A 64,963-nucleotide genomic window follows, 5' to 3' on the forward strand; every position below is an offset into this window, starting at 1 on the left:
GGACAGGCTCCGGACGCGCAGGCTCAGCGGCCATGGCTCACGGGCCCAGCCGCTCCGCGGCATGTGGGATCCTCCCAGACCGGGGCGCGAACCCGGTTCCCCTGCATGGGCAGGCGGACGCGCAACCGCTGTGCCACCAGGGAAGCCCTAGAAAATTTAAGACCGAAGCTAGAGATGTCTTTAAGAGCACAGCCTCTCTAGGATTTTTCAGAATAAATAATTTTAAAGTAATTAACTGATATATGAGTTACACTTTCAAATATTGAAGAGTGATAACATTGTTGTATTAGCAATATTAATCTATATGCCAGGCACAAAAGTAATAACTTTACATAGATTACCTTATTTGACTTTCACAAAAACCATGAAGTGAGTAATAATTCTGGTTTGGTTTAACCCCATCTTGATGGTTTAACACCATCAAGAAATTAAGGCAGAGACGGGAGTGGCAAGATAGGGGTATGGGATTAAGAGACAGAAATTACTGTGTATAAAATAGGTAAGCAACAAGATACATTGTACAACACATGGAATTAAGCCATTTTTTGTAATAACTTTAAATAGAGTATAATCTATAAAAATGCTGAATCACTATGCTATACACCTGAAACTAATATACTATTGTAGATCAAATACACTTCAATTTTCAAAATGGGAAGGAAATTAAGGCAGTGTATGTTAAGGCTATAGATCATTTAGTAAAATAATAGAAAAAGAAATATATATACACATACCATGTAAAGGCTAGTAAAAATAATCTGGATCATTTATATTAATATTAATTAAAGTAGACTTCAGAACAAGAAATATCAGGAATGAGGAAAGACATTATATAATGATAAAGCAGTCAATTCTCAAGAATGATGTAATAATTCTAAAGATCTATTACCTAAAAACAGGGCCTCAAAATATAGGAAGTAAAAATTAATAGAAGTAAAAAGATAAATAAGCAAATCCACATAAAATTGGAGTCTTCCACACTATTGTCTCAATTATTTATAAAACAAGTAGACAGAAAATCAGTAAGCAAATAGATGATCTGAACAACACTCTCAACCTAATTGACATCATAGAACCTGCAGTCAAGAAAAAAAAAAAAAGTATTTTCTAAAAGTGAACAAGATACAGTCACCAAGTTATATAACATTCTGAGCCATTAAGCAAATTTAAATTTAACAAATTTAAAAGAATTCACACAAAACATGTTCTTGAGTGATGTCTAGAATTAAAACCAGATATAAATATCAGAAAGGTAACTTGAAAGTCTCAAATATTTTTAAAGTAAAATACATAATCTCAATAACTCAGGAAGTCATATGGAAAATTATTTGAAATGTAAGAAAACAAAAATATATCAAAATATGAAAGATATAAGTAAAACAATGCTTAAACAGAAATTTATAGCAGGAAAGAAATTTTTGTAAACAGAAAGGTCTCAAATCAGTATTCAAAGTTTCCATTTTAAAAACTAGAGAAATGAGAGAAAATGACTAAACTTAAAATAAGCAAGAGGAAAGAAATGATAAAGAGTAGAAATCAATACAACTGAAAAATAGGGTAAATTAACAAACCAAAAGCTGGTTTTTGTAAAAGATAAATAAAACTGATAAATCTCTAGACAGACTAATTAGTAGAAAGAGGAAAAGCACACATTACTTATATCATAATGAAAAACTGGACATCACTATAGATACCTTAAATATTAAATGGATAATAAGGGAATGATACAAGGGACTCTATTCTAACAGTTTTAAAAATTTAATAAAATGAAATATTTTCTTAAACTATCAGGACCAACACACACACACACACAAAATAATCTTACCAGTGCAAAATTTATTAAAGTAATATAATTCATAGGTTAAAAACATCCCACAAAAAAACTCCAGGTCCAGAAGGTTTCACTGGTGAATTCTTACAAATATTTAAGAAAGAAAAAAATACCAATTCTACACAATCTCTTCCTAAAAACTGTAAGTGGAGAGAATTCTTCCCAACTTATGGTGTGGGGCCAACATTAACTTAACACAAGAAAATACGAGAAAATAAAACTATAGACCAACAACCCTTAACACATAAGCAAACATTCTCAGTAAAGCTTTAGCAACTCAAATCCAGTACAGTATAAAGAGGGTAACACACCCCGACGAAGAGAAGTTCATTCCAAGAATGCACAGCTAGTTCAATATTCAAAAGTCAATCTGTGTAATTCACCATGTTAAGAAACTAAAGAAAAAATCCAAATAGTATCTCAACAGATGCAGAAAATCATTTAAAAAATTTTAACACAATTTATATAAACTCAAAATAATTGAAAAGGAAGAAATTAAACCTCTTATATTTGCAAGTGACATGATTGTATAGAAACTCTTAAGGAATGCACAAACAGTATTTTATAGTTAGTAATTTAGCAAGATCACATAATGTGTCAATATAAAAAATCAATTATATTTCTATATACCAGCAGTAAACAGTTGGAATCTGAAATTTTTTTTAAAAAAGCTATACCATATACAATAGCACCAAACATATGAAATATATAGATATAAATCTAAAATATAAATATAGGATCAATCTGTTGAAAAACTATAAAACATTGATGAAAGCAATCTACAAAAATCCTAATTTATAGGGAGATATATATATATAATATTGATAAATTGGAAAATTCAATCTTAAGATGCCAATTCTAAATTTGATTTTATGTTTATTAAAATCCCAGTGAAAGTTTTATAGTGTTTCCAATAAATATTTTTATCACTAAACATTTTTTTCAAAACTTTATACAGAAAGGCAGAAGAACTAGAATTGGCAAAGATTTTGGAATAACCAATTTTAGTACAGAAGATCAAAGTTAAAGAACTCACCATTTTCCAAATCAAGACTTACCATTAAAGTAATCAGGGCAGTGATATTGATGGAAGGATAAACATATACATCACTCTATTTATGGAGTCTTCCATAAATATAACTACAAGAATAGAGTCAACAGATTTACAAGAGAGTCAATAAAAAAAATCCAGTAGCAAAAAGATAGTCTTTCAATGAATAATACTGGAACAATTCAAAATTCACATGCAAAAATGTATATGCTTGACCTAGAGTTCACACTTAAAATTATTTCAAAATGAATCATAGCCCTGATTTAAAAACTTAAAATTATGGAAATAAACAACATAGAAAAATTTCACAAACTCAGGATAAATAATTTTTAGATACAGTATCAAAACCAGTATCCATAAAGGAAAAGAAAATTACACTTTAACAAAATTTAAAATTTTGCTATGAAAAACAACAAAAACACAGTTGAGAGAATGAATGTATTGGCTAGTCATATTCTTGGAAAAGTACTTGTATCCAGGATATATAAGGAACTCTCAAAATTCAACAATAAAAAAATATATAATGGAATAAATATATGGGCAAAAGATTTACATATAAACTTCACCAAAGAAGATATCTCGATGGCCAAAGAGCATATGGAAAGATATTCAACATCATTAATCTTTAGGGAAATGCAAATCAAAATCACAATGAAATACACTGAACACCTATTAAATTTAATTCCTCCCCCAACCCCTGCTCCCAAACCTGCAAAAAACACTGACAATTCGGAGTGCTGGAGAGGATACAGAGCAACACTCACACATTGCTATTGGGAATGCAAACTGGTGAAGCCATTTTGGAAAACAGTTTAACAATTTCTTTTTTCTTTTTTTTAACATCTTTATTGGAGTATAATTGCTTTACAACGGTGTGTTAGTTTCTGCTTTATAATAAAGTGAATCTGCTATACATATACATATATCACCATATCTCCTCCCTCTTGCGTCTCCCTCCCACCATCCGTATCCCACCACTCTAGGTGGTCATAAAGCACCCAACTGATCTCACTGTGCTATGCGGCTGCTTCCCACTAGCTATCTATTTTACATTTGGTAGCGTATATAGGTCCATACCACTCTCCGACTTCATTCCAGCTTACCATTCCCCCTCTGCGTGTCCTCAAGTCCATTCAAAGTCTACATCTTTATTCCTGTCTCGCCTTAAGAACCATTTTTATTTCTTAGATTACATATATATGTGTTGACATATGGTATTTGTTTTTCTCTTTCTGACTTCACTCTGCATGACAGACTCTAGGTCTATCCACCTCACTACAAAAAACTCAATTTCGTTTCTTTTTATGGCTGAGTAATATTCCATTGTGTATATGTGCCACATCTTCTTTATCCATTCATCTGTCAGTGGACACATAGGTTGCTTCCATGTCCTGGCTACTGTAAATACAGCTGAAATGAACATTGTGGTACATGACTTTTTTTGAATTATGGTTTTCTCAGGGTATATGCCCAGTAGTGGGATTGTTGGGTCATATGGTTCTCCATATTATTCTCCATAGTAGCTGTATCAATTTGCATTCCCACCAACAGTGCAAGAGGGTCCCCTTTTCCTCACACCCTCTCCAGCATTTATTGTTTGTAGATTTTTTATGATGGCCATTCTGACAGGTGTGAGTTATAGTTTTGATTTGCATTTCTCTAATGATTAGTGATGTTGATCATCCTTTCATGTGTTTGTTGGAAATCTGTATATCTTGCTTGGAGAAATATCTATTTAGGTCTTCTGCCCATTTTTGGATTGACTTGTTTTTTTGATATTGAGCTGAATGAGTTGATTGTAAATTTTGGAAAATAATCCTTTATCATTTGCTTCATTTGCAAATATTTTCTCTGAGGGCTGTCTTTTCATCTTGTTTACAGTTTCCTTTGTTGTGCAAAAGCTTTTAAGTTTCATTAAGTCCCATTTTTTTATTTTGATTTTTATTACCATTTCTCTAGGAGGTGGGCCAAAAAGGATCTTGCTGTGATTTATGTCATGGAGTTTTCTGTCTCTGTTTACCTCTAAGGGATTTATAGTGTCTGGCTTTACATTTAGGTCTTTAATCCATTTTCAGTTTATTTGTATGGTGTTAGGGAGTGTTTTATTTTCATTCTTTTATATGTAGCTGTCCAGTTTTCCCAGCACCACTTATTGAAGAGGCTGTCTCTTTTTCCATTGTATATTCTTCCCTCCTTTATCAAAAAGAAGTTGACCATAAGGTGTGTGGGTTTATTTCTGGGCTTTCTATCCTGTTCCATTGATCTATATTTCTCTTTTTGTGTCAGTACCATATTGTCTTGATTACTGTGACTTTGTAGTATAGTCTGAAGTCTGGAAGCCTGATTCCTCCAGCTCCTTTTTTCTTTCTCAAGATTGATTTGGCTATTCTGGGGCTTTTGTGTTTCCATACAAATTGTGAATTTTTTTGTTCGAGTTCTGTGAAAAATGCCAGTGGTAGTTTGATAGGGATTGCATTGAATCTGTAGATTGCTTTGGGTAGTAGAGTCATTTTCACAATGTTGATTCTTCCAATCCAAGAACATGGTATATCTCTCCATCGATGTGTATCATCTTTAATTTCTTTCATCAGTGTCTTACAATTTTCTGCATACAGGTCTTTTGTGCTCTAGTAGTTTTCTGGGAGCATCTTTAGGATTCTCTATGTATAGTATCATGTCATCTGCAAACAGTGACAGCTTTGTTTTTCTTTCCCGATTTGGATTCCTTTTAATTCTTTTTCTTCTCTGATTGCTGTGTCTAAAACGTCCAAAATTATGTTGAATAATAGTTGTGACAGTGGACAACCTTGTCTTTTTCCTGATCTTAGGGGAAATGGTTTAAGTTTTTCACCATTGAGAATGATGTTGACTGTGGGTTTGTCATATATGGCCTCTATTATGTTGAGGAAAGTTCCTTCTATGCCTACTTTCTGGAGGGTTTTTATCATAAATGGGTGTTGAATTTTGTCAAAAGCTTTTTTGACATCTATTGAGATGATCATATGTTTTTTCTCCTTCAATTTGTTAATATGGTGTATCACATTGATTAATTTACGTACATTGAAGAATCCTTTCATTCCTGGGATAAACCCCACTTGATCAAGGTGTATGATCCTTTTAATGTGCTGTTGGATTCTGTTTGCTAGTATTTTGTTGAGGATTTTTGCATCTATGTTCATCAGTGATATTGGCCTGTAGTTTTCTTTCTTTGTGACATCTTTGTCTGGTTTTGGTATCAAGGTGATGGCGGCCTCATCAAATGAGTTTGGGAGTGTTCCTCCCTCTGCTATATTTTTGAAGAGTTTGAAAAGGATAGGTGTTAGCTCTTCTCTAAATGTTTGATAGAATTCGCCTGTGAAGCCATCTACTCCTGAGCTTTTGTTTGTTGGAAGATTTTTAATCACAGTCTTAATTTCAGTGCTTGTGATTGGTCAGTTTATATTTTCTATTTCTTCCTGGTTCAGTTTCAGAAGCTTGTGCTTTTCTAAGAATTTGTCCATTTCTTCCAGGTTGTCCATTTTATTGGCATATAGTTGCTTAACAATTTCTTATAAATTAAACATGTACATGATAAAACTATCACATGCCTAGATATTTATCCCAAATAAATAAAAACTTACATTTACACAAAATCTATATGTTAATGTTCATGGCATATTTAATTATAATCAACCAGTACTGAAAACAGCCCAGGCATTGTTGAACAAATGAATGGATAAACAAACTCATAAACAAAACGGTATATACATGTTATGGAAGACTTGGAACACACAGGAACAAGCATTACACAAGAGCAATAAACAGGAACAAACTATTGATTCAAGAAAAAACATGCGGATCATGGACGCATTTTCCTAAGTGGAAGAAGACGGACTCAAAATATTTGATTCCATCTATATAGAATTAACATTGTTTGATTACATCTACATGACATCTTGGAAAGCAAACAATAAAATGGAAACAGGTTATCGGTTAGCAGGGACTAGAAGTAGGGACAAAGGTTGTCTACAAAGGGACAGAACAAGGGAATATTTGAGTTGATGAGACTGTTCTGTATCCAGGCAGTGGTGGTAGATATGTGACTCTATGTTTTTGCTGAAACCAACAGAGCTGTACATGCCAGAGTTTAAATTATACTTTATGTAAATAAAAAATAATTCATTGAGAATAATAGTGTTTTATATTAGTAAGGTCTTGTATAGTGGATGTGTGTTCACAAACAATTTAATTCTACTCTAGGAAAAGACACATATGTTAAAAGAACAAATTAATACTCTTTACATTTAGTTAATAATTATTAGAGTTGGCATTCAAATCCAGTTCCCTGATTCTGAATCCAGTGTTCTTTTTATTACACCAAGTTAAAATAGTTTATATCCTTAAAGATAATATATTGTATGGTATAATTCTTATTTTTAAATTCTCTTTTGTATTTTCCAATGACTTAAAAGCCATTTGTATTTGTTATATTGACAAATGTTTGATATTTTCCTACATATTTTTCAGAATAGAAGAAGCAGTTTGTGTACTATTGACTTGAAAAATGTCTTGAACTTTTAACATCTAATTTAGCATGCACAGCACATATTTTTAGGTATGTATCATTAAATTATTTATCAGGGTGTGGTGGTCAAATGGCTTTACCATATTACTAAAAGCAGACTTTTGACATGATGATGTTATATTAAATCATTTAGAAGGGTAAGCTAATGAAAGTAATTTTTCCTTCCATAAAAATTAATTATTTAATGCAATACTGCATTAAAAATAAATCATTTTTTCTCTCATTTTTACTTTGCAATCATTTTCATACATCCTAGCTACTTTGTTCCCTGCCTAGTTTTTATGTTATTGCCTATTCTATTATTTTATCTATTCGTTTTCATATATGTATTTACAGGTGCCACCACTTCACATATTTTTATGGTATCAGTAAGTTACAGTGATTTTTGGATAATTCAATTTAAAGAGCCCATTAGAGAAGAAAATGAGTATTTCTTTTAAATACATTCAGTCAAGATTCAGATACTTCACAATGCCTCTTTCTTAGGATCACTTTGACAGCTAATCTCAGAGTTCCTGAAAGTATCATTCCTTTTTTTCCATGACTACTCACCACAGGTGTGTGTATGCATGGGTGTGTGTATATGTATAAATATTTGGAGTTCAATACAATGGCTTACACTAATTTTATTTCACCAAACTCACATGCTTTTAGGTCCTTCCAGTTAACTCTGGGAAAAAATTCAATAATGAGTATAACAAATGAAATAACATTCTGAAATAATGTTAGCATACCCATGAGAAAAACCTATATTTTGGTATGAAAATAGAAAGACAAGTCTGAGGTGATTTTCTAGGTATTAAAGATAAGCAAATAATTGAGACAAAAGTCGATGTTTGTTGTTCAATAAGATTAACAGTTATTCTTCCATTTTTATAACTGAATGTGCAAATAAAAGGATAATGTGCATATTTTGACAGGAAATGGAAAGTACTATTCTGGAAACTGCCAAGCTTAGCATGATAAAATATTATGAAAATGATCCAAGTAAGCAAGAAAGATTTTTCACAACATAAAGAGTTTCTATTTTTTTCCTCCTTTAATGCAGACGTTACTGATAAAGTTTCATAACAGTGTTTCAAGACCTGGTGGTTGACATTTCTTGAAATTAACTTGGATAAATGAAGGACAAAATGTGCATTTTTCCTTTATTGGCAGGTATGGAGGATTTTGCTGTACAGCTCCTATGAATTTTAACAATGCCGATTACTGATCCAGTAGACGATGACAGCTCATTCTCATCAGTCACAGCCCATCACATAGAGTCATAGTTAGAGACTGTACCACTGCAAGTTATGGTGCTTGGGCACCCTTTAGCTTGCAGATCCTTGACTCAAAAGACAGTTACAGTGTATTTATGGCCTTTAAGGTCACTGATCATTGATATGATGGACCATTATGTCTCCGGAACATGTCGGCTGTCAGCACTATTGTTCTATTAACAGAATCTTGTGCACTAACACACATGCACTATGAGACCATCTGTCAAATATCCTTATAAAAGAATCACTAGAATCTGTTCTGCATACCCATGCTAAAGTAATTTCAATTGACACAATGACTCTTCTGTGTATCTATCATACTTACACCTGAAAGTCCTTGAGTCTGTTTGCCACCTTCCTTATTAATAATCTGCACTATTCTAGTTAATTATACTGCAACAGGTTTTCTATAGCAGCCAAAAAAAGTTTGCAAATCTCTTCATTTTAATTTATATTCCCCAAAGAATCAGTTTATTCCCTTTTACAAAGCTTTCATTTTTTGTTAGAAAACTTTGGATAAATAAAGGGCAGCTCTGAAGAATGTTTTGTAGTTGTTAAAGCTTTTGGGGAGTTATTTTCGCTTAGTTATTGCTGCATTTTAACTATTTCTTTTTAAGTTTGGGATAATTTTGAATTTATAGAGAAGGTGTAAAACAGTGCAGAGAGTTTATATAGGCTTGTCTCCTATCTTCTGCTTAGATTAACATCTTATATAACAATAAAACATTTATAAAATGTAAGAAATTACCATTGGCACAATGCTATTTACTAATACACAAACTTGATCAAACTTCAGTGATTTTTCTCATTAATTTTTTTTTTCCTGTTCTGTGATCCAACCCAGGGTTCCACATTGTTCTTAGTTGTCATGTGTCCCTAGACCCAACTAATCAGAAACACTTCTTTAGTCTTTAAAATTTTGAAGAGTACTGGTCAGTTATATTTTATAATTTTTCATAATTCTCTTCCATTTTGGTTAGCCTAATGTTTTTCTCAAAATTATATTGAGGTAATGCATTGTTGGAAAGGATGGTAAAGAGGTTATATACTCTTCTCAGAACATTGTATTTGGGAATGTATGACGTCTATTTGTGGTACTGATGATGCTAACCTTGATCATTTGGCTTTTAATGGTGGCTGTCAGAACTACCTATCTCAGTTAAGAATGATCTTACTATTCTTATCATTATAATTACTACATATTTTGAGAAAATTATTTGAAACTATGCAAATATTCTGTTTCAGTTTAGAATTTCACCTACTCATTTCAGCATCCATTGAAAGGTGTTGCCGGCAGCAATTTTGACTGTGGTAGAATGAGTTATTTTCTATTTCCCTCACTCCATTTATATTTATTAAGTGTAATTCTTCCATAAGGAAGACCTGTTACTTCTTATTTATTGATCAATTGATCGATTGATTGATTGATTTCAGTATAGGCTCACAATGTTTATTTTATTTGAAGGGTTAAAATCCAACATTATAGTTATTTTTTGCTCAAGTTATTCCAGTTTTGAACCTTGGTAACTCTGGGGTGCATATATTTTTTCATATGCCCACTTATCTTCTGGTACCACAAATTCCTCAAGTTCACTTTGTATTTTCCCTGTTCAGGATTAGAATTGATCAGTTCTCCAAGGAAACTTAGTTCTTTTTATTAGAGAATTGTATGTAGGAAATATATTATTGGTGGTAAGTGTGCTCATTGCTACTGTGGTATCACTGCTTCTGCTTAGAGAATACACACATGTACCTCATGCTTGCACACATATCTATACTTATTTATGATTCTAATTTTTTGTGTTTATATTTTAAAACCATGAGTGCATATTGATACCTCTTCCATTCCAGCACCACTGTCATTCTAAGTGACATTCTAGCCTATACACCTTCCTTATTCTCCTCCTCCTTATTCTTCTTCTTTCTCCAAAAATGTTTTTTGAATTTTTAATTCATACCTTTGTGAAAAACAAATTACCAACTAGAATAAAATATATGTCTACCATTATTTTTGTCTTTAGTCTTGAGTATTCAGTCAATTTCTGCATCATCTTGAATAAATCCTATCATAAAATTTAAGGGAGATAATCTGTGTTTTTGTTATTTATTGTCATGTAACAAATTATCTAGAACATAGTGGCTTAAAATAACATTTTGTTTTTAATCTCACAGATTCTGTGGATCAGTCATCTGGGCATATCTTAGCTGGGTGCCACTGACCAAGAGGCTCTCACAAGACTGCAACCAAGGCAGTATCTGAAGCTTCAGTTGTCTCAAGGTTCTATGGGGACCAATCTACTTACCAGCTCATGCATGGTTCTTGGAAGGCCTCAAAAATCCACTTCCAAGTTTCTTCACGTGGCTGTTGATAGACTTTAGGAGCTCACTTCCAAATTCATTCAGAGAGCTCCTGGAAGCCCTTCAGGTACTCACTGGACGTTCATCAGAGCTGCTCACAACATGGCATCTTGTTTCCACCATAGCAAGAGCTCTGAGATAGAGAGATAAGGAAATATCAAAATCACAGTTTTTTGTTAACTCATTCTCAGAAGACACATCTCATTTCATTTGCTATATTCTATTTAAAACATGTGATTCTCTAAGTCAAACCCTTAAAGGAGGAGGTGTTACATTAGGACATAAATATCAGAAGGTAGAAAAGTTTGGGAGCCCTTTTAGAGCCTGCTTATCATAAGTCACCTTCTGACAATCAATGATTTACTTTGATTCCAGATGTAAAATACCCTCACTTCCTCCACAGGTCCTTAAAGTCTCATTCAACTTCAGCATCAGCTCAAAGTCCAGAATCTTTTCATCTAAGTTAAGTCCTGGGGTATATGAACCTACATTATGAAAAATGTTAAATAAGTTTTTTAGGAAATTAGAAAATGTTACCAAAAAAACAAATGAACCTACAGAAAAGAATGATGAACAGTAGCAATGCTAAATTTGAGGGAAAATGTGAAATATGTATTTAATCTTTTGTAATCTCTGTAAAATGAAACTGAATGTTTAAAGTAGAAAAAATAATCAAGTATAATGTGTTTTCAACATTTTAAAAAGTGAAATATGTAACAACAATAACATGAAGGATGGAAGGGGAATAAAGGAAGGATATTCTTGCAAGTTTTTTAGTTGTAATTGAAATTGTACAATTTAAAAATAAATGATCAGTAAAAAAAAATATTTATATAGTAAATTTAATAATGGATTCTTGATAAAGACACCTAAAAAACAAAGTTCAGGGAGCTTTCAAGTTGGTGAGCATAGCCATATCTGGGGAGAGTGTAATACCGCAACTCCACAGAAACAGAGTTTGCTTTGCTGGGACCCTTCTGGACTTCATCTGGCTGTTCATTTCTGCCATAAGTGAACTGAGAGGCAGTGTAAAGGACACCTAGATTCTATGGTGACTCATACCTGGATTCTAATCCTCACTCTGCTGATCAGCTTGTGTCTTTGGGTACTTGGCTTGGTATTGTGCCTTCCCTGCCCCATTTCTGCATAAAATAGAGGGTAGATTAAATAATCCTCAGAATTTAACACTAGGAATCTGCATTTCTAACAAGCAGCCAGGTGATTCTTAGGCATTCTGAAGTTTGAGAACCAACTCTCATGGCCCCCAACCTGCTAGAAATTTTAAAACTCCCAGCTCATAAACAAACAAAACAAAAACACTAAAAATATAAAACAATGCAATCTAGCTAATAAGACAGGAGTAGAAATAAAAATAAACATTAAAGACAAAAAAAGGAGGAAGGATAAGAGAAAAAAAAAGTGCTGAGAACATATAGGACACAGAGAAAACAACTAGAAAATATGCAATGTTGAACTTACCCCATCGGGCTTCCCTGGTGGCGCAGTGGTTGGGGGTCCGCCTGCCGATGCAGGGGACGCGGGTTCGTGCCCCGGTCCGGGGGAATCCCTCATGCCATGGAGCGGCTGGGCCCGTGAGCCATGGCCACTGTGCCTGCACGTCCAGAGCCTGTGCTCCGTGGCGGGAGAGGCCACAGCAGTGAGAGGCCCGTGTACCACAAAAAAAACAAAAAAAACAAACAAAAAAAAACTTACCCCATTGGTAAATATAGTGCATAAATGTAAAAATTTCAAATCATTCAATTAAAAGACAGATGTCAGCTATGTGTTGTTTACAAGAAACTAATTTAAATATAAAGAAATTTGTGTGTTAAATGCAAAAGAATGGAAAAGACACACAATGCACACATTACACATACACAAATTGGAATGACAATATTAATATTAGGCAAATTAGATTTGAAAACAAGGAATATTTCAGGTATACAGCAGTAGTTTTCATAGTGATAAAGGGAGTCAATTTATATCTCTTTTTTTTTTGCAGTTTAAAATAACTAAGTTTATTCTTAGCAAAATATAGGTGCAGGTGGATTCAAACATTTAATGTTATTGGAACTAGTTCAGTTCCAATAAACAAACCTAAATTTGTATGTACCTAATAATAATAGAGCTTCATATAATCTAAAGAAAAAATGAGACTTAAAGGAGAAATAAACTTATCCCTATTATAATTGGAGATTTCAACACTTCTCTCTCAATAGATTAAAATTTCTCACTGAAAAATTCAGTCAGGATATACAATTAATGAAAAAAAACAAAAAAACAAAAAACTGTCAAGCAACCTGACCCAACTGATAATTATAGATAACTCCACCCTAAACCACTAAAATACACATTTATTTTTAAGTGTAGAAGGAATATTCTACAAGATAGAACATCTTCAGTACCTTAAAATGATTCTCAATAAATTCAAAATAATTGAAATCATGCAAAACACACTCTCAGACAAAATTAAATTAAATTTGGAATTAATAATATATAGATATTTGGCAAAATCCTCAAATATTGTACATTTTTAAAACAAATTTATATAATAGGTAAAAAAATCACAAAGGATATTAGAAAATATTTTCATTCAATGAAAATTTTTAAAAATAAAATATCAAATTTTTGAAATCTATGCTAGAGTGATAGTTATAGAACTAAACACTTTGCATTCTGCTGGATAGCTACATAACTCCCTTTAGCACATCTCTATGTGTAGCTTATGAAGCTCATCCAAAGAAACTAATGAAACTTTCTGCATACTGCTTGGAAATATCCTCAGTCAGATCCATCTGTTCATTAGGTACGTTTTCTATTTTTCATGTTACCAAAGGTGAAAATGTTAAATTTTCTTCCACTGTGTAACACTGTTTCGTTTCCTTCAGCTTCCAATTAATTGCTTTTTTTTTTTTTAACCTTCTGTTAAACTTTTACCAAAAGATACCTTGAGAACAATGAGACTTCTTCTAAAATTCTCCTGAAAGCCCTTCAATCTTCTGCTCACTGCTCAGGCCCGAAGCCAATGTCACATATTTTAAGTTTTTATTGTGCCATTCCCAGTAACAGGTTATGTTTCAGTGTATCTATTGCTGAATAATAAACTATTCCAAAACTCAATGGTTTAAAAAACAACCATTTAATTTTAACTCATGGATTCTGTTTGTCAGGAATATGGACAGAGCTCAGCTAGGTGCTTCTTTTTATCTTCATGGACTTGTCTGGTACTTAACTGACAGATGCACTGGTCAAATTCAACATCATCACTCACATGTTTAGTGTTTGGAAAGGAAGGCTGGAAGGCTGAGATCATCGGAGAATGTTAATTGAAGCTTTATTATGTGGACTTTACAACTTAATGGTTTTAGGGTAATCAAAGTTTTTACTAGAGGACTGGATTTCACCAGAGTGAGAATCTGAAGAGTACCAAATGAAAAGTTCCTGTATTTTTCTCATAGAACTTCAGTCACTCACTGTACTAATGCTGCATTCTATTAGTTGCGAGACAAACATACAACCCAGACTCACAAGTTGGGAATTAGATGTCATGTCTGGATGGCAGATTTATTAAAAATAAGCAAGCACTATTTTAAAAGCCACCACACACACAAAAATAAGTTTATTTTAAATTCCATTACCAGACAATGGGGAGGATATATGATCTTTAATCATTTATCCAAGGTCCATCTCTCTGCTTAGTTTTTCACTTAATCAACTATTTATATTTCATTAAATGTGTTTACTTCAGAGCTAACAATAGGTAAGTTATGATATCGTAAGTAAAGACATATTTTTTAAAAAGCTCTAATAATATGGCAGAAAAGATAGAATATCTCTCTCCCAGATGAGAAGCTACTATTTGTCCCATATCCCAGAAAATAAAAAAGCAGAAATAAGACAAATATTTTACTTAAAAATTTAGACAAAGAGAGGAGATTTTGATTAAATGACACAAAACCCAATAGACAATAAAAAAATAAGACCAGAAATCAAAGAAGTCTAAAGCAAGCAAACAAAAGATGGAGCAGGATTAAATAAAAGATGTTTTTTGAATGTTTTAGTAAGGATGTTTTATGACAAGACAGAAAAAAATTAAGAGGTTGTGGAAACAAACAAAATATAGAATGACAAAGGGAAAATAGCAAGGAAAATATGCATCTGAAGGATAATTATTTTATGTCACTCTACATTGATAAATTATAAAACCTGGTAAAATACACACATTTCTGGAAAAGATATTAACTGTCATAATAATATGACACAATTTTGATTAAAACAATAATAATTAGTGATATTTAAATACAAGTTAAACTTTCTTAAAAATCCCCACACTAGGCAGATTTAGGAATCACTTTGTTCAAAATTTCAAAACCCATAAAATCTCTATTTTATATACTTTATAATAAAAGTAGAAAAAAGGAAATTTTCCTATTTCATGTTTAGAATCTACTAAAATCTTGGTTTTGAAACCACACATTGAGAGTAGATGAAATAAGTTAAAGGCTCAATTTACACATTAAAATAAAACAAAGTATATGTACACTTAGCTAAAATATAAGTCAACAGTAACTAGCAATCCATTATATAATTATAAAATATTTATATAATTATACACTAGAGAAATTCAGGAAGACTTTATTAAAGAAATGTGAGGATAAATGTAGTATGGAAATTGTCAATAAATTTATATTAATGAATTAAAAACAAAAAAGTCATCTCAATAGAGTCAGAATAAACATTTGATAAATGTAATTCCTTTTATGACTAAAACAACACGTTGGATTATAATGGAATTATTTTTAATAAAGTCAAAAATGAAGAAAGAAAAGAAGAGAAAGGGAAAAATAAAAGAGGACCTACAGCTGACATTTATGGTTAATTTTAGATATAGTCTCCTAAACGTTGTATAAAAAAAAGGTCACCAATTATCAAAAGTACCAAAATTTGTAGCCAAAGTAAAGAAATAAAAGCAATCAAGACTGGAAGGTAAAATGTTGCAAAAAGTAGCTAACCAATGGAGTCAATAAACTCTCAGAATAAATAAGAGAACTGAGGCTGCCAAATATAAGGTCAACCAGTAAATATCAACACTTTTTCTACCTCAACAGCATACTACAAAACAGCATAGAAAATAATGTTTATATTTGCAACCAAAATTTTAAATTTTCTTAGATTTAACTGTCCAAGAACTTTATGAAAAAAAGAATGTTAATAGAAATGGGGTGAGTAAATGTAAAAAATAAATGCATTTAAGCAACATATATTTAGTGCCTACTACATGTCAAGCACTCTTTCACACGTGGGGCAAACACACTGAATAAAAAGGACATGATCAACTATGTTCATGAACATGATTATGTAACATTACCAATTAACTCATTCATGAAAATCAATCCAAATCAAAATGCCTCCTGGATTTTTAAAATAATATATAAAACCATATCCTAGGATTATATAAAATAATACATTTTAATTAATTGCTAAATCAGTTTTGAGGGAAAAGATCAAAGTTGGGAAATTTGTTATGTCAGGAACGATAACTTGTTACAAAAATTAAAGCAAAGCAAAAAGTGTGCTACTGTGGAGGAAAACACAGGTAGAATACAGTGATATAAAAGAGCTAAGATATGATTCATCTATATAGGAATATAAGATATGATATAGATGATGTCACAAATCAACAGGGAAATAAAGTATTTAATGGATGGTGTTACAAATAATGGCTTATTATATATTAAATAATAAAACTGTATCATAACTTCCTTTATAAACATTACATAGAAAAGTGAGTTATGTGTATTAGATTCCTATAGAAAAAAAGTGTAAAATGAAGTCAATTTAAAAATTTTAATAGAATAAAAATAATAGAAGAAAATATAGGAATATATCTTTGTGGTCTGGAAGTAGCAAAGGGTGTATTATAATACACAAACAAAACAAAGTATTAGTCAAAAATTTGATGATCTTGACTAAGTGAAAATTAAGATTCTTTTTTCAGGAAAGAGAGAAGGAGAATTTAAAGTTAGCACATAAAAAAAGAGTAGAAGTTTATAGTTTTAATGCCTAACAGGGACTGAACAAAATAACTACCATACACAAGAATTTTGTGCAAATCATGAAGAGAAAATGATACATAAATGTGCAAATGTTAGGATAGTTAATTTACAGAAGGGCAACTCAAAAGTACTAAAAAATGAAACAATGAAGGGTGTCCTGATCCCTCCAGACATTAGTGAAATACGAGCTTATATAACATTGAATGCATCTTGCAATCATCAAATTGGCAAAATTAGAAAGTTGGATCTCTAAGTGAGTAAAATAAAGAGCTCCCCTTTTTTTCTACCCAAAATTGAGGGGGAGGTGATAGGAATGGCAAATGCAAACCACTTTTATTTTTGAAAAAGTCAAAGTTCTAGGCAATTTAGTTTGAGAATTAAATGAGCTATCTCATACAAATTCCAGGATTAACCAGAGATATCTACCCAGCTGCACAGTTATAGAATGGGGTGAGCATTTCCCATATGGGGAGCTTGCCCAGGTAAAATTTATATCATGGAGAATCAGAGGGGAACCCCTGTTTGTCTGCTTTCTCAGAGGCAATGGGAGTAGCATAACAATGTAAAATAGGTAGTATCAGAACATAATTGAGTAGAGTGTTCATGCCATATAATACCAATGTAGAAAGGAACCATTAAGAATACTGAAGGAGAAATAAAGTCAGACCTGTCCCAGCTGCAAGAGTACTTGTTGTCCTTTCAGATGTAGAAGACAAACTTACGGTTACCAGGGAATAAGGGCAGGGGGAGGGATAAATTGGGAGACTGGGATTGACATATACACATTACAATATAGAAAATAAATAACTAATAAGAACCTGCTGTGTAGCACCGGGAACTCTACTCAATACTCTGTAATGGCCTATATGGGAAAAGAATCTAAAAAAAACACAACAAAAACTGTGGATATATGTATATGTATAACTGATTCATTTTGCTGCACAACTAAAACTAACACAACATCATAAATCAACTATACTCCAATAAAACTCAAGAAAAATATTGAAGGAAAAATAAATTGATTCCTTCTATTTCATTTAAAATACAATGTCATACAAATAGGTTAAGAAAATTGACCTTATGTGGTACAAATTCTAGCACACACAAAAAGCATAATTATGCAGGTGAAATAAATAGGTATTATGTGGGGACATAATTATAGTTAAACTTTATTCAGTGCTTTATATAGATTAACACTCTGAAATAGGTACAGTTGAATAAACTGAGCCACAATTATGCTAAGTAACTTGGTCACTTTTCATGCAACTTTACAATGTTAATTTCAGATGTCTCTGTCCCTGATTAAGAGTTTCATGTTTTGCATTCCCAGAAAATCTGATTCTTAGATATCAGTAAGTGTGGATTAGAAAACTAGTTTTCAAACACCTCTCACATTGGTATTATTATTATTATACACTACTGCCCTGTCCACTCCTTAAATATGCTGTCAGGATGAAGCTGAACAAATAGTGCCCCCAAAGCCCCATCTCTAAATATCACCACATTGGTGTTAAGGCTGTAACATATAAAATTGTGGGGTGACACAGTTAGTTTCCAACAAGGACCAAATTCATAGTTGGACACAGTAAGCCAGGCAGTCTCTCTATCCTCGTCATTCAAAGGAACTGATTTTCATTTTACTGATTTTCTCAGTGAGGGTTGAACATGGAAATGTCCTAGTTGAAGGAGTTACACTCTAATAATTCTATGATAAATAAAGAATGAGTCCTCCAAACTGAATTTCATATGGCACTATCAGTTGCTAAATAACACTTTGGTGTCCATGGTGTCCTCCTTGGACGTATGTAATCTCTGGTATTAAGAGTACATTATTAAGTTGTAAACATGAAAACATGCTAATAAAATAAAGGAGCTATAGAAGACTAGCTGGAAGGAGTTCTAAAAGGCCAATTAGTTCTGATTCACCCCCTCCATCATAGTCAAATTTGTTTTATTTCAGTTGTTCTAGAAAACCCACTGTAGCAACTCTTAGTTTCATTCCAGAAATGAAACAATTCTGTTAATTGCATTTATACCACATTGCCGAGATATCCAACCAAGTTGTTCCTTCAAGGTTTCTAACATAATGCTTCAAGTAACACCTGTTTTTCTTATAATAATTAATTTTCTTTCCTCAATTTATATACCTCAGTTAATATTCATATGCTTTTAAGTGCCCTGAAGCCAATCCACACTAGTTTCTTTAATCATATTATTGGTCCACTTTAATACTCTGCTGCCTTTTCTTTTTGCTGTTTACTAAGCTTTTTTGTTTACATCTGCATTAATTATGCAGTAATTGCCTTAAGTGTTAGATTACTGAAAGGGCTCACAGGACTCAGTTTTTACTCACAGAAGAGCTTTATTACAGTCAAAAGAAAAAAAAAAAAAGCAACAGCGAGAAAATGACATGCATTGAAAATAGTCTGGAGGTGTCAAGTGTAAACTTTTTCCTCCTACTACTGGGTTGCAGAGGGAACACTTTGCCTCCAGATTCTGAAGCACCTCACTAACAGCAAACCCAAAGTCATCTCCTGGTGGGGAGGTTACTTGGCATAAAGTCACACAGCCTTAAAAGTAGTTCTACCAAAACCAGGTACAAATCCTGTTGTTATTACCAAACAATGCTGACATGAGAATGTTTCCTGCCATCAGAACAACTCACAGGTTCATGATTACAGAACATTTCACTTTAGCTTGTGGATTCTCTAGCCTTGGCCAAGGGTCACCACCATGTTTCAGGCAGATCTGGAGATCAGCACGTGTTCAGTCCAGACCAGCTGAAATTAACCCATGCTATTCATCTTCTTTTAACTGATGTGCCCAGGTACAGTTCAATAGGTATTGACTTATGTGTCCTTGCAGCAAGTAAGTCTATAAAGTTTTATACAGTTTATAATAAAGTGGTCATCTGGAAAAAATGTCAAGTAACTTATCTTTCCAGTTTTCAGTGAGATACCTTAGAAAATCTGACTACTTTAGGAAGACATTGGTAATTGTATGATTTAACAAAAACACAATATTACAAATGCTTGATCATAGATTTCAGCAAGTGTTCATAATGTTGCAGAGTCTCTATATGAATAAACTTTGGAGGGAATAATGGACTTTAAAATGAAAAATATGGGGTAAAACAGAAAGGAAACTTATCAACTGCAACAATAATGAATCTGCAGATATGTATAGCCGAACTTTGCAAAAGGCTACAGGGAGTTTTCTGAGAAGGCTCGATAAGAATGTTAAAATGAATATACTTTATATTTGTTGTTTATTGTTTAAATTGGTAACACATTAAAAATATTACATACCTAGACTGTCCATTTTTACTATGGATTTAAGTCTAAGGCAAAAGAAGGTAATTTCCGGTTTGTAGGATGGCACTGAATTTAGTTTCATCCAGCTCAGTGTGGACAGTGCCCAGTTGAAGAAAAAGAAAGCATACTTTAATGATAATTACAACAAATCACATCCCAAGAATTATTTTACCTTGACAATCTGGATATTTTTTGTCTCTGACTGTTCCTTTTATTGTCTGCAACTCATTTATGTTGTTGAGTGTATCCCTCTTAACTTTGTTTTCCTTGTGTAACACAACTATGTGCATATTACTGAAAAATATAGTAAGTTCTCTATACTGAAAGCTAAAAATGCAGAAATAAGAATACTTAGCTCTTTTTTTGTCAGCAAAAACATGATTTTCCTCTTCCTGAAACTGAGTTTTTTCCTCTCAATTTTAAAATCCCTTATGATAAGGAATAAAGTCTCACCACTCATTGTTCAAAGTAGGAGATCGTGAGTTTTAAATAAAAAGGAAAAAAATAATTCAGCTATGTTTTGATAGCCTGATTTTTATAATGGTCTGGTTTGAGGGCAGCAAGAGAAGATAGGATAAAACCTTTGTTTTAGATGGAAACAGCAGAGTAATTGTCAACCACGGTTCATAACACAAGAGTTCTCATCCCTCTGATTCTCTCTACATACGATGGAATTTAAAAGCAGGGGTCAATACCCATTTTCAAAACTTCAAGAAATACAGATGAGAATGAGAGAGGTAAAGGTCATTAGCCTATTTTACAAAACAAGCCAAGCCTCTAGGGATTCACAATTCACTTTCTTTTCCATGTCCTGATTTAAGAAGCCAATCAATGACTCAATCAACAATATTAAAGATCTACTATGTGTCTAGCATTATTTTTAGCAACTATGGGAACATCCATCTTAAAGCATGTCTACATCAGCAACCAAAGCATTTTCTGTTGTACAGCAATAAAATATTTATCAATAATAACTAAATAAATAACATATCGAGTGAAATTCAAATTAAGCCTTTATATGTAGAGTGTTAGACTGCAGTAAATCTAAAATTAGCTGAAGGGCAAAAACATTTATTTACGATGTGCCATCTCATGGGACTATTTATTTTTTCCTAAATTATTCAAAAATGGAATCATTCTCCCATCACACATATGGAAAAACTCAAATATTTTTAAAAGTCTCTGTGATAGCTTAACACCTCTTATCATGAGCATTCTTAACAATGAAAAAAATGTCATTTACAAAAGTAAGCAGGAAAGGGGCTTCCCTGGTGGCTCAGTGGTTGATAGTCCGCCTGCCGATGCAGGGGACATGGGTTCGTGCCCCGTTCCGGGAAGATCCCACATGCCGTGGAGCAGCTGGGCCCATGAGCCATGGCCGCTGAGCCTGCACGTCCGGAGCCTGTGCTCCGCAACGAGAGAGTCCACAACAGTGAGAAGCCCGCATACTGCAAAAAAAAAAAAAAAAAAAAAAAGTAAGCAAGAAGTTTTTTAATCTAGTGTAAATTCTCAATAGGCTTCAACTAACAGTAAACACAACATTTAAATATTCACATGCTAAAACCACTTTTCCCTTAAGCTTAACCTAGCACTGCACAAAATATTTAACAAATGGTAAACAATTTGAAAAGCATTTTCAAATTTTCAGCTGGTAATCCATACACTTTCTCCAATGTTCTGTGTCATCTTTGTAATTTTAAAAAGAGAATCATTATGTGTCTAACAAATTTGGAAAATACTACTTACTAATTTTATATTCATTTGGCTTTTTTTACCCTGTAGAGTCAGGACTTTTACAGTTGCTACAGTCCTGCCGTTTCCCTATTGGGTATTGAGTTAGCAATTTTTGGTGCAGAGTGCAATCTATCAGCTGCTTTACTATATCACATTACAATTTAGGTTCTATTTTGTCAGTCTTGCAACAGTATTTTGAATTCTGCTGTGGGATGTGATATCTCAAGACAATTCTGTACTTTTCCAAGCTATCTTGCCACTTTAAAAGTGTTGTCAGAGGAATTATTATTTGGAGAAGTCAGTCTGAATTATGCTGTTGCAAATCTGTACTGCACAGCTAACACAAATTGATTCACCAGGAAGCTCGCTGCATTCCTGAGATGTACAGCCACTAGTGCAGCTTAGAGAAATCATTGTTCACAAATGACACATTCAGATACAACCTAAGAACACCTCAAAATGAAGCCCTAAAAACACTTCAATCCATTTAAGGTATATATTTATAACTAATTTGGAAGGAAAGGGAATGTTCCTATTAATGTGGCATTATTAAAATTCATATACTGCTTTACAGTAATTTCTATGATAATGAGAGAAAACTACTGTTTAGGTGATATATGTCTCTTTGGAAAATGTAAGGATTGAATCAAGTATACTTTTAGTCAAAAAGAGATAGTACAGTTGACAAGTAAATAAATTTCTATGTATACATTGGTATATCTTTTCTAATCTGTAACTCTGGGGATACCTGCATAAAACACAGATGAAATCTCCTTGAAACACAGTAACATTATATTGATGAGTCATTGGGCAGTCACACCAGGTGTCAAACACAGAGGCATTTGACTTCCAGCTGGAGCTTATCGTTTTTCTCCATTTTCCTGTCTGCTTACTTCATCTGCTGGAAGGAGGAGACTGGTGTGGATGCATTAAATCCAAGGAGGTAATGCAACTGGGCTACTAGCAGGATCATAATTTATTAGAGGAGTATGTAATGATCTTCTATTACCCTTTTAGTTTTACTTCTTTGCTTGAGGCTCACTTTTCATTGCTAAAGGAATTGCAACATTTAAAGAGTTAAGAAAAAAAAACAAGAGTTTTTTGATTGGATTTTAGTGTTAGCCTTAAACATTGTTATTCTAGTAAATGCTTAAAAATTTGCTTTCCAAAATACTAATACTACTAATAATATTGCTCTAATTTATAATATTTGTCATTTTCTATGGTGTAAATACCCCCACCATGCCAGATTTCAACCTATCAACTCAGTATCACTGACCATGATTCTAGGGGGTCACTGGAAATGGAATACAGCACACAATGGTGCTTAATTTGGCCTTTTCTCTGATGAGGGAAAGTGTACTCTTCTAATTCTAGGTGGTAAACACTAGCTCAGTAGAAGTGTGTTCTTTTGTAGAAAGCAAAAGCTTTACCATAAACCCATGCAAAACTGGCATAAAATAAATGATGGAGTTGATTTTTGGGTGAGAGCATTCTAAAAAGTATTTTTTCAATTACATGTATATTCAGTAGGATATTGCTAATTCTTTATTGGATGGACTTGTCCTGTCCCATACTTTAATGCTCATTGAATTTTCAAATAAAAGTTAAATCAAGATATTATACTGGTTTTGTTCATAACCTTTGACAAGTGCTGTTTAACACACAGGAAAATAGCATCACCAAAGGCAATGTCACTCATGACATTTTGTTCCCAATAAAACTATACCTTTATGAGTCATTTAAGTCCTCCTGTAAACTCCTCTCCACAATGAACTACACTAATCCCACATCTTGTTCTCAGTGCTACCAGGAATGTTATCTCTACCTTATTTAATCTCTCACTCTCTATCCCTGAGAAAATCAAGGGGAAATAATAACCGTTGTAATTATTATACTTCTTGTTTAAAGATTATTATTTTTGAGGCTTTATTTTTTAGAAAACCTTTATTTTTTTAATTTGTAAAGTTTTTTATTGAAATATAGTTGATTTACAATGTTTCAGGTGTACAGCAAAATGATTCAGTTATACATATATATATTCTTTTTCAGATTCTTTTCCATTACAGGTTATTACAAGTTATTGAATACAGTTCTCATCATAACTTTGTATGGTGACAGACAGTACCTAGGCTTATAATGGTGAACATATGTAAAAATATTGAATCACTATGATGTACACCTGAAACTAATGTAATACTGTAAGTCTACAATACTTCAATGTATTTCTTTTTTTCTTTTTTCATATCTTTATTGGAGTATAATTGCTTTACAATGTGGTGTTAGTTTCTGCTTTACAACAAGGTGAGTCAGCTATACATATACATATATCCCCGTATGTCCTCCCTCTTGAGCCTCCCTCCTATCCTCCCTATCCCATCCCTCTAGGTCATCACAAGGCATCAAGCTGATGTCCCTGTGCTATGCAGCAGCTTCCCACTAGCCATCCACTTCACATTTGGTAGTGTATATATGTCAGTGATACTCTCTCACTTTGTCCCAGCTTCCCCTTCCTCCACTGTGTCTTCAAGTCTGTTCTCTGCATCTGCGTCTTTATTCCTGCCCTGCCACTAGGTTCATCAATATAGTTTTTTAAATTTCATATATGTGTGTTAGCATAGAGTATTTGTTTTTCCCTTTCTGACTTACTTCACTCTGTATGAAAGATTCTAGGTCCAACCACCTCACTACAATTTTAACTTTGATCATTTGCTTATAATACTGCCTGTCAGTTTTCTCTATTGTGAAATTACTGTTTACCCATTTCCATATTTTATTTTTAGAAGCAACACTTAGAGGAGATATAAGATCTAATGTATGGAGAAAAGAGTATCAAAAAATTTGTGGACATCTGCTACAACACCACAGTGAGCTATAAGTACTTTGGAGGAGAGCCTTTGGGACTATGCAAACATCCTGTTTCTCTTTAAAGTTCTGCCCACTAACTTCAGCATCCAGCAGTGGTCCTTGCCTGAGCCATTATTATTGTGGTGTTCTAATAATAGTTTTCTATTTCCCTAATCCCTTCTATATTTATTATTTGCAATTCTTCTGTAGAGAAGAATTCTGTAATTTACTTATTCATTCAATCATTTATTTAAATCATGATGAATTAATGGATACTTATTGTTTTGGTAGTAATTCAGTACTATGACTATTTATTTTATTCTTCATATTACACAATTATTATTATTATTATTATTATTTTTTTTTTTTTTCGGTACGCGGGCCTCTCCACTGTTGCGGCCCCTCCCATTGTGGAGCACAGGCTCCGGATGCACAGGCCCAGCAGCCATGGCTCACGGGCCCAACCGCTCCACGGCATGTGGGATCTTCCTGAACCGGGGCACGAACCCGTGTCCCCTGCATCTGCAGGAGGACTCTCAACCACTGCGCCACCAGGGAAGCCCTACACAATTATTTTTAAGTATTGAAAATATAAAACTCCTCTGTGTTTAAATTTCCTGCACATTTTCACTTGTTCTAAATACTCTTGCTTCCTCTTCACTCCTCATTCTCAAGACTCAACTCAAATGCTACCTTCACTGGCTATTCAATCTAAATAATCTATTCTGGTTTAAGTGTCACTTCTCTGGACCTTAAGAGCATAAGCAGACATTTTTTCAAGCTATTGATCTACTTCTCTCTCTCTCTCTCTCTCTCTCTCTCAGACAGTGTCTTTTGTATTGTGCCTTTGACATTTAGAACAGTGACTAGTGCAGCATATGCACTCAGTATATCTTTTTTAAACTAACTTAATTATTAATGAGAGGTAGTAAAATGAAAACAATTACTTTTCTTTCATGAAGCTTATCTGTGCAAACAAGAAAGAGTGCACTCACCAGAGAATAATTCAAGTTGGGAGCATAGTTCATTTTTGTAGATAGAAATGAATTGAATGTACATAAGGTAAAGGAATAAGCCAGTGAGAAAATAGGTTGGAATCCTGAAAACATTTGTCATGAGTAACAAATCAAAGCCCCTGAGGAAGTAAAGGGAGCAAATCACAAAGAATCAGGATGATGGTGGAGATGCTAACCTTGGCCAGAGATAATGGGTAAAAGTGAGTGCAGATTTGTCTGCAGGTACAAGATAACAGAGAACTGAGAAAGTTCAGAGCAATGATGGTGCTGTGAAATAGATGATAATATGAAATTTGGGAAACAAGGTGAGTTTTTGTCTCTGCTGGTACAAGTTAATATTTCTAGGTTGCAAAAGAGAAAACCATGGAGAAAGAAGGAGAGATACTTACTTTTGGCAAACACACTGATTTTTTTTTTCTGTTATTGCAAAACCACACTGGTACCTCTGCTTATAAATCTTGCTGGAAGAAATATCACCGGTATTCAACTGCTTCTACCAAATTTTCCTTATCCCAGCCTACTCAACCCATTACACACACATACACACACACACACACACACGCACACACACACACACACACACACACACAAACTATAAAGACACACAAATTGATCCTCTCTAAAATCCCATGTTGCATTTGGGAAATACTTCATTATAGCTTCCCAAGTAGACTTCTTAACACTTCTCGCTATCTGGACATGAACCATATCATATTCTTGTTTATATCAGTGGTGCTAGAACAGTACCATGAATATGGTAGGTTTTAGAAATAATTTGCTGGACAAAAAATGACATATAAATATTTACAGAGCAGATACATAATTTTATATGCAAGGGTAGGGGCTTTGTTTTATCCATAGTTCTTAGAACAGTATATGATGAAAGCAAGTGCTAAATATCTATTTGTTAAATGACTGAGAGAAAATAATTAGTTTTTTTTGTAGGTCTTAAATTAATTGCTGAGAGGTATAAAGCACTATTAACTCCTCCTCCCAACACTTAAAGTTAAACCATAAAATATTCCACTAAGGAGGAGATAACTAATTTTCCTTTTAATGGGTGAGGTTGAGAGAGTTGGTAAATTTGAAAAACAGAATTAAATCCATTCTAAAACAATCAAGTAAGTTATTCTTAATGATTGAGAACAGATTTACACAAGAGGAAAACTTGTCTTAAGAATTAATCAATAACAAGTACAGGAGCATCAGCTAAGCAAGATAAGCCACCAGGATTTTAAATGTTGCCAATGTTATTTTGTAGTAAAGAGTGAGAAATGATATTAACCCATGTTTTAACAGCGTATCTAATTCAAAAACAGTTTCCTTGATTGAGAAGATGTGAAGAAACAAAAAAATCTTCCACCATGAGTGAAATACAGTTTTACAGCAATACTAAATAAGAAATACAAAAGGTCTAAATAAAACATTAAATCTCAGAAAAATTTAGAGGAAGTGTCATTTTCTTCTTGGTACAATCACTTTTATCTTTCCAGGGAAGGATCAAAGAATTTGAGGAGACATAGAATATGGATTGGATATATGACCAAATGGTAAAATCTCACTATCACTTCCTCAAGAAAACTCAACTCTAGTGTATGAGATTTTTGATAAAAAGCCCTATTTTTTCTTTTTCAAAAGTACTCTAGGGCTTCCCTGGTGGCGCACTGGTTGAGAGCTCGCCTGCCGATGCAGGGGACACGGGTTCGTGCCCCGGTCCGGGATGATCCCACATGCCACGGAGTGGCTGGGCCCGTGAGCCATGGCCGCTGAGCCTGTGCATCCGGAGCCTGTGCTCTGCAACGGTAGAGGCCACAACAGTGAGAGGCCCGCGTACCGCAAAAAAAAAAAAAAAAAAAAAAGTACTCTATACATTTTAATACAATTTCTTGAGTTCTCAAAATTCATATAGAAACAAAAAAGACCTTGAATATCCAAAGCAATCTTGAGAAGGAAGAACAAGTCTGAAGGCATCACACTTACAGATTTCAAACTATATTTCTAAGCTCTAGTACTCAAAACAGTATGGTATTGGCACAAAGACTCATAGATCAATGCAACAGAATAGAGAGCCAAGAAATAAATCCATGTGTGTATGGTCAATTAAAGTTTCACAAAGGAGCCAAGAATATACACTGTGGAAATGATCATCTCGTCAATAAATTGTGTTGGGAAAATGGAATTGCCCCATGCAAAAGAATGAAATTGGGTCCCTAACACCATACACAAAAATCAACTCAAAATGCATTAAAGACTTGAACATAAGGATTGGATAACTCCTAGCAGAAAACATAGAAGTTAAGCTCTTTGACATTGGTCTTGGCAATAATTGTTTTTATTTAACTCTAAAAGCAAAGGCATCAAAAGCAAAAAATAAGCAATTGGGACTACAGAAAACTAAAAATCTTGTGCACAGCAAAGGAGAAAGGAAGCCATAAACAAAACATAAAGGCAAATGGGAGAAAATATTTGCAAACCATATATTCAAAAATAGGTTAATGTCCAAAACACACAAGGAACTCATACAACTTAATAGCAAGAAAAAAAAAAAGAATAACCAATTAAATAATAGGCAAAGGACCTGAATAGACAGTTTCCAAAGGCATACAAATAACCAACAGGTACATGAAAATGTGCTTAACATCACTAACTAGTAGGGAAATTCAAATCAAAACCACAATGTGTTATCATTTCACATCTGTTAAGATGGTTATTCTCAAAAATACAGGAGATAGGAGATAACAAATGTTAGTGTGGGATCCTGACAAGCTAACCCTCATACAGTGTTGGTGGGAATGGAAACAATTTTCCTATGAAAAACAGTATGAAAATTCCTTATGAAATCAAGAAAGTAAAAATAGAGTTACCATATGTTCCACCAATTCCATTTCTGGGTATATACCCAAAGGACATTAAATCACACTCTTTAAGAGATATCTGCACTTCCATGTTCATTGTAGCATTATTCACAATAACCAAGATATGGAAACAATTCAAGTGTTCATGGACGGATGAATAAATAAGGAAATGTGAGATGTATAAGCAATGTCATATTATTCAGCTATGAAAAGGGAATCCTGCCATTTGCCACAGCATGGATGAAATTTGAGGACATTATGCTAAGTGAAATAGGACAGACAGAGAATGACAAATACTCTATCATCTCATTTACATGTGGAAACTAAAAAAAAAAAAAAAAAAAAATCAAAGACATAGAAGCAGAGTTCAGAATGGTGGTTACCAGGGGCTGGGTGAGTAATGTTGGGGAAGATGGGGAAATGTTTGTCAAGGGTACAAAGTTGCAGTTGTGCAGGATGAATAAGTCTAGAAATCTAATGTATAGGCATAATGACTACAGTTAATAATACTGTACTGAATACTAGAAATAGTGTAAGAGATTCAAGTGCTCTCATCACACACACAAAAATAGTAACTATATGAGGAAATGATGTGTTAATTAGCTTGATTATAGTATTGGGTGGCCCAAAATTTCATTCAGGTTTTTCTGTAGTATCTTACAGAAAAACCCAAATGAGCGTTTTGGCCAACCCAATAATTATTTCACTATGTATACATATATTAAATCGCCATGTGTATACTTAAACACACACAATTTTTATTAACAACAAAAAGAGAAATAATCCAATTAAAATGCAATGTTCATAGGAATTTTACTTTATTTAAAACTATTTATGAGACAAATATTTTAGATAATTACTCATAAAGGATGGATAGACCTGGATTACATTACACTAAGTGAAATAATTCACTCACAGAAGAACAAGTACTGCATAATTCCACTTACATAAGGTTCCTAAAATAGTCAAACTTATATAAGCAGACAATAGAATAGTGGTTGACAGAGGATGGGAAAAGGTGGAAATGGGTAGTTGTTTTTTAATGGGTACAAAATTACAGGTATACAAGGTGAATAAGCTCTACAGATCTGTTGTACAACATAGAGCTTGTAACGAATAGTATTGTATTGTACACTTGTATGGAGTTTCCTCAAAAAATGGAAAATAGAACTACAATCCAATCCAGTAATTCCACTCCTGGGTATTTATCCAAAGAAAACAAACATTAATTTGAAAAGATATATGTTCATAGCAGCATTATTTACAATAGCCAAGATTTGGAAACAACCTCGGTATACACCAACAAATGAATGGATAAAGAAGATGTGGTATATATATAGAAATGTATATATATATATATATATATATATATATATAGTGTGGTGTATATATATAGATAGTGTTATATACATAATGTTATATATATATAAAATGTAATATTATTCAGCCATCACAAAGAATGAAATTTTCCATTTACTACAATATGAATGGACATGTAGAGTATTATGCTAGTGAAATAATACAGAGTAAAATAAGTCAGACAGAGAAAGACAAGTACTGCATGTTTTCACTTTCCTGTGGAATCTAACAATAAAACAAATGATCGAATTAACAAGACAGAAACAGACTCACAGTTACAGAGAACAAACTAGTGGTTACCATAGGAGATGAGGTGGAGGGAGGAGTGAAATAAGTGAAATGGGTTAAGAGGTACCAACTTGTAGTTATAAAATAAATAAGTCACAGAGATGTAATGTATATCAGAGATAATATAGTCAGTGTTTCATAACTTAGTATGGTATGTAATCTATAAAAATATCAAATCACTATGCTGTATACTTGAAATGAATGCAATATCGTAAGTCAACTATATTTCAAAAAATTTAAAAAAATTAATTTGTTAAAGATTAGACTTCATGTTAATTATCCTTACCACAAAATAAAAACAAACAAACACAAAATGACACAAGGAAACTCTTGGAGGTGATTGGTATGTATATTAGCTTGACTATGGTGATGGTATCACAGGTGTATGTATATGTCTAAACTTATCAAATGGTATACATTAAATATGTTTAGTTTTTATACCTTAATCCAGATGTAAAAATCATTCATAATGGTTGAAATTCAAAATATGGAAACTAAAGCCTAAAAATAAATATCTAAAAATCCAACAAAACAGATGAAAACAACCCCCAGAATATTGCTGCAGCTAAACTAATACTATCAGACATAAGAATTTGAAGCCAGAGATATGAATAAAGAAGGATTTTATATAAAGATAAAGGATTAAATCAAAGAAGAATGTTTGTATACAGCTAATAATATGACCTCAAAATATATCAAGCCAAATTGAGAGAACTAAAAGGTAAAAGAAACAATACTAGAATTAAAAAAATAAAATTATACTAGAATTAAAAAATAAAATAAAATCCTCTAATAACAGCTGGTAGAGCAGGGAGAAAATAAGGATATAAATATTAGAAAATATTAAAGAGTATTCTTTTAATTGATATATAACGACCACAATATCTAATAATTGAACAATACAGATAATTTTCAAGTATACCTGGAACATTTACATCACTTGATCATGAAATGTATTACAAAGCAAACCTCAACAACAAAAATCATACTGATTATCTTCTCAGACAAAAGGTGTAGGCTATAATTCATCTACAATAAGATAGCTATAAAAATCCTTTATTTAAAATGAGTCACTATACATCTGAATGCCCCAGGGATCAAATAAATGTATTGAAAAGTACATTATATATTAAAAAGAATGGTAATGAAAATTTAAATTTTTCAATTTTATTGATTGCAGCACTATTTTTCTTAGAAAATGATTTATAACCTTAAATGCACACATGATAAAAAGGGAAGAGCTGAAAAATCAAACCTTTAAGCTCCATATATCAAAAAGTGGGAAGTGACAAATTAAACGAAAAGTATAAAAAACCAAATAACATAGAGACAGAAATTATTGAAATAGCAATTGAACATGAAAAAAAGAATCTTGATCTTTAAAACAATGGACAAAAGGAATAAAACTCTGGTTAGTATCGCGGAAAGAGGGGGAGAAAATTATACACTAGGAGTTAAAGAGGAGACATTACTAAAGATTTTGGTGATATTATAAAGAACATGAGAAAATATAGTGAAGAAATTTATGGTAATACATTTGGAAATTTCAGTAAAATGGCCAAGTTCTAGAAAAAATAAATTTGCCCAAACAATAGTAAGTAGAAAATGTGAATATTTCTAAATCTATTAAGAAATGTATTTTCTTAAATTAGCCCCCACCCTCAAATAAATCTCCAGGCACTGACAACTTTATCAGTAAGTAATTCCAAACATTTAAAGAGGAAATAACAGCAACGTTATACAAATTTCTTAGTAAAGAGAAAAAAAGGAAACATTTCTAAACTTGAAAACAAGACTTTTCAAGTCAATTTCACTCATGAACATAAATGCAGAAATGCTAAATAAATGATTAACACAACTTATTCCAGTATAAGTTAAAAAAATATAATATGCCATCACCTACCTGGGTTTATTCCATTAATACACATTTGGGTTATTTTTCAAAATTCAACCTCTAAAATTTAACGTATCATCAGAATCCATATGATTTTCCATTTATCACACAAGTATTGTGTGATAAAATTCAAAACTCATAGTAATAAAAAATTATAGTAATAACTGTCATTTCTAGGAGGCAAGTAAATTCCTTAATTTCTTAAGTGTTAGTTACATGAACAAACTTACAAAAAACATCATACATAATGGTGAAATATCAAAATCATTTTCCCTGAGTTAGAGAATGATGTAATATATTATCACTATTTTTATTCAACGCTGAATATATTTTACATGTTATTCAATACTGTGTCTAGCATATATGTTGGAAGAGATCAAACAGAAAATTTGCAAGATCCCACATGAAGGTCTCTAAACCGTTACTGAGAAAGAAATTTAAAAATACTTGAATTAACTGAGTAATATATGCTACATATTAGAACACAAATGTAAAGATTTGAAATAGTGTCAAGTAATTGATATTACATCAATTTATAATTTATTATTATGTTACCTTTTAAATGTGAAATGTGGTGTATTAATAATTATGCTAGGACAGGAGTAAATTTTGAGTGTTCTGGGCAAGCTTGGTTATATGGTCATTCCCTATCTAAATTCAGTAAATTTCCCTTTAGCAACACAGCAAGGAGTTTTGTAGAAACTAACATAATAATCTTACAGTTTATATGAAAATATAACATCCAAAAAAATCAAGACAATCTTGAAGGAGAATAAAATTGGAGAACTTTTACAGTAGATCAAGATTAATTATAAAATACAGTAATTAGGGTGATGGATTATTAACACAAATATTAAGAAAGAGGCAAATGGAAGAAAATAGAGTCTAGAAACAAAATCACCTATGTATGTACACTTGCTATCTGACAAAGTTGAAATGTAGTGACAGGAAGAATGGCACTCTTTTCAATAAATTGTCATAAGTCATTGTATATCTACATAAGGTTTATAATTTTGACTCATTTCTTACCAATTGAATTGTGAACCAATTTTGAAAGATACAACAATAAAATTATAATTGTTAACACAGGAGCCTTCATGGCCTTGTGGCAGAAAACAAAAACACTCATAAGAAAATGTACATTAAATTGGGACTACATTAAAATCAAAGGTTTGTGTTTATCAAAATAAAAATTTCAGAAAGTGAAAAAGTCAGCCAAAGAGCAGAAAAGTATATTTAGCAAATATTCAAATTTCATATACAGAATGTATAGAGAACTTCTTTAAATTAACAAATCAGCACAAGAAAAACAGTAAAACTCATAGTTACTTCACAGAAGATCTCAAGTGGAAAATGCCAAAATGAAAAGATATCCAATATAGTCTATTAGTCATCAGGGAAATGTAAATTAGAACCATAATGAGATACCACTCCACATCCACTAGAAGACTAATTTTTTTTAATTAGCTAGAAAATAGCAGATGGTTTTTAGAAACAGAAGCAAATAAAACTTTTTTGGATTACAACATGTTAAAAGCTCTGCAGAAAGCTATTGTGCATTATCGACTGGAAATGAACATGCCTATTACTTAGCAATTCCACTTCCATGGGAACCCCCTTTCAATATATATTTGACTATGTATAACATACATTTAATATAATTTTTTCATATATGTGGTAAAATATGTAATTATACACATGTTTACATATGGCATGCATATTTTACTTATACATGTATATATGTGATATATACAGATAATCACAGGCATTATATAATATTCATGAAATGGAAATAATATAGAATTTTTCAACCACAGATAGGATAAATAATTTGTTGTATATTTATAAAGTAGAATATTACACAGCAAAGAAAATTGACATACTTCATACGTGACTTGAATAAATCTCATAAACATTTTCAAGTGAATATTGTCAGACGCAAGAGAACATATACTCTTTAGTTTCATTTATATAAAGAATAAAAACCAGCTAAATTAATATATGTCCATGGGATTCATAATAATAGTTAAACTTAGGATAGTGACAATTGGGAAGAAAGCAATAGAGGCTTCTGAATGCAATTGGCATTTTATTTGTGTTTAGGATGTGGCTTCAAAGGAATATTCACTTTTTTGAAAATTTACTAAACATCTTTTCTATATTATACTTCAGTAAAATAAAATTTTTATTTAATCAAAAAATAAAATATACCCATGTCCCAAAGCAATTTATGCCCCCCAAAGTCTCTATAGAAGAATAATGACAGTTATAATCAAAGCTAATTTTTAATGTTTGGTAGCTTGCAGGCACTTTTCCAAGTACTTTTCATCTACTATTTAATTTAATCTTCACCAGATTATGAGGTAGATACTATACATTTTACATTGACGGCAACTGAGGCCAGAAGGATTTAGTAACCTGTAAAAAGTCTCATGCAGTTAATGACTTGTACAGACAGACTGTGAACCTGACTCCTATTCTTTGTAAGATTATTTCTTTATAACTCATGGGTCTTTCAAATATATCTCATACTGTACCTAAAATGAAGATTATCATATCAGGATATGCTCTATTAAAGGGAGTAGGTCATTTTATATCTTCTTCAGAATAAAAATGGTAAATATATTGAAAGGAGACCTCTGTACCTGTAAAGGACTTTCTCTCTTCTCCTAGACGTTATTGGTGAGTGGAATGGGAATGGGAAGAAGTAAACTCATATTAGGGTTGAATGATTATATTTGGAAGAAATATTTGCTGCCTCCCCTTTTCTTCTTGTTTGTGCAGTAAATTATCCTCCATATTAGGGATTAGCAAGTATGTTCTCTTTTGGTTTCTTATTTTTTAAATATTTTCAGTTTTCATCAGTGCTGTAATTGTCTCATCCATTTCTTTCCCTCCTGAATGCATTATTTGCTCTCATTCTTTATTTCCTTTTAACCGAAAAAATTAATTACATCACTGTATCACAGAATATTATGTTTTGCATGTATATATTCATAACTCTCCATCATTAACTGGGAATAATCTTAGTGCTCTACATGTTAAATATTTTATAATACTACTGACTTGCTGATTGGGCCACACATAATTCATTAAATGACTCAGGGTTATTAGGTTGCATTCTTAAGATGATTCTTTGTACTTTTGAAAATCACCTCACTTGAAATAATAATAATTGTAGGTTTGTTTTTTGAAACTTCATATTCTCCCACTGCTTCTGATTTGCATTATGTGCCAAAAGACCTTTTGACTTAAAACAGTCCAAAAATATGTTAAATAATGAAAAGAGCTGCGTGGTGATTTTTCTTTCCCTTCACTCTGAGTTGTCATTTTCCACTTTTCTTTAATCCCAATGTCTCTTGAAGACTGACTGCTTCATTGTACTTCAGAAGAAAACTCACTAAAATGTATCTCTGCAAAGACTAGTCATAGAACCCCCAGTGAGACTACAGGCTAACAGGATGTAATTCATTGCCAATTCTTTCCCTTTCTCCTACCACCCAGAGTTTCTTACTTTTTTTTGGTTTTTAGATCACAATTGACCAAAACTTTCACCTGTACCAAGATCTGTCTGGACACATTGTATAGCTTGTATGCTTTTGTGGGTAATACCATTTAAAAAATTTAGAAATATATCCTTCCATGGAATAAAATATTGTATTTTACACACAAGACCTGTCTTGTCACTAGTAACTTAGGTGAAATTTGGGGTCAGTATAATAAAAACACAAACCGAATTTAATGAATATAACAAATCCAATTTTTGCCTTTAGAATTCTCCCTTTTGAGGAAAAACGGGAAAATATTATAAGAAAATAAAGAATAAGCTTGTCAATCCCAAGATCACATATAAAAAATGAGGTCTACGATCTTAATTAATAAGGTGACTCAGTTGGTACAAATAATAGAAGACCATCCAAAAGACCCATCAATTTGTGCTACAGTTGAATGGATGTGCAGTGATGTGGACTGGCCATTTGCATTGCCACTTGTGAACCATACTAAATGGTTTTGTCCATCCACAGATGATTTCATAATAAATGAGAACAGATTCTGACAAACTGAAAAAGTGGAATAAAAAAATATAAATGTCAACTTTTATAAAATTAAATGTATTGAAATTCTAAATTAAAACACTTAAAGCTTTACACCTTATGCAACATTGAGTAAGGGCTCAAACAATTGATCTAAGCTTCCTTCAATTCCTATCATTTAATATAGTGTTAGAAGACAATTATTCATTGGTCTCCCCTGTTTTCATATCCCACACCACTGCCCCCACCTGCAGATTTCATGAGGAAAACATTTGACCTTTTTTATTTTAGATGATTTCATCACAGATATTTGTTTTGATGAACACTCTATGACATACATCACAGCAAGATCCTTTTTGACCCAACTCCTAGAGAAATGGAAATAAAAACAGAAATAGACAAATGGGACCTATTGAAACTTAAAAGCTTTTGCACAGCAAAGGAAACCATAAACAAGATGAAAAGACAACCCTCAGAATGGGAGAAAATATTTGCAAATGAAGCAACTGACAAAGGTTTAAGCTCCAAAATTTACAAGCAGCTCATGCACCTCAACATCAAAAAAAACAAACAACCCAATCCAAAAATGGACAGAAGAACTAAATAGACATTTCTCCAGAGAAGATATACAGATTGCCAACAAACACATGAAAGAATGCTCAACATCATTAATCATTAGAGAAATGCAAATCAAAACTACAATGAGATATCATCTTACACTGGTCAGAATGGCCATCATCAAAAAAATCTACAAACAATAAATGCTGGAGAGGGTGTGGAGAAAAGGGAAGCCTCTTGCACTGTCGGTGGGAATGTAAATTGATACAGCCACTATGGAGAACAGTATGGAGGTTCCTTAAGATGGACCTAGAGTCTGTCATACAGAGTGAAGTAAGTCAGAAAGAGAAAAACAAATACCGTATACTAATACATATATATGGAATCTAAGAAAAAAAATGGTCATGAAGAACGTAAGGGAAAGATGGGAATAAAGACACAGACCTACTAGAGAATGGACTTGAGGATATGGGGAGGAGGAAGGGTAAGCTGTGACAAAGTGAGACAGTGGCATGGACATATATACACTACCAAAAGTAAAATAGATAGCTAGTGGAAAGCAGCCACATAGCACAGGGAGATCACCTCGGTGCTTTGTGATCACCTAGAGGGGTGGGATAAGGAGGGTGGGAGGGAGAGAGATGCAAGAGGGAAGAAATATAGGAACATATGTATATGTATAACTGATTCACTTTGTTATAAAGCAGAAACTAACACACCATTGTAAAGCAATTATACTCCAATAAAGATGTTAACAAAAAAAGTCTTGAAATAGAGAAATAGTGACTTGTCCAAAGAAGAAGACAGATGGAGAATGCTCCATGTGCACTTGAAAAGAATGTGTACTCTATTTCATTTGGATGGAATGTTCTATATATATCTTTAAGTCCATATGGTTTAATGTGTCCTTTAAGGCCAGTGTTTTCTTACTGATTTTCTGCCTCCTGGATGATCTGTCCATTGATGTAAGTAGGGCATTATGTCCCCTATAATTACTGCTGATTTCTCCCTTTACATCCATTAGTATTTGCTTTATGTATTTCTCTGCTCCTATAGATATATATGTGCATATATATTTACAATTGTTATATCTTCTTCTTGAATTGATCCCTTGATCATTATGTAATGTCCTTATTTGTCTCTTTTAATAATATTTATTTTAAAGTCTATTTTGCATGATATAAGTATTTTTACCCTGCTTTCTTATGATTTTCATTTGCATGGAATAGATTTTCCATCCACTCACTTTCAGTCTGTGTGTGTCTTTAGATCTGAAGTGAGTCTCTGGTAGGCAGCATATATATGGATCTTGTTTTTGTACCCATTCATCTGCTGTCTTTTGATTGGAGCATTTAGTTCATTTACATTTAAAGTAATTATTATGTGTGTTGCTATTGACATTTTGTTAATTGTTTTTGTAGGTTATTTTTGTTCTTTTCTTCTTATTTTGCTCTCTTGTAGTTTAATAAGTATCTTTAGTGTTAGATTTGGATTCATTTTACTTTTTGCATGTGTATCTATATAATTTTCTGGTTTGTGGTTACCATGAGGTATTTATATACCCACCTATGTCTGTCTATCTATCATCTATCTGTCTATCTATCTATATACAAATAGATAAATGTGATTAAGTTGATTTCTTATTTTCAAATGCATTTTAAACCCCTTGCATCTGAACTTTCCTCCCTTCATGATTACTGTTTTTGACGTCATATTTTACATCTAACTGCTTTGTGTATCCCTTAACTGCTTACTGTGGATATAGATGATTTTACTACTTTTGTCTTTTAAATTCCATACTAGGTTTGTGCATGGATAATTTCCTACCTTTACAGTATATTTGGTTTACTAATGACCTTTTTCCTTTCATAATTTTCATTTTGCTAGTTGCGAAATTTTCTTTTTCACTTAGAGGATTTCCTTTAATATTTCTTGTCAAGCTGGTTTGGTGCTGCTGAACTCTTTTAGCTTTTGCTTGTCTGTAAAACTTTTGTTCTCTCCATAAATCTGAATGAAATCTTGCTGGGTAGAGTATTCTTGGTTGTAGGTTTTTCCCTTTTATCACTTTAAATATATTGTGCCATTCCCGTCAGGTATGCAGGATTTCTGCTGAAAAGTCAGTTGATAGACTTATGGGAGTTCCCTTGTATGTAACTTGTTGTTTTCCCTTTGCTGCTTTAATAATCTCTCTTTATATTTAATTTTTGCTATTTTAATGACAATGTGTCTTGTTGTATTCTTCTTTGGGTTAATCCTGTACAGGGCTCTCTGCATTTCCTGCACTTGAATATCTGTTTCCTTTCCCAGGTTAGAATATCTGTTTCTTTCCTTCCCAGGGAAGTTTTCAGCTATTATGTCTTCAATTATATCCTCAGTCCCTTTCTCTCTCTCCTCTTTCTGGGAGACCTATAATGAGAATATTTGTGTGCTTTGATGTTGTTCCAGAGGTCTCTTAAACTGTTCTCATTTCTTTTCATTTTTTTTCTCTTCAGCATCAGTGATTTCCACTACTCTGTCTTCAAGATCATTTAACTGTTCTTCTGTGTTACTTAGTCTGCTGTTGATTCCTTCCAGTGTATTTTTCATTTTAGTTATTGTATTCTTCATGTCTGTTTGGTTGTTCTTTATACTTTCTAACTCTTTATTAAAAACTTCTTACTTCTCACTCTGTGCATCCTTTCTTCTCCTGAGTTCTTTGATCATCTTTACAAACAATACCCTGGACTCTTTCTCAGGTAGATTGGCTATCCTCACTTCAGTTATTTCTTCTTCTGGGGTTTTATCTTGTTCCTTCATTTGGAACATGTTCCTCTGTCTCCTCATTTTGCCTGACTTGCTGTTTTTATTTTTATGTATATGGCAGGTTGGTTACATTTCCCAACCTTGGTAAGTGACTTTTATTAGGAGACATCCTGTGTATTCCAGCAGTGCACTCCCCTCTCGTCTCCAGACCTATATGCTCTAGGGATGTCCTCAATGTGAGCTGCATAGGCTCTTCTGTTGTGGCAGGCTAACTATGTGGATGGTCTGGTAGGCTTGGATGGCCTCTGGTCCATTTGGTTGCCGGGTCTTGCCTTGTGCTGAGGGTTCCAGATACTAGCTGGTGGCGCTGAATCACAAGAAAGCTAACTGCAGAACCCAGGTCGTCCTGGGGCTAGAGTGACTCACTGGTTGGTGGAGTCAGGGTCCAGAAGATTTCAGGTCTGTTGCCCACCCACTTGTTAATAAAGCCAGGTCCTGGATCTAGTGCTCACCTACTGGTGGAGAGATCCATGTCCTGTGATCTGGTTGCAGGGCCCAAGGATCCCAGCACTGACGTCAGATTGCTGGTGGGTGGGGTCATTGTCTAACACAGTTGGCTGTGGTGTCTAGGGTATCTCAAAACTTGTATTGGCCTGCTAGTGGGTGGGGCCAGGGTCCAGCCAGTCCCAAAGCAGGTTTTGGTCTGCTAGTTGGTCAGCTGTGTCCACAGGCTATGGGGCTTTGATTGTTTTGCAGTTGGTATCTGTCCCCTGGTCGGTGAAGATGGTCCCAAGCTACAGCAGGCTTACTGGAGGGCAGGATGAAGCCTCAGGGGATTCTGGGACTAGTGTCTGCAGTTTGGTGGGTGAAGTTGGGTCCTGTGATCTGTGATTGGAGAGCCCTGATCCTCTGGAGTCTAGTGCCTGTACACTAGTGTGTAAGACCAGGCACTGGCCCCTCTGGTGGGCAAGGCCATGTCCAGAGTCAGCTGTGGGCTCAGGGAGGTCTTAATATAGCCTGTCTTCTGGTGGGCAGGTCTGTTTCCAGTCCCAGTTGCTTGGCCTGGAGCATCACAGCACTGGCATCTACAGGCTGTTGGGCCAGAGCAGGGCTTGGTCTTGAGATTAATAAGCTGCAGGGAGGATTCCAAAACAGTGCATGCCAGCATTAATGTTGAAGTAATAGAATAAGCTCCCCCAAATTGCTTCCACCAGTGTCAGTGTCCCTAGGCTGAGCTGAAGTTGCCTACTGCCTCTTCTGGAGACTCTCCAACATCAGCAGGTAGGTCTGACCCAGGCTCTTTTCAAGTTACTGCTCCTTCCTGGAGTCCCAGAGTGTGTGAGATTTTGTGTGTCCCTTTAAGAGTGAAGTCCCTTTTTCCCCCAGCCCTCTGAGACCAGTGAACCTAAGCCCCACTGGTCTTTAAAGCCAAACGTTCTGGAGGTTTATCTTCCCAGTACAGGACCCTGGATTGGGAAGCCTGATATGGGACTTAGACTCCCCCACAATCCTTTGGAATAATTTCTGCAATTATAATTATCCTCCCACTTGCAGGTCACCCATCCAGGGGTATTGGACTTGACTATACCATGACTCTTCCCTTCCTACCTATCTTGTTTTGGTTTCTTCTTTACATCTATGTTGTAGAAGATTTTTTCTGGTAGGTTCTAGTCTGTTTCGTCAATGGTTGTTCTGCGAATAGTTGTACTTTTTGTGTGCCTGTGAGAGGAGGCGAACTCAGAGTCTTTCTACTCAGCCATCTTGGATAATCTCTAGCAATTCAATAATTTTTAGTAAATTTTAAAATTTATGCACATTCTATAATCTAATTAAAAAATAAACTTTGGCTTTGAAACAGAAATATCAGGGATATTACATCATGCCATTAAAATAAAAATTAAATATCTAAAATCTATATCATATCTGTGGATATAAAATATGCACAGTTATTTATTGTTCCTAAAAATTATTTTTCAGATATGTCTTACCCTCTAGGAATTTGAAAATGAAAGCACATATTATTAATCTTGGCACATATACAGAGAAATGGATATTGTTTATGAACAAAACTTGGAGTCCAAATATAACTCAGAAATGAGATAAAGTGAAAAACAAAACAGGATAAAAGTGTAAGATCATTGGACATATGAAGGAAATAAAGAGAGCAGATGAGCTTCATTATGATGGTGAACTAATATTTTTAGTCAGCCTGATTGATAATCCTCCTGAACTTTAAGAGGTCCTGTTTTCAGAAATAATGAAGATCAAAGAAATAATACCGTGTATTGCAGTAGCTACTACCTTTTCTAGCAGTCCTAACCTGATTCAGCTCTCTTTAGCAAAACTTCCTCTATTGCTATGCTATCTGGCTCAGAATATTATTTTTTTGATAGTCACTGGATTCATCTATTCATTCACAAATACTAATTCAAATCAAGTTATGTGCAAAGCATCATTTTAAGAACTGAGAGTAAAGTATTGTAGAGTGTCTTTCTTTACGGAGTTTACATTTCAGTGAGTGAGAGTGGCAATAAATGATTAAAGAATCAAATATAATGTCAGATTGTGATAAATTCAAAAAATAAAAGCTAAGTAAATGAGGCTGGAAAGAGACTAGGAATGAGATCTATTTCAAATAGAGTGGTTAGTGAAGGTGTCTCTGAAGAGGTGACACTGTAGTAGAGGTTTGAATGAAATGAAGGAATGAGTACTATGGATATCTGCGAAAAGAGCACTCAGGGCAGGGAAAGTAGAAAGTAAAAAGCCATTTTTTTGCAATTTATTTGCAAAACTTCCAGAAAGCCAGGACGACTGTGGCAAAGGATCAGATGTACTTAGTGTCCAGATCATGTTGGTCTCTATGAGCCAGGGAAAGAATATAGATGTTGTTCTAAGTGTAATGAGAAGTCATTGATTGGTTTTGGTTGGAAAAAGTCATGAAATCTGATTCCACAGATAAGGCCAAATGAATAAGCATATATGAGGATATCTGTTTAAGCAATACATTGTTGTGCTGGGATACACTGAGCTAAAGAAATAAGTTATCAAGCCTACTAAAGAGTAGGCTTCAGATAATTATCTGCCTGTTATAAGCATTTACCTAGAAAGAGAAGGCTAAATAAAAGAAAAAAACATGATATAAATGTAATTGTCAGTTTCCCAGTAGCAGGTGCTTTTCATTGTCAAAATGAGGTTAAGTTAATGAATACTAGGGTTGACAGTGACTAGGTTATTGACTAAATGTACAAGTTTGAATTCAAGCCAATAAGAACAGTATCTTAGTATAATCAGGTATAATGTTTAAGATTAATTTAAGCGTGTTAGTAAAAAAAAATTCTACACAGAATTTGTACACATTTAAAAGAATATACTCAAGAACTTCCAAATTATTTTAATTAAAACACGAATATTTTAATTAATTAATTATTTTTAAAATTTTATTGAAGTATAGTTGATGCACAATTATTATGTTAGTTTCAAGTGAACAACACAGTAATTTGTCAATCAAATATATTATGAGATGATCACCATGATAATTCTAGTAATCATCTGTTACCATACAAAATTATTACAGTATTATTAACAATATTTCCTATGCTATATAAGACATCCCCATGACTTATTTACTTTATAATTAAAAGTTTGTATCTCTTTATCTCCTTCACCTATTTCACCCAATCTCCCACCCACCTCTCATCTGGCACCTACCAGGTTGCACTGTGTGTCTATACGTCTGTTTCTGTTTTGTTTTTGAAACAATGATAATTTTAGATTTATATACTTCACAAATGAGCTGGTCATATAAAATTGCATTTGGCAAGCCTATCTATCAGCTTTACTCTAATTCGATGTTTAAAATTTTCCACAACTTATATTTAGTATTTTGGAAAAAACCCAAATTACATCATTTTAAATTATTTTTGATAAAAGTGCTGTTTTTCTAAAAATCTACTTTTGCAAATAGTGATCCCTTTGCTTCAGATCCCTTCTCATTATTGAGAAGCAGTTATTAGTTTTTAACTGCTAATTACTTTTTATTTTTTCAAAGCAGTAATACTTTTATTCCCATCAGCAATACTGAGGGGGCCTGACCCTTTACAAAGGAGAATGTCAGGAAAAAAGAAGAGGAGCAAGGGCGTAGGGGCCTCTCTTCTTGATGCCCCAACCCCTCTACCCACCCTGCCAGTCAGGCCTCCAGACCCAAGGTGGGGGGCGCGAGGGCTTGCCCTGTAGGGGTTGGCCACCCTTGAGGGCTCCCTAGGCAAGGTCATCCGCCAGCAGAGTAAAGGTGAGTCCAGCAGAGCTCTTGTGGTGTGGACAGCAAACGAAGGGCACAACAGGCACGTTTTCTCCTTGGTGACCAGTCCTGGGCTTTCAGCATCACACTGCAGCCTCAGGGAGGGTCCTGCTGTCTCCGCCTCTCCTCCAGTGCCCTGCACACCCACATGGACACCACGGTGGAATTTCCATCTTTGAAATGAATGATGAATGGGTGGCCCATCAGTTCCTCAGGTGCTGGCCTTTCTTTTGGTTGTTTTCTCATGCACTGAGTGATGAAATGTACAAATGGCTCGGAGAACTCTCCAACCGAAAGAACGGGTGAATCCTCAACAACAATGCACTGCAGAAGCTGGAGAGGCATTAAAGATCCCTGGTTTTTCTGAATCTGAGGATATGGAAACCTCCCAAGAGCAAGCTCCATAAAAGAGATTCCTAAGCTCCAGACATCAGAATGGATTCCATATTGCTTCCCTGAAATTCTTTCAGGTGCCATATAAGCATTTGTTCCAACATACGTCATGGCTATAGAATTCACCAGCTGAGTGCTAACTCCAAAATCACACAGCTTGACTTGTCCTCTTGTGTTTACTAGTGTATTAGAGGGCTTCACATCTCTATGTAAAATCTTTAAACTCCACAAATAAGTAAGGCCTTTAACGACCGCCACTGCAATTCTTCCAAGGACATGCTCTGGAATTTTTCTATATACATCCAAAGATCCCCCATCCATGAATTCTGTACATATTGAAATTCTGTTTTCCACAAAAAATGTGCCATAAAACCCTATGATATATGATGAATCACACATAAAGAATTTCCAATTCAGACATAATTTGCTTCTGAAGTTCCAGTGTAATATCTAGTAGTATGACCTTTACAGCTAATATTTTCCCACTTGGAACATGATATGCTTTGTAGACTGTGCCTCCTTTGCCATGACCAAGAGTGTCTCGATACCGTATGTCTTGTTCATTCATCTGGCCATTGGCTAATATTTTCTTCAGTTCAGCAGAAGCCTTCTTCAAGCTATTGCTTGGAAGTGAATCTGAGACTGCTGGGCTGCTGTGTTGAGAGGATCCAGCCCGGGTATTCACCTTCAGGCCATGTATGTTCCGTTCCCCAGGAGGCTTGCAGGCTCTTGGAAATATCTGCAGAGGCTCTATTAACTGTCCATTTACTTGCTGTTCCATTACTGTGGAATAATAATATGACAGCATCGCCTTCATTTCTTCATCACTTCTCACTGTAATTCGATCACCATCTTCATCTTCATATTCAAATGCTGTGGTTGTTGCTTCAGGCAGAACCTGGCCTATCACATCCAGCACATCCCTGAGGAGTAGCTGCGGCCCAGAGTGCACTGTCCAGTCCACAGCTCCACTATTTGGAATCTTGACGCGAATCACCAGCACCTGGTTCTCCATGGCATGGAAGGGGCCAAGGGCCAGCCACAACATTACAGGTTAAAGGGGCTCACATCCTGGTAGGGGGGAACCCCCTGGCTCCCGGTTAGGCGGGGGCTCGAAGAGGTGACAAGGGGACTGAGGGTCAGAGGACAGAGGGGGAGGGGGAGTGAAGAGAGGAAGTGGTCCGGAATCAGCCCGCAGGCTCTGAGACAGGCCCAGGCTGTATGGGGTTGAGGGATGTCTCCCTGTGAGCGTGGACAAAGGGCAGGAGCCAGTAGGAACTAATGGAGATCAGAAGGTTCTGGCATTGGAAAAGAGAGCAAACGGCATCTTGCAGCTCTCTGCCGTCTGTGTGGACCTGAGGGGACAGCACAGAGAAGACGCCGTTTTAGAGAGATACGGCGGCAGGTGTCTACTCCTCCTTAAAGGAGCGGGCAGGGTCCCCGACTTGAAGGGACTCAGTCCGGGACTGTTAGGAAGGAGCCCCAGGGCCGCCGGACCACAAGAAAGCCGAGGGGGCCCTCCGCGGGAGGGTCGGGGACGAGTCTTCTGCCCCACTCCGAGCCAGAGTGCACAACGCGCGCGACTCAGAACCTGCAACCCGAGGCCGCGCGTCCCGGCGGCGGCGGCGGCGGCAGGAGGGGGAAGGTGGTTGTAGGAGGGGGAAGGAGGCGGCGAGGGCACTGTTACTCCGGAACCTGCTAATTACTTTTGGAGACCTAGTTTAGTATTATGTTTTTGAGGAGTATTTTCTGATTTCTCACATGAATTAGCCATTCATCTAAATAGCACTTATGAAGAAATAAACTATGTCCTTGGAGCTTTTCTAGGCAATAAATGTAGAATGAAAGGCAAGGCAGACTGTATTTAATCAATAAGCTATGCACTCCAAACACCAGGGCCCTCAAGGAGCTTACATTCTTGTGTAAAGAGACAGAATACTAACATCGAATTTCCCACTCATCTAATCTTGGTTTCTTAATCTGATAAAAGTAAAATAAAATAATGTGATAAAGAGTGACTTCTAGGTGGTGGAGGGGTTGGAAAAAATGTTGCAAGTAGAAGTAAGATCAAGTGAAGGCCTGATATGGGAATAAGCATGGCATGTCCAAGGACAGAGGAACTGTGTGAGATTAATTAAAATTAATGTTGGCATTTTGGACAAAATGGAAAAAGAGGTGCAGACAGACCAGATGGAGGAAGATTTCAGTAGCCTAGGTGAGCTGTGTTGGTTACTCGGACTTTGATTTAACACTGAATCTATTAAAAAGTGTTTGAATTCTAGACCTGTAACAGAGGCATAGCAAACAGAATTATCAAGATATTGAATGTAGGGGGTGAGGGAAAGAAAAGTCTCAAAAATAAGTCCTGAGTTTTGGCCAGAGTGACTGAATCAGTCTTTTGTGCTAATAATAATAATAATAAAAAATAAGGCACAAAAAAGATTGACATATGATTACTCCAAAGTGATTCACTGTTATTAATGGCAGAACAAGATCTGAAGTTCTGTTCCATTGATTGTATACTCTCTGCTCGATTCTAATGAGGAATATTCATTTCAGATTAATGTTATTAATCACTTAACAACTTATAGATAGCAACTATTGATAATTGGAGATTTTGATTAATTTTAAAGTATAATTTTATTGGGAGTAATAAGCCTAAATTCAATGAAAAACATAATGTCTTTAAAAACATCACAATGATCAAGATGGTTGGAAAGGTCATGACAATATGACTGATTCTTAAAATTTAGGTAGGAAATCATTATTTAGACATAAGTGACTGTTTGAAAAAAGGAAATATTTCTAAACTAATTCTCTTTAGCTATAGCAGTAGCAACAGTAGTTGTTTTCTTGTAGTTTTATTAGCATCTGTCCAAACAGCTTACTTATAAGGGTCTTTAAAATAACTTTTAAATGAATGGTAGAGTAATTGTATGTTATAAGTCCAGGAGTTTCTCTCCATTGTTTGTTTCTGCCCTGATGCTTTCATACCATGGAAGGGGGGAATAATGCAATGCTGCTTTAAAACTGTTGCTGAGATTTCCCAGTGTCCAGTAGCCAGTCCATTCAAGGTAGAAATCAGCTTTGATTGCAAGTGCTCCTCTGCTTCAAGCCTCAATTATTGAGCACAGTGGGTATTTGAAAACTGGCAAAGATATAAGTTCTATAGTCCAACCTAGATGTGTTTAAATGATCCAGTTACCACTAAAAATCTTATAATTAATGTTCCAGGATCTACTATTAAAAATAACCTGGGCTGAGGTTTTGACCACATTTGCCTATATACTTCACAAATTTAATTTGAATAAAACATATGAGAGTATTTAGAATATTTAACACAAAGAAATAGACAATCTAAACAGACCGATTACAAGTACTGAAATTAAGTTTGTAATTTAAAAAAATCCCAGGAAACAAAATTCAGGAGTGGACAGTTTCATAAGAGAATTCTGCCAAACATATAAAGAAGAGCTAATACATATTCTTCTCAAACTACTCCAAAAAATTGAAGAGGGAGGAACACTCCCAAATTTATTCTGTGAGACCACCATTAGCCTGATACCAAAACCAGACAAAGACACTACTAAAAAAAAATTACAAGCCAATATCTCTGATGTATATAGACACAAAAATCCTCAACAAAATATTAGCAAATTGAATTCAACAATATGTAAAAAGAATAGTACACCATGATTAATTGGGATTTATTCCAGGGATGCAAAGATGGTTCAATATTTGCAAATCAATCAATGGGATACACCACGTTAAACAAAAGGTATGATAAAATCACACGATCATGTCAATAGATGCAAAAAAATCACTTCACAAAACTCAACATCCATTCATGATAAAAGCTATCATCAAAGTTGGTATAGAGAAAATGTATCTCAACATAATTAAGGTCGTTTATGACAAACCCACATACATATGGTCAATTAATCTCTGACAAAAGAGGCAAGAATATACAATGGAGAAAAGACAGTCTCTTCAATAAGTGGTGCTGGGAAAACTGGACAGCTACATGTAAAAGAATGAAATTAGAACACTTCTTAACACCATACACAAAAATAAACTCAAAACGGATTAAAGACCTAAATGTAAGACAGAATCCATAGAACTCATAGAAGAGAATATAGGCATAACACACTTTGACATAAATTGTAGCAATATTTTTTTGGATTATTTCTTAAGGCAAATTAAATAAAAGCAAAAATAAAGAAAAAAGACCTAAATGTAAAAGAACATTAGGAAAGGAAATGCACAGTAAAGGAAATCATCAACAAAACAAAAAGACAGCCTACTGAATGGGAGAAAATATTTGCAAATGCTATGACCAATAAGAGATCAATATCCAAAATATGTAAATATCTCATGCAACTCAAAATGCAAAAAAAACAAAAACCCAATCAAAAAATGGGCAGAAGAACTGAATAGATCGTTTTCCAAAGAAGAAATACAGATAGCCAACAGGCACATGAAAAGATGCTCAACATCGCGAATCATCAGAGGAACACAAATTAAAACAATACATATTGCCTCACACATGTCAGAATGTCTGTCATCAAAAAGACCATAAATAACAAATATTAGCAAGGATGTGGAGAAAAGGGAACCCTTGTACACTGTTGTTGGGAGTGTAAATTGGTGCAATCACTATGAAAAACAGTATGGAGTTCCCTCAAAAAACTAAAAATAAAACTACAATTTGATTCAGCAATTCCACTGCTAGTTGTATATCTGAAGAAAATGAAAGCAGTAATTTGAGAAGATACATGCACCCCAATATTCATAGTAGCATTATTTACGATTGCCAAGATATGGAAGAAAACTAAGTGTCCATTAACAGATAAATGGATAAAGAAGATGTGGCATATATATTACAATGGAATATTACTCAGCCATAAAAAATAATTAAATTTTACCATTTGCAACAATGTAGATGGACTAGAGAGTATTATGCTCAGTGAAATAAGTCAGATAAAGACAAATACTGTATGATATTACCTGTAAGTGGAGCCTTAAAAATAATACAAATGATTGTATATGTCAAAACAGATACAGACTCACAGATATAGAAAACAAACTAGTGGTTACCAGTGGGTAGAGGGAAGGGGATGGGGCAAGATAGGAGTATGGGATTAAGAGATATAAACTACTATGTATAAAATACATAAGCAACAATGTTATATTGTACAGTACAGGGAAATAAAGTCACTATTTTATAAAAACTTTAAATTGAGTATAATTATAAAAATAGTGAATCAATATTTTGTACACCTGAAACTAATATAATATTGTAAATCAACTATACTTCAATAAAAAAGCATAGAATACCTAATGCAGGTGATAAATTCCATCTCAATTAGCAATTTATCAATTCATTTAAAATGTTGTTTTTGGAGGGACAACTATGTGTCAGAAACATGACACAGTGTATCTTTGCGTTTGATATTTACATTTAATAAATTCCTTACGATTATCATTTGATGAATACTTCAAGTAATGTAATTATTTTATGTGCCACAAAATTCCTCTGCCCATACTCACTCAGAAAAAATTTTAGATATATAGAATTTGAAGTGCAAACTCCTGATGGCTAAAACTGGCAGATATAAGTGTTCTATTAAAAATCTCTTATATTAAATGCTATCTTCTATAACATATATTTATTGAGTACCTAATCTGAGGATAATTTGTAAAGTTAAATCTAGGATAATTATATTGTGTCTGCTGGAAGACAACTTGAGAAAACAAGTGAAGACTACATTTAGATTTTTAACAGTAGAAGTGGTCAGAGAAATAATCTAGTTACAATTCTTATTTAAGAGGTAAATCATGCAGCCTTGAGTTGTTAAATAACTTTGTAAACATTGTACATCCAGTTGTGTTAAATTCAGGAAAAGAACCTGGTTCACCTGTCTTATTCTCCATCTCTGTTAGATTATTTCCAAAACCTCAGAGTAATCTACAATTATTATTATTGTATAAACTCTGTTACACTTCTGTAGAAAGTTTCAAGTTTGATATATCATATCTGTAGATACATGATCTTCTGGTCTCAATCAAGAAATCATTCTGACAATTCTGAGTTTAGATATGCCAGATACATTAGTGAAATTACTTGGCAGGGGTTATCCCTAAAGATTTTCTGACTTTTATGATTTGTTTATTACACATAGGATTATGGGTCTATTCCAAGTTCAAGCCTGACCCCTAATCTGGCACCCCATTTTAATCTTGAAACTTCTGGATATTGGGTTTTATGTATGTTAACCAGATATTCACTATTGCCAAAGAGTTATTGATGTTAAATATTTTGCTGTCTTGTAATGAATAACTGAAATGTCCTATAAAATCCCATATATCTATATTCAAACAAAATCTCATGCTTTCTCTCTGCTTAGTAATAGAGAAATTTTGACTTGTGGTTAATCAAATGTTCTCACTACAGGTTTTATGCTGTGCAATTGCAGATCAATTTTATCAAATACCACTGAAAATCAAGTAATCAACCTTCATTACATACAAGAATTTTATAGATCCTTTGAATTAACTCCCTCCAAAGAAAGATATGGATGCTTTAGGCTGGAACGTCTAATGATAATTTCTAAATGTATGACCTTTCTTATCATAAAGTGATAGCCTCTGAGGAAACAACAGTATAGCTATTTAAAAAAAAAAGTACTAGAAGATCAAAAAGAATGAATCAATTAGAAAGTCATCCTGATTCGTAGCCTAGTAAATTAGAAGGAAGCACAACACCTTTGGAAAATTCTGAATGGAAAGCCACAATCAGAATGTAACCTTCATGAGCACAGTGATATTGTTTTTTTCACTTTGTATGCCCAGTACCTAGAAAGGTGTCTTGCACATAGTAGGTGCTCAAGAAACAATGATAAGCAATTATTGAAAGGATGAATGAATAAAAAGAAATGGTATAATATGGCAGTAAAAATATTCAAAAACTCAAGGATGATATTTCATCCCTGAATGTAAGATTTTTAGTTTTTTATGTTTTCTTTTTTTATGAAATGCATTTCTTTTTCATTAATGTATATTATATATTATTAAACTTGCTTTGCTTAAAAAGGAAAGCAATTTAATTTTAATAGGAACTGATGATCCTGTAGTTAATATTTTGCCTGAAATTGGGTTCAAATTGTAAGTGGGTAAATGAATTTCTTTACTTCAAACTAGTGCAGTGCACTTCATTCTACCCAATACAAAAGTTTTCTAAAGAAAAACCTTAGTCAAAATTTTCATGTAAGGTCACATTTGAGTCACAATCCAAAATAACCACATGTCTATTTATGGAGAAGTTGCTCAAATGACCTATTTAAACATCAAACATTTCACATCACAATGTCCAAATTTACATATATATATAATATATATATACATATATATATCTGTGTGTGTGTGCATGTGTGTGTGTGTGTGTGTGTAAAGAAAGAAATCAATACAAGCACTGTAAACTAAGAAAGAATGTCATTTAAGTGCTAGATATTTCAAGAATGTCTGCTAGATACAGTAAAGATGAGATCAATTGATAGAAGTCTGGTGTGATTTGATAAACTGCAGGTAGCAATATGTTTAATGAGAAATGAAAACATTAAAAGCATTAACATTATTACTTGCAAGGTACCAGCCATTCCTCTATAAACTGTACATGCATTAATTTGTTTAATTCTCCCAACTCTATCAAATAGATATTCTTATAAGAAGAGCAAAGAGAATTTAAGTTACTTACATAAGAATTCAGACTGTTTACTAATTTCAGACTGCAGGCAATTAGAACCTAGAACCAACATTCCTAGGTACTCTGTTGTCTTACCTCATACATATTGGTTACATAAATTATAATTACCAATATACCTTAATTCTAACTAGTTATTAAAAGTGTCATTTTCAAGAATATTTAATGACATATGTGAATATTCACAACTCTAGGCTGAGTTTTAAAAAATTCTAAATCAGTATGAGTGGATGCATACACATAAAATATGTTTGCCTAAGCATGTTAACAATTACATATATTTTTCAGGAAGCATATGGGTGGTTTATTCTCCACACCTTTGGATATGGGAGTATATGTCACCATTACTTTCATACATGAATGAAAACTTGGTTTTATATATAATATTTAGTCACATGATTTTTTTTATTTGCAGCAAGAAAGTCAGTATATGAAAAAACTACTAGTAAACTTAAGACCAATAAAACATATGGAGTAAAATAAAATGTTGTATATATGAGAACAAGATTGAAGGCAAAATGAAATAACTTTGATAATATTTGTATAAAAACATTTTCTACAATTTCAGATTAAAACTGTCCAGATAGAGAGAAAGAGGTAGAATTCAAGAGCAGATAAAATCATTGTGGTGAATCATTATTCATCACCTTTTTTCTTAGATGTTATCATTAGGTAAATATAACTTAAATTTAACCATTGTAAATGTATTGATAATTATTAGTAGAATTATAAACAAGATGTCTAACATTCAAATCAGATACACAATCTCAATAATAAGTGTAAAACAGAAAATGAAATTTAAAAAAAATAGGAAGATACTGCTTAAAATAAAGATGGCTAAAACTAAATGATTAAAAAAATGTCTAATAATGAAACAATTAGACAGGATTCTATTAATGATAAATTAGGTAATTGAGACCACTGTCCCATTAAGGTCAGACATTTCAGTGCAGAGTTTGGAACCATTTTTTTACCCTGTGAATTAGGTGACTTCCAGAAACAGAGACTAGAAGACCTCACGGATGAGTAACATTTTCATTCTATCACAGGTTTAAGACAACAAAATTGGTGTCTCGGTCTAACAAAAGAGCGAGGAAACAGTGACAAAGCACTGCAATCCAGGAGTACAATTGTGCTGCAAGTAAGATATCAAAGCAATCTCAGCTCATTTTGGAGTCATCATAGTCCATAATGCTACGGTACCTGGGCTTCTGAGAAAAGAATACAAATAATCTCTGGAGAAATACAACATCATTCTAGGTCTCACATTATTTCCAAAAACAGTTTGAAAATGCAGTGTATATTGTATCACATGCAAGAAGGTGTATCTAAGACTACTTCTGGCTATGGCCCAGTGAGGACATCAGAAAGCCTTTTCCCAAAAAGTAAATATGAAGCTGGATAAAAATGACAAAGAAACAATTTCTGGTCTCTGGAAACTGACCAAAGGCATACAACATTCTGAGGAGTACTTATGCTTGAAAATCTGCTGAACTTCAGTCAATAACATTTGAATATTATATAGCTCCACTGATGTAGAGATTCTATCCAAACAGGAAAATGATAGGAATGGTAGGTTTCTGCTGTTTGGAAGGAAACCTAATTTGATTGAAGCAGTGGATAATACACTGAGTAGAATTGTTGATGGAAGTGACAACTTTGAGGCAGGAGAGTCAAGAAAGCCAATAGCTCTAATTACCTAAAGTGGCATGCTTGGAACTGGAATATATATGTCTGAGCCTGTATACATGTGAAAGAAAGAACAGAGAGAGCCCTAGTGAGCCTGACATGCCTGGAAAACCCTGAAGTTATGCACATGTGAATAGGAGATGCAAAAGGGCCCAAGGAAAAGTAAAAGCTAGGAAGACTTAAAAATGGCCTGAGCTTTCAATATGTTTCCCTACCCACAAACAGATCCACTAGACACAACACTTAATGGCTTGAGGTATTTAAGCACAAATCTCTCATATTTAACTGACCACTTATCTACAAACACATAAGGGTAACACCTACAATGCCTGGTTTAAAATTTAAAAAAGAATTATGGTTTTCTCCTAGTATAAGCCCAGTAGTGGGATTGCTGGGTCATATGGTAGCTCAATTTTTAGATATTTAAGGAACCTCCATAATGTTCTCTATAGTGGCTGTATCAATTTACATTCCCACCAACAGTGTAAAAAAGTTCCCTTTTCTCCACACCCTCTCCAGCGTTTATTGTTTCTAGATTTTTGATGATGGTCATTCTGAGCTGTGTGAAGTGATACCTCATTGTAGTTTTGATTCGTATTCCTCTAATAATTAGTGATGTTGAGCATCTTTTCATATGTTTGTGGGTCATCTGTATGTTTTCTTTGGAAAAATGTCTGTTTAGGTCTTCTGCCCATTTTTTGATGAGGTTGTTTGCTTTTTTGATATTGAGCTGCATGAGCTGTTTGCATATTTTGGAGATTAATCTCATGTCAGTTGCTTCATTTTCAAATATTTTCTCCCATTCTGAGGGCTGTCTTTTCATTTGTTGAGGGTTTCCTTTGCTGTTTAAATGCTTTTAAGTTTAATTAGATCCCATTTGTTTATTTTTGTTTTTACATTCATTACTCTAGGACGTGGGTCAAAAAAGATCTTGCTGCAATTTATGTCAAAGGGTGTTCTGCCTATGTTTTCCACCCAATGTTCATTGCAGCACTATTTACAATAGCCAGGTCATGAAAGCCACCTAAATGCCCATTGACAGACAAATGGATAAAGAAGATGTGGTACATACATACAATGGAATATTACTCAGCCAAAAAAAGGAATGATATTGTGCCCTTTGCAGAGACATGGATAGACCTAGAGACTGTCATACAGAGTGAAGTAAGTTAGAAGGGGAAAAACAAATATCATATAATATCACTTATATGTGGAATCTAGAAAGATGATACAGGTGAACTTATATGCAAAGCAGAAGTAAGAGACACAGACATAGAGAACAAATGTATGGATACCAAGGGGAGAAGAGGAGGTGGGATAAATTGGGACATTGGGGTTGACATGTATACACTACTATGTATAAAATAGATAGCTAATGAGAACCAACTGTATAGCACAGGGAACTCTACTCAGTGCTCTGTGGTAACCTAAATTGGAAGAAAATCCAAAAAAGAGGGAGTACATGTACATGTATAGATGACTCACTTTGCTGTACAGCAGAAACTAACACAACATTGTAGAGCAACTATACTCCAATAAAAATTTATTTAAAAAATTTTTAAAAGAATATTTATATTTGAAAGATCATTGAGAGATACCAGCAATAACCCATTGCAAGTGAGACTGATTTCACAAATTTAGTTTGACAAGTTACTAAACAGGTAAGCAAACATAAAACAACAACAATAAATTTCAGAAAGGAAATCAAATCCATAGTTGCCACAATATATTATCTAAAATATTCAATTTTCCAAGAAACAAGAAAGTGTGCACCATCTTCTAGGAGAAAAATTGTCCATAGTATCAGTTTCCATGTGTCCTCATATGTTGACTTTAATAAACAATAGACAAACACTTTGAAACTGTTACAAATATATATATTCAAAGGTGTAAGGGAAATCATGTTTAAAAAATTAAAAAAGGGTATGAAAACTATGGAGATAGAAATTATGAAAATGAACCAAGTGGAATTTCTCAAGTTGCAAAGTATGCTAAAATTAATTAAAATTTAAAAAAAATACTGGGGGAGGGCTTAATTTAAATTGGAAGAAGAAAGAATCATTGAATCCAGAGATGAATAAAAAGAAATAATACAATCTGAAGGAAAGAGATTAAGGATAGAAGGAAAAAAAAGAGTCTCAGAGACTTGTAGGATAACAATTCAATGTATCAACAAATGTGTAATGGGAATTTGGGAAGAAGAGGAGAGAAAGGAGAGAAGACAAAAATGAAAAAAAAAAGAAAATGGCAGAAAACTTCACAAATTTGGTGAAAAACAATCTGCCCTTCCAAGAAACATGCACAGACACATAATGGTCAACAGTTAAAATCAAGGTAAATAGAAAATCTTGAAAACAGCAAGAGAAAAATTGAGTCATTATATACAGAAGAGCATCAGTACAATTAAGAGCTGACTTCTTCTTTAAATAAAGCAAAGGCTGGAAGAAAATGAAATGATATATTTAAAGTTCTGAAAGGAAAAACAAAACAGCAAACAAACAAACAAAAAACCTATGAACAAAGAATTTTATACAGCAAAAAATCTGTATCTTTCTAAATTGGAGGTGAAATAAGGGCATTTTCAGATAAATATAGACTGAAAGAATTCATTACTAGCAGATTTCCCTAAAAGAAACACTAAAGGAAGTTCTTTAAAATGAAAAATAATGATTCCAGATGATGACTCAAATTCAAATGGAGAAATAAAAGGCACCAGAAGTTGTAAACAGGTTACAATAAAAGACTGAAGATATATTTTTAAATAATTTACTGTCTTAAGACTTTGAAGACACAGATTTCATAAAAAATAATTATAACACTGAATTTTGGGGTGAATATCATAAAAACATAGCATATATTATAATAGCAAAAAAAGGACAAAATGGGGCTATATTTAAACAGATTTCTATATCTTACTAGAATTGTTAGTATTAATATAAATTAGTTTTGACTAGTTAAGATGCCTATCATCCCTCAAACAAAAGAAAACAGCTTGAAAACATATAGTTAAAATAAGTAACAAAGAAAATATAATAGTATTCTAAAAATTATTTTCTTGACCCTAAACAATAGTTAAGTAAGAAGAAGAACAAAAAGGGAGACATATGGAAAACATAGAGCAAAATGGCAAATATAAATCCAATCATATCAATAATCACACTAAATGTGAATAGTCCAGACACCCAAGTCAAGAGGTATAGATTGTTAAACTTGATTAAAAAGTAAAATTATACAGAAAGTACACTAAACCACAAAATAAGTATCAATAAATTTAAATGGATTGAAATAGTAGAAAGTATGTTTCCAGACAAAAATAGAATTAAATTATAAATCAATAAAAATAAATGAATAGAAAAAATCCTCTCCAATATTTGGAAATTTTTAAATATGCTTATACATATTTCATGGGTCATAGAAGAAAGCATAAGGGAAATTAGAAAAATTTAAAGATTAAAGTAGAATTTAAACCATTATTGACTAAACAGGAAATGGTTGATATTTATATAATAACAGTTTATGTAATTCCTAATAAATCATAAAAGCCACCATTTTTGAGGTAAATAGCCTAGCAGGAAAATGCATGAAACATAATCAGTCATAAAATAAAAATGGGCAGAAACAAACAAAAATAATGTAACATATTTTAACACTAATTGTTTAGGACTCCTGGAAAACACAAATGATTTAATATTTGTATGTTAACCTATTTACCCTATATTAAGCTATACTGTCTAATATTATACATCATACACTTGTAGTTATTGAGTACTTGAAATGAAACTGGTATAAAATGAAGTCTCCTGTAAGTGTAAAATACATACTGAGTTTCAAAGACAGTAGAAAAAAAGGAATATAAGATATCTCATTAATAATGTACAGTGAATACATGTTGAAATAATATTTTGGAATTATGCTCAAATATTTATGGATGGTGCATAATGGGCATGTTTTGCCAAACTCTTCATATATAAAATTGAATAAAATAAGCATGCCTTCTTTCAAAAATTAAGAAAAAACAAGGATATTGGAAATAAAATAATTCTGAAAGATCAAGAAAAAATACTTATAACGACTTAAGTGTCAGAGCCTCATTAAGGTATTCCATGGAGGAATAAAATAACTTCTCACTCCTTAATATTTGTATCACATTATTCTAGACTTTATGCAGCATATAATTTTTAATGGTAATTTATTTATATGTTCTATGCCTTATTAGGTTGTAAAACTACTAGTTCAGAGTTCATGACTTATTCCTATTTAAACACCACCTGCAAATCTATAGTGGGTGATTAATGCCACATGTTGGAAGTCTTTTGAATTAATACCTAATTTAAGGAAAAAATCACATTTCAATCCAGATGTTTATAATTTTTGGATTATTATGACATGGCTCACATATATGTCTTTTAATAGATGAACACTGACTTTATATCACACTTACCAAAGCCTCATCTTTCAATAATTTGATACTTAAATGTTTATTCGAAAGATATTTCCAATATGTACTAGCTGCTATAGGAAATGCCAGGTTTAGCAAAACATTTGAAGAGTTAACAATCTATTTTTTCCTATTCTGAGAAAAGATTACACTTATTTCCAGTGGGTGAGCCAACATTAAGAATAGATATATTTTCTATAGTTGAAGAGCTAAAAGCAGGTTAATTTTTTTTTAAAGAGAAAAGGACATGAAACATTCTGCAAGCAATGCAAAGACAAAAATAATGAACCAACTAACTTGCACTACCTATCACAGAACTTCAAATTTAATATGTTCTTTATACATATCTTCTAAATGTTAAAAACCTTACACCAAATGATGTCTTATTCTCAAGGCTGATTTTCCTATTGTCCAGATGGACATATTTGTTTGATAAGTTTGCTTAATTAATGCCTAGAATGGTTGAAACAGAAAGAAGCATTTCTCTCTTCTAAAGACTGAAATGTCTATTACTTCCTGGAAAGAGAAAAATGTAACAAAGATTTACTGTATATTTTCTCAAGTGTGATTTGATTTAAGTGCATATTTCTTCTTATTAAAGTGCACAGTGTGAAGGAAAATGTGAAATCTTATATATGTCAAAAAGGAATGAAGTTGGAATTGTATGATTCCAACCATATGACATACTGGAAAAGGCAACACTATGGAGACAGTAAAAAGATCAGTGGTTGCCAGCCAGCTGGATAGAGAGAGAATGAATGGCCAAAGCAGGGAGGAATTTAAGGGCAGTTAAAATACGCTGTATGATACTTTAATGATGGATATACTTCATTACACATTTGTCTAAAATCATAGAATGTACAAGACCAAGAGTAAACCCTAATGTAAATTATGAACTTTAGGCAATAATGATGTGTCAATGTTGGTTTATCAATTGTAACAAATGTGTTACATTTGTGTGATAAGGTAGGAGCTATTTGCATGTGTTGGGGAAGGGGGTTTATGGGAACTAAGTCTATGCTTTGGCCAATAGAATAAGGTGGAAGTAATGCTGTGCCAGCTCTGACCCTAGACCTCAAAAGGCCTTATATATTTCTCCTTTCCTTCTTGTGCTTCTGACATTGTCATGAAAAAAAAAAAAAAAAAAGCCAAAGCTTGCCCACTAGTTCTAGGAGAAGGGTGAGAGCTACTTGGAGCAGAAAAAAATCACCCAAGTCAAGGCCAGCCTAGATCAGCAAACCATTATCCAACCACAGATCCATAAGAATAAATGATTATTGTTTTTGTTTTGTTTTGTTTTTGCGGTACACGAGCCTCTCACTGTTGTGGCCTCTCCCGTTGCGGAGCACAGGCTCCGGACGCGCAGGCTCAGCGACCATGGCTCACGGGCCCAGCCGCTCCGCGGCACGTGGGGTCTTCCCAGACCTGGGCACGAACCCGTGTCCCCTGCATCGGCAGGCAGACTCTCAACCACTGTGCCACCAGGGCAGCCCCAATGATTATTGTTTTAAGTTAAAAAATAATAAAGTCTAGTAAAATAAATAAGAAGGGAAGAGCATGAGCTAAGAGATGACTGTTTGAGTGTGAAATAAAGAATATGCTATTTTTAATTAACAGGCCTATACAGAGATTTGCACACAAGGACCACACAGTAAAACTTGGTGCTAAGACCCCAGAAAAGTATGTGTCTACATCTGGGCAAATCCAGAGGTTTCAGAGTACAGCAAGCTCAGAGATAATTTTAAAAATCTCTATCCTAGTGTAAATTGCTCATGGAGAAGCTTAATTTTAGAGTGGAACTATTGGCTAACCAGTTTTATATCCAACAAACAGAATTCATTTGGGCTCTTTTAAGACACTGCATGTAAATCATCTTCTAGAACAGCAAGAAGGAAAAGGAGAAAATAGAAGGGAACACATATTAAAGAGTAAATGATTTATAGAAAATTCTTCAAGTAGAGTAGGTGTGAGGAAAAGAAGAACCCATGTGAGAATTGAATGAATTGTTAATGAATTTCAATTAAATATGAAATTGAGGCCTACATACCCATGAAAGGATCTGATGACAGAATGGAGACTCTCAGGAGGATATCAACAAACATTTCCTACCTCACATATTTTATTTTCCTGGTACCACTTTGGGCTGGTTAATTTTATGGTCAACTTGACTGGGCTAAAAGATATCTAGATAGCTGGTAGAACATTATTTCTCAGTGTATCTGTGAAGGTGTTTCTAGAAGAGATTATCATTTGAATCTGTAGACTCAGTAAAGAAGATCTCTGTCACTGACATGGGTGGGCATATCATCCAATCCCTTGAGGGCCTGATTATAACAAAAAGGTGGAGGGAGCACAAACTTCCTCTGTGGGCTTGAGATGAGACATTCATCTTCTACCCTGGGACATGGGTGCTCCTGGTTCTTGGACATTTGGACTCAAACTGAATTACACCATGGGATTTCCAGGGTCTCCAGATTAAAGACAACAGATTACAGGACTTTTCAACCTCCATGCTCCTGTGAACCAATAGCTATAATAGACATATATATATATATATATATCTTATTGGTCTGTTTCTCTGGAGAACCCTGACTAATACATTTATGTTAGTCACAAACATAATTCAATTACCATATAAAAGGTAAGCTTTGAGAGTCGGAAATTATATTTTGCTCTAAATAATTTTAGGTAAATAAAACAGTCTTATCTGTTGAGAAAAAAATATTCTTCTTTTTTATTCCTTTGGGACAGCAAATATAACCCAATTTCAGTAGGTATTTTGTGGGCTCCAAAATGTAATTCCTCAAATATAGTTATTAGTGCAATGGACAATTTTATACTTATGGTTGTTTAATTTAGATATAAGAAAAGATAATTGCACTTTTAATTTTCTTATTTTCTACAAAATAAAATGTTACTGACGATAATTTTTCTTCTCTTTGAAAGAAAATTACTATGATAGAAATGCCACTTTGAATATCATGAAATTTTAAGTAGAGTTTTATTATGTAAAGCACAGACTATTTAATTATTGCAGTTGTTATAATTTCTAAACTTATGTGAAAACCAATTTGATAGTTTACAGAATAAAGAAAAAATGAAAATGGTTTAACTTAATTTAATATGCTCATTTTCTATATATATAATGTAATTTTAGTTTTAGTTTCTGTGTTCCTCAGACACCTGTGACTGCACAAAATGAACAGTTCACATTAAAATTGCTCTTTTAGGTAAAGAGAACCATTTATTTTTTCTCCTCATTGTATGAGTATCATTTTCTCAACACACACTTTCAAAACAGAGCTCATAAATTCCTCTGAAGCTTGGTTGTTGATTGTCATGAATTACTTCTCCCAACAAATAACCACAAATCAAATCAGAGATTAGTAAATAGCAGCCTGAAATGATGCTACCTTCCCATTTCCTTCTCTTACCACCTTCAGAGGACTCATTGCAAAGGGGAGGCACAATGCATTGTTTATATGTGTGTATCCCCACAGTGCCAAAACAACTGATTTAAAGTACAATTTTAATGTACTAAACTATTTTTTCTGTCTGTAAGAAAACAGGTAATCAGTGTGTGTATCTGTGATGCACTTTCTCAACTGCATTTACTGTTTTTTGTTTATTTGTTTGTTTTTTATTATTCAGTTGCCTTTTAAAAATTAATTTTTATTGGAGTATTATTGCTTTACAATGTTGTGTTAGTTTCTACTGTACAGCAAGATGAATCAGCTATACATATACATATATCCCCTCTTTTTTGGATTTAGTTCCACAGTGCAAAGATATGAAATCCGAGCAGAGCATATGGCCTTGCTGAGCTAAAGATCAAGATCAGAGATTAAGATTAAAAATGTAGATGGAATTTGTGAAGTAGGATGCAGCAGGGGAAAAAGCTCAGCAGAAATGTGGCTTCAGAAGGGTTTCCTGCAAATTTCTGGGTAAGAGTAAGCTGCACAAGTGCAAGAAACACTTCATGAGCCTCAGCAGAGAGCAGTTTCTGTGGGATGAGAAGTAAAAGAAGATAAAGGTTGTGTAGTACTAGGAGATTTTAAAGTTCTAGTGTAGCCAGAAGGGAGAGAACTAACTCATTGAGTATCCGCAGCATTCAGTCGATACTCCAGAAATGAAATGAATTGTCCTAAGAATGGAACACACACTAGGACTAAAAATCAAAACTGAGCAATATATTTCCTAACAAAAACATAATACCAAGGATGAGAGAATCAGAAGGTTTTATAAGTGATATAATTGTTTGTCAAGACAAAATAAAATGAAAAGATAAAACTCTATAAAATATATCATCTTTATCGTCTATCATTCAATCAAAGTTACTAGATTTGAGAAGCCAGAAAAAGCTACATATAATCAATAAAATTGTAGTAGATTTAGAGTCCAAGATGACAAAGATATTGGTATAATCAGCTTAGAACTTCAAAACACCTATTATAAATATTTTATTAGCCTTGTCAAAATGGACATGAGTAATAGGATGGGGAATTTCAGCACAGAAATATAAACCACAAACAAAACTAAATGAAAATTCTGTAACTGAAAAAATATAATGTATGAAATTTTTAAAATTCCAAATATCAGTATATTGGACAGTACAGAAAAATTATAAATAAACTTCAACATATATCAGTAAAAATGCCCAATCTGATGAATATAATACAAAGTTAGGGGAAAAAATACAAAGTCATAGTAACTTATAGGACAATATAAATCACATTAACTTACATATAATAATCTACATGTTATTTACATATAATAAGCTACAAGTCCCAGAAGTACAGAAGAGAGAGGATGAGGCAAAATAATAATAATAATAATAATAATAATAAGTTGGAAGGAATAACAGGTGAAATTTTTCCAATGTTTTTTGAAAACTTTGTATAAAACCAAAATTTTGGCAAACCCCAACAGGATAAATAAAAGGAAAATCAAACCAAGACATATCATTTTCAAGCAATGATAAAGAAAAAATCTAAAAAATAAAGTACAAATAAAATAAATAGGACATATTACATACAGGGCAACAGTGACACCAAGGACGTTAATAAACATTTTTAAATGCTGAAAATAAGAAACCATCAGGTAGAATTTTGTACCCAGGAAAAAAAATAGCCATTAATAATGATTGTGAAGTAAAGATATTATCAGATAAATACTAAAAAAATTTACAGTCAGAAGAGCTACGTTACAAAATAGTGAAACAAGGTAATTAGAGTGAAGGAAAATAATATGAAATGTAAATTTAGATCTATAGGAAGGAATAAAGAGTACCCAGGAATTGTAAATATGTGTGTATATATTGATATTTTTCTCTTGATTTCTTTAAAAGGCAACTATTTTTAAGGCAAAAACACTGTACTACTAGTGAAATATGTGAGATTTATTCAATAGATGGTGTGGGGTAAATGTAAGTATACTTTTATAAGTTTCTTATATTTTACATTGAGTGGTACAATAAGACTAGGTAAACTGAAGTCATTTAAGGATATATATATATATATATATATCCATTTCCAATGCAATCACTAAAAAAATACAAAAATGTTACAATAATAAGGCAGGTAGAGAAAATAAAATGGAATGCCAAAATGTTCGTTAAACCCAAATGAAAGCATACAGGAAACAGGAATAAGAGAATAAGTGCTATTAATTCAGTCCATGTGTCATTAGAAACTATTCTCTCATAATTCTTAGATTTATCTCATAAGTACTTACCACATTTGGGAGTTACAATCAGGTGTAGAATTATGAGCAAAGGCTATGGTATTAGAGAACAGTTCAAATACTAGATCTTTCTTTAATAGCTATACTACTAAAAACATATCTCTGATATATTAATCAGGATAGGCTAATTTGTGTTGGGGCAGGAAACACCCCCCGGTCTTAAAATAAGAAAAGTTTATTTTTTTACTCATGCTACATGTCCACTGAGCTCTATCTAGGGAAATCAAATGTTAATTGAAACTCTGCTCATTCCTGTCACTCACTCATGTAAAAAGCAGGGTGTCAACCAGAACTGAATATTCTCTGTAACTTTTCCAGAAGCCAAAGAGAGCTTTGGAAGATTTTAAACTGGCAATTAAATTCTTGACTTTCAATGAGAACTCATTGACCACAGTTAGTAGCATGGTTCCAATAAGAATGATGGAGCCAGGAAGTCCCCCTAACTTGTGCTCAGATGGAGGTGTTTCAAATATTTGGAGAAAAGTTCTATTGACTACTATGTTTATATATCCTAATACCTTAAAGGAAAGATAATAATAATCCCCAGACCATAGAGCTACTCCAAGGAGTTAATTAGATATTGAATGTCAAATTCTTATCGTAATAGGATACACAATGTAAACTACTAAACTTAGCAATATTTTACAATAATAATTTTTATTTTTAATGATCTGGTAAGAAAAAAGAATGGCTTGCCATTTTTAGCACTGTCCTCTTTATCATTTTTCTTTAAAAATACAGAAACCAAGGGCGTCCCTCGTGGCGCGGTGGTTGCGCGTCCGCCTGCCGATGCAGGGGAACCGGGTTCGCGCCCCGTTCTGGGAGGATCCCACATGCCGCGGAGCGGCTGGGCCCGTGAGCCATGGCCGCTGGGCCTGCGCG

At 33.6% G+C, this 64,963-nt stretch overlaps 1 protein-coding gene across 1 annotated transcript; it reads right to left on the reverse strand.

Annotated features, from left to right (window-relative positions):
* Positions 1-44,156: 44,156 nt before the first annotated feature.
* Positions 44,157-45,610, reverse strand: LOC102983165 (dual specificity mitogen-activated protein kinase kinase 5-like). Its single transcript, XM_055091163.1, is given in 2 exon segments — positions 44,157-44,850; positions 44,852-45,610. Coding segments are annotated over 2 exon segments (1,344 nt in total). The 5' UTR covers positions 45,502-45,610.
* Between the last annotated feature and the right edge of the window lie 19,353 nt (positions 45,611-64,963).

Source organism: Physeter macrocephalus, chromosome 15, assembly GCF_002837175.3.
Source record: "Physeter macrocephalus isolate SW-GA chromosome 15, ASM283717v5, whole genome shotgun sequence".
In the NCBI taxonomy this organism is placed as follows: Eukaryota; Metazoa; Chordata; class Mammalia; order Artiodactyla; family Physeteridae; genus Physeter; species Physeter macrocephalus.